Raw genomic sequence first — 72,089 nt, forward strand, 5'->3', positions numbered from 1 at the left:
TTTTGTGGTTTTCAGATGCAGGACGTGAGGTGTCCCGCTGATGCATGCTGGAGACTTCTATATTGCGAAGATCCTTTGTTCTCGGGGCTATGTTTTGGTTTATATGTTTTGCTTAGATACTTTTATCTCCATTAAATAATACAAACTGTGATGACTCCTCTTATGGGAGATTTTGGAGAATAGGTTTTATGTATTTGTGTCCCTTTGGGTTTCCTTGGGGTTTTCCTTATTTTATCATATGTATATACTGTTATACTCGGACCGGTTATCTTCGCAGCCGGATCTTGAGTCTTGATATTCCTGTTTTTGGCACTCCCTTGTATATATATAATCTCGCGTTGGTTTATCCTTGTTCGTTACGTTATCGATCGGAGTGATGCGCTTTTGAGTTGCGGTTTTTGTTTACCCCTTTTTCCACAAAGGCTCCTAGTTATAATCAATCATTCATACTAACATATTTACTAAATTTTTATTTTAGAGGTCGTAATACCTTGCCATCTCTGAATTATGACTTAAGCATAAGACTTTGTATGGTAGGGTGTTACATCTGTCGGTTATATAGCCAACCCGACACGTCCTGGTAGCTAACCATGGACAGAAACACCTCTTGCGGAGCAAGTAGGTTTGAGCTACAACCCCCTTGCTACTACCCGCTCAGCCCAGAGCCAGTGGAACAACCACTACTGCGGCTACTACCCAAGCGGGTGTTTAACAGCTCAACCTGGAGCGAGTGGATTCACCACTACTACCGCTACTACCCAGGCGTCACAATCTCTGACCTGGAGCAAGTGGGACGAACCACAACCCTTGCTACTGCCCAGGTATCTCAAGCATTAACCCGGAGCAAGCGGGACGAACCACAACCCTTGCTACTGCCCAGGTATCTCAAGAGCATTGACCCGGAGCAAGCGAGACGAACCACAACCCTTGCTACTGCCCAGGTATCTCAAAAGCATTGACCCGGAGCAAGCGGGATGAACCACAACCCTTGGTTCCTTTCTCATTACTAAGCATATCATAATGATTTAATACATAAGGGGTGAGATCGGAGGCTTAGAAGTATGAGGTTTGGCTCTTAGAACTCAAAAATCAACTTTGGCATGAAAGCAGGGCCACGCGTACGCGTACTCCACGCGCACGCGTGGATGCCCACAAAGCTCATCGACGCGTATGCGTCATACACGCGGACGCGCGGATTGAAACACAGCCAGACGACGCGTAAGCGTCAGCCACGCGTACGCGTGGTTGCATTTGCGCCCCAGGCACAAAACTGGCACAACTCTAGCACAACTCTCGGGAAAATGGCTGGGCATTGGGTGCAGCGCATCGACGCGCACGCGCACACCACGTGCTCGCGTGGATGGTGCCTTCTCGAAGAACGACGCGTACGCGCCAAGTGCGCCTACGCGTGGAGGGTCATTCTGCTAAAAGAATTTCTAAGTTAAAAGCTGCAGAATTCACAGATTCAACCCCCAATCTTCCGACGGACATAACTTCCTCATTTTAAATCGTTTTTCACCCGTTCTTTGAACGGCATAGACATCCCGGATCCAATTTCATTTCTAAAAAGATTTGGCACAAAACAAAGATCCGTAGTCCAAGTTATGTCCCGTCAAAGTATGCCCAAAAACCATGTTTTCATATAAAACCACAAAGTGCCATTTTCAAAACAAGCCATTTTCAACTCTTTTCAAAATCAACCAAAACATGCCAATTTCAACCCTTTTTGAAACCAATCAAAATATACCAAAATCAACATCAAGCCTCCTCAACTCATACATTAACACTTTACCACGAATCACAAAACCATCATATAACCATCTTTACCCATTTCAAGCAAATGGCTAAATTACAAACATATCAACATGTCATACATCCTTCCTCATCCCAATTTCCAACAATACTATTTCCAATCAACCATCATTATACATAACCAATATCGTACTCACTATCACGTGGTTTCACCCCCCAAATCAACCTTAATCATTCCACAAGCATATATCACAACATACATATCTCTCATGCATTATCATACCATCAAGGCATCAATAATCATACTCACATATATGATCATATAATATATATCAACCAAAATCAAACATACTTCATCTATACAATTTCACCCAAAATTACCTATTTTCACACTTCAACTCCTCAAACCTCATTATTCAATCACCAACCCAATCATTCATATATTCATTATATGAAATTCATCCAATCACTTGTGTCATCATACAATGCACACATCAACTTACCTCCCTTACCTCTTTTCGGCCTCCAGCCCAAAATTTACGGCCTCCGGCCCAATTTCACAATTTAAATGCATAAACCACAAATTAATACTCATTACCCAATACATCAAATTTTCAATACACCAAGCATACAAGGCCACACAATTCTCAACCCAATCATCAATTCACATTACATACCAACTATGCATATTAGCATCAACCATTTACACAATCCAAACTTAATCCTAGGGGCATCTAGCCTAGGAATTCTCATCACACCACACGGTACTTAAATGAAACTTAAACCGTACCTCTTGTAGCCAAATCAATTGAGTCTCTTCTTTAGAAGTCTCCACCAACCTTAGCCCCAAGCCTCACCAAAGCTCCTCAAGCAACACCAATCTCCCAATTGTGCACCAAGATCATCAAATACACTAACATAACCAGTATCACATACATACATCAACCTAGGGCTCATAAAGATGATAAATCACAAGGGTTTGAGCACTTCTTACCTTAGCCCATATGAAGTAGGGATAGAACCCACTTAGAATCCATGTTGGAGTATCCCTAAACACCCAAAATCACAAGATTTCAACACTAACTTCCCAAAAACGTGTAACAGTGGGGAAATTCGAAAACTGGGCAGAGATGAATGGAATACTCACCATAAAACTTAGATAGAATTGTAGAGGATGAGAAGAGCGACGCGTGGCCGCAAACGGCTCGTCAATCGGAGCTCCGTAGCTCAAGTTATGGTGATTTGAAGATCAAAGAGAGTTAGGTTTTCTCTCTTCTCTCCTCTCTTCTCTATTTCAGCGCCCCACCCTCTCTTTTAGGGTAAAAATGAGCTGAAATGCTCATAACTAATGTTTATATATGTTGGGTCTTGGGCCCACTTAGGCCCAATTCACTTATTTTTGTCCGTTGGCCTAATTTTGGACCAAAACCTTTAACATTAGCGCTCTAAATCGCACTTCAAATATTTCTACCTCCCCTAATTATAATTCCTCATTTCTTAATCTTATTTACTCATAATCAACTTTCTCAGCTGCAGTACCAGACAGGTCTCAGCTGGTACTGCCGGTCAAAATTCCACTGCGCGCTTTTACGCAGAAAACTATGTCTTCCGACTCGGAAAAATTCACTGAATCCAAATATCATATTGAAATCATCAAATTCCAATTGCCAAATCTTCCAACCATATTCTCTCCTATTTAACTTATTATTCAATTAATTTCGGTTAGACCGGGTATTACATTCAGATTTGGAATTTCAAGATATGATTTAAATTTGAATTGAGAATCAAATTTAAAATAAGTAACAAATCTCATGCTATCTATATATATATATGTATGCCAAGAGTAGAGGAAGGGTATGTAGACGCGAATAACAAGAGTTTTATTCCTTTATCTCTACACACATAAATATATGTGAGTCTAATTCTTGGAGAAGAATTTTATGGCATGCAAAGAGTTGCAAGAGGTTTCTCAATTTAGATCAGATGTCCATTGGTCAAGGAGTTGACAGAAAATGTTGGTCTCGGTGTGGATACGCATAGTGCTTTCGTACCATCGAAGGAGAAAGTGATTTTTACTAGCGTACACAGGTATTTAGATCTGATCTACTATATATTTATTATTGGAATAAAGTTTAAGCACAAAATAGATCTTTAGGATTACCTTATTTTTTCTTTTGCTGCGTGTTATAAACACATGGTAATCCTTCAATATTAATAGTTAGTTAATATCTTTGAATGGTCATCATTAAGGTTGGCGTGTAATATAAATTATATTATATACAAAAATAGATTTCTCATGAAGTATATCTGGAAAATTCAATTGGTTTCTCTGTCTCATAAAAAGACAAATGTTAGACTGCATTGTAAAGAAACCAACTGATACAGCTGTATGTTCAATTTGCATGAAACTAAACTCATATCATATGAGAGAGAGATCACAACTCACAACCACTCTCAAAGTTATGAATAAACTAACCTATCCGATTTCTGATTTTTTTTAGGGACAAAGCACATTTTGATGAGGTCTGATGTGTCATATCACAGCGTCAAGTGTCAATACTAATTTGTTAAAAAAAATTAAAAAAATTTTCGCAAAAATAAAATTCTTTTCTTCCCCCTCTACTCCTTTTTTTTTGGTCAGTCACCATCATCTCCATTACCATCATTATCGAATTTCATTTTCACGACCATCACCGCAATACCGCTATCTAACCTCTCTTTTCTTCTTCTTCTTCCTTTTCTATTCTTCTTTTTTTCTTTTTTTTTCTTCCTCCATCGCGTCATCTCCAGAATCACCATCTTCTCCCTTTGTTTCGCCACCACCAGCAACCACCACCATCGTGGTTCCCTCTTCTTACTCTTTTTCTCCTTCTCACCCTCACCCAACCGCCCTCAATAGCTCACCCCAAATTCTGGTGTCACCAAGATTCTCACCGTCCTCACAGTTTTTCATGTTGTCGCCACTAACAACTCCTCATTTCCTAAACTGCTTCTGTTCACCAATTTTATCTCTCCCCCTCCCTCAGTTAACAGTGACATAATTCCAATTTTCACACTTTGAAACATAAAACAAATTACCACAACTCAAATTATTTGTCTATTACATCTGTTCACACCTCCTAAGTTATTTTAGCTGAGGAGAAACAGAATAAGAAGTATGGGTGGAGTTGCCGAACAGGACAACCAGCAGCTGCAAAAATAGAAGGAAACGCAGGCGGCGAACGAAGCAGCTGCAAGCAAAAAACCAGAGATAAAGGCAGATACAAAAGCACGAGCACAGACACAAGAGACGAACCAATTCTCTCTTTTGGGGACTAGTGTGGCTGTGTGAGTTTGAGAACGGAGACGTTCGAGTTAAAAGGAGTAGGAAGAGACGGGGAGAATTGAGTAACAATCGTCGGAGGCGCAAACTTTGGCGAAGTTGGAAATTAGAGAAGGGGAAGGAAGGGGAGAAGAGGAAGGTAATAGAAGCAAGAGCCAAGGGTATAGTTAGGGCTAGGCGACACTACTAGAAAACTAGTTATTATAGACGGATATTTCCGACGGATTTTATCCCACGGAAATACAGAGGAAATTTCAGAGGGATTTTTTGTTGGAAAACAAAAAAATGGATTAGCATAAATTACAGACGGAAAAGAGAATCCGTGGATAATTCCGTCGAAAAAATTAATTTTTTTCCGTGAGAAATGGTTATATACGGATTTTCTGTCTATAATTAAATAGACTAAACGCTGCATTTTATTAAATTATTACAGACGGAAAATCCGTCTGTAATTTAAATTAAATCCATCGGAAATATTGAAAACCCCAATTTTATCACCTCCCATTCACACTCCATTCACACTCTATTCGAACTCTTCGCCCTCATCCTTCGAACTCTTCGCCCTGCAGCCTGCTGCCCACAGCCACCACAGTCTCTGCCGTCACTGCAGCCACGCAGCCCCCGCATCAGCCCTCGCAACTCCTCGCAACCCCCACAGCCTCGTAGCCCCGTAGTAGCACAACCACTACAGCCCCTACACAGACACAGCCTCCACCGCCACCGTAGAAGATCTGTTGCCGTCGTAGGAAGCTATGTCGCTGTGATTGGAAGCTCCCTCGCCGTCATTTGGAAGCTCGTTGGCCGTCTCCTCTGTTTGAGCGCTCTCCTTCTCTCTATGTGTCGCTGTTGTGTTTCTGCCACTGCCCTTCCTCCTCGCATCCGGTGAATACTGTGATAAATTGAGAACATTGAATGATGTGTAGTTTGTTAAACAGTCACTTTGCTATTCATAATTTTGCTCATTTTTATTCATATTTGTTCATAAGCACTGATAATATTGAATGCTGTGTACTTTGTGAATTTTCTTCATAAAATGTCTGTTTGCTGTTCATAATTTTGTTCATATTTGTTCATAAAAAATGATAATATTAAATGCTCTTTTTCTCCAGTGTTGTGAACAGCTCCTTTTTCTCCAGTGTTGGATTTGGAGTATATGTATGCTTATTACTGAGTGAATCACATTGAAAGTGTAATGCACAGTTAGTGCTTGACAAAATGCCTAGCTGGGTTTTGCTGTTCATTTTGATCATGCTTAGGTGTGTTTATGTGTGCTTATATGGTTTCATGGTTTCTGTGTCTTTCAAAGCAATTATTAATTGGGAGTCGTAAAAAATTCTTCTGATTCTTCCAATGATTCTGTTAAAAACATAAAATCATTTTTCAGGTATCTGTTTTGAATGAGGCAAGACCAGGAAGTGTTAAGTCAGTTTTTAAAGCTTGGGAGAAGCGTCTGAATTCTTCTGGGGTAATACATTCAACAATCCACTTTAGCATTTTTTTTATTTTCACATTGAATGAAATGAACATCTCACTTCCAAAAAAAGTGCTTTGCTCTCTTGTGCAATCTGAGTGGTGTTATTAGGTCAGAATGGTGGCCACAAGGTTTTTCTTTTCATGCTTAATGTTGTGATTTGAAAGATTAACATTTGTTTAGGAACTACTAGACAGTTGTAACTTCTTCCAAATTCCAATTTCTTGATAAGAGAGACCTCTTTTATTTATATAGCTTCTTGTCAAGTTGATGTTTTTATGAGATCTGAAAGTTTCAGACATTGAGAAATCAATATCACACTACATATACACTATATATAGACATTTAATTTAATTGCTAATTTAAGATGAAACTGCCTAAACTAGTTATAGGTAAAGATGCTAATTAAATTAAAAACTAGTTAAGCACAAACTAATCCTTATTCTTTATCTCTATTAGGATAAAATATCACGTGTCTTGCCAATTTTCTAAACTTATTGAATTAAACTGAGACAATTATCTAACCAAACTACTTGAGTAATTAATCAGTATACTTCTTTCATAAAACAAAATACATCTTCAAACTTTAGCTTCAAACTCAACCTATAATAAGTGGCTAGAAAGTCAAAATAGCACATTTTAGAAAGTCAACTGAGTTCAGACAATAAGGCTCCTTATGTTAGGAACTGACTTATCTTTTTCTTTTAACTTAGATATGAACATCATATAATAATAAAACATAACAAAGACAAATTAATAGTGAATAAAAAATGCAAATAGAAACACTACAAGCCTATTTCTTTGTTTCATTCATGTACTAATAATTTCCATGGATTCAAATATCGTTGAATTCAACTCTATCAAACAGGCTTTTAGCAACAGGCTTTCTATTCTACAATGATATACATGTGCGCCTGCTATCATTCAATTTAACAACATATTTTCTTTACCAATTAGCTTCTATTTCAGGTGCTACCGTGTTATCAAGTCCATCTAACATTTTGTGTTCTCATATTTGTGTTGAGTTTAGGGTTTCGATTCTTTTTTTTCCATCTTATTTTCTTTTTCTCTTCTTTTTGGCTGAGGTATACTTTTTTGTATTTATTTCTATATATATCCATCATCATGTTCCCTCTTCTACTTGCTTTCACACTTTAATTTCTCTCTCCTAATATATATACCTATAATTGACATTTTTTTGGGATAACAACATCTATATATAAAATAACAAATAGGTCTCATGAAGCATCAAATGAAAAGAAAATCTGATTCCTTGTGATTGTTGCTCATATTTTATTTAGGGTAACCACCACCTAAGTGTGAAAAGGACCACTAGCCAACCGTTCCTTACATACATACATTTTATATTTTAATTTATTTATCCGGGGTTTATTTGATATATATGAGTATTCTTATTTATTTTTTAAAGAGAATAAAGTATGATAATTTAATCCATCATCAATAGTTTGTTTTATTTCTGCTAAATAGTTAATATATAAGATAGCTTAAGAATAAGTTTTCTGAATGAATGTTGATAACAAAGCTAATAAAAATAATTTGTGTGTTCTCTCAGAGATTTTTGGTCCAATCCTTTCAACTTTTTGCTTGGAGTTAAGGTTAGTGCAATTCTTGTGTTATAAACTTCATTGATTTCTAGGGTATTGTATGATAAATAAAATATTACTTGTGTTGTGTTGTTGCTTGTATTGCATTGAAAACATTGATATGGTTAAATATTAATAGGATGTTGTATGATAGATGAAATATTGTTTGTGTTGGATGATTTATAGGTACTAAAAACATCGAATTCGTAAGAAATGTTTTGGCACCATCGAGTGTGGATGTATGATAGGTTGAATCCAACAAGAGGGGGTATTAAACCTGAGTTTTATGATAAGGTTAAGGAGTTTATAGAAACAATTAGTAAGTTAGATGTTGTGAGTTTATAGAAATATCTTGCATTGTGCTTTTTAACTTCTTTTCTTCCTTTCATCTTGTATCACTGGTATGAGTTTGGAATATAGGACAAGCGCTCTCAAGACATTCATGTGAGATATAGTATAAATGTTAAATTAATATACATACTGCCACTTGAATATGTATATGCCCTTTTATTTTTTTGGTCATGTTTTTCACGGTTTATACTTTTCTCTCACAATTGCTTAATTTAATTAGGTGGGGACAGAGGAGAAACTAATTACCTGATTTAGAGAGTAAATTGGGTTTAGTGGGAATTACCATACTATATGATTCTATGGGTCCAGCCAGCTTATAATATAGTTGGAATTAGGACACACCCTATGATCGCCCTTACTATGGCCAGCTTTTCTGGCTCTGATTATTTGACACGCTTCTCACATATACCAAAGTCAAACTCACAATTATTTTTTATTTTATTTATTATTACTCCTTTTAATCATCACTCATTTGTCTTGTTATTTATGTACTTGCATTTGCATTTCATTTTGTGCTGCCGTCTATAGTTTATGACACTCTCCTGAATCAATAACCTTTTAGAATTGTATATGATCAGTTTTATTTTTTGTTATAGGATTTTTATGATTCCAAGATGATAGTAACATTGTAACAACTATCAACTTCTTATAAAGAACAAGGGTCTCATTTGCATGCATTACTTTTGAGGGTGGAACTTAGAACAAGTTTTGGTGACATGCTTGGGATTATTATTATTATTATTATTATTATTATTATTATTATTATTATTATTATTATTATTATTATTATTATTATTATTATTATTATTATTTTATTATTATTATTCAGCTTTGTGTTTTGTGATTTTATAGTTGGTTTCTTTTCTTCCAAGTTTATGCAGCTTACATGCCTGGTAAACCAATTCATTATTAATTTATTACTCGATGAGGAATGCTACAACTCATTTATTATCGGGGAGGAATAAAATGGACCATAACCATAAGAGATGTCAGCCATGTGCCAATTAGAGGAGAAGCCTTTTTCTTTTCTTTTTCTCGTTATATGTTAATTAAGTTTTTCATAATCTGTATTTGCTGCACTGTGATATGCATGGCTATTTGTCTTAATAATAATAATATAATTGATATAATCATTGTGCAACAGGAAAAGTTTATAAAAAAAAGTTGGTAGAAGTTCAGGCTCAACATGTTGAGACTCAAGCACAGGGAATGGAGCTACAACCAATTGATGAAGACTTGATTTGGGAGGAAGTGTGTGGTGGGCAAAAGAAGAATTGAGTTTACGAAAAATGGTCATTCTTTTCTAGCTCTATCAAGTCTGGAACCACTTCTGCCAATTCTGTATCTAGAAAAGCACCAAGAAATCAAAATTCTATTCCTGATTTGCGAGAACAGATTCATAATCTCAATGAAGAGCTTTTTCAGCGTGTTACTCAACAAATAGATGAGCGTATTAGTAAGTTGTTAGATACACGCTTGGCTCCTTTGGAAAAGACTCAAAAGAAGTTAGAAAAGTTGGAACGGGCAATTGGAAAGGCCAAGAAAAAAAAGCTGAAACAGAAGAGATGAAATGAGGCTTATGTTAGCTATTATGAGAAGGTTATAGCGTCAAGTAGTTCTAGTGCAGTTCCACTACCACCGCCACCGCCGCTACCCTCAATGTCTTCGGATGAGGGCTATGATGATGAGGATGAAGATGACATTAAAGACTATAGCTGATAGGTTTAGTATGGTTGAACAATATACTAGAAATTATAGTTGATGATCAATACATTTTGTTCATGTTTTGAATTATATTGACTTGCTTGTTTATAGTACTTTTCTTTTAGTTTGATAATACGATGAATTTGTTTATTTTTTGAAATATTATAAATATTCGAATACAAATTAGATAAAAATTTGTATTAAATTTATATTTATTTTGTATGAAAATAAGTTTATTATGTAATTAGAAAAATAAAAAAAATTCTATTTTACCTTACCGATGGATTTGCAGACGGATTTTCTGTCTGTAATCAGAGTGTAAGATGATTTTCCAAAGTTCAAATTACAGACGGAAAATCTGTTGGAAAATCCGTCTGTAATTACAGACAGAAAATCCGTCTGAAAATCTGTCTGTAATTACAGACGAAAAATCCGTCGAAAAATCTGTCTGTAATTACAGACGGAAAATTCGTCGGAAAGTTCGTCGTCTTCGAAAAATGGATGCAGAATTTACAGAAGAAAAATCCGTCGGTAACTGGTAAAAATCCGTCTGTAATTTTTCGACGGAAAAAAATCCGTCGGTAAATAATTTCCGACGGGACTTTTACAGAGGGACAAAATCCGTTGGTAATTTCGTTGGTAACCAAAAATCCGTCTATAATAAAGACTAAATCCGTCTGTAAATCTGTCTGTATTAATCCATTTTCTAGTTGTGCGATGACATTTCAGTTTTGGCAAGAGAGTTTTTAGTCTCTTTAATAAATTAACATTGACACCTGGCAACGATCAGACCTTATTTCGACACGTCAGATGAGCCACCATTTATCAATCGAAAACAAGATCAATTTGTATAATTTTATAGATAGATAGAAGACTGATTTAAATTTTAAAATGATCAAAATACACTTTGTTCTTCAAAAGGAAAAAAAAAGTCAGAAACCGAATAAAATATTTATCCTAAAAACAATGTTACATAACTAATAAAATTTATTCTTTTTTATTAAACTAATACTTGATTAATAAAAATGATTTTATACTAAATTTTAAATCCTAAAATATATAAAAAAATATTGGCCCAAAATACTCATAAAAGGCATTGTCGCTAACGTTTCTCTTAATTAAATTAAATAGTAGGTATCTCTATAAGTCATTAGTCTTCATGAAATCCCATTTAGCAAGATAATGAGATATTGCAATACCTTTATTTATTTATTTAAAATGTTGCTCCCCTTCATTCCACTTTGTGTAATTTGGCACAATAATATTCTTGAAGGATCCATGGACCACTATCTTGGTCAATTAGTCTTTGGTAATGTTTCTAAAAAAGGTGGGAATGGTGATATATATGATCTACATCCAATAATGTTTCCAAAGATATGGCTTAAAACAATAATGCCATTTGGTACTAAAATATTTCAAAATATTCCTCGTCCACCAAATTTGTTCAAAGGATTTCCAATCATTCAAGAGGGAAAAAAGAAAATTAAAATACTAAGGCGAAGATGCATCGCTTACGTATGAATTATATAACAACTATTTATGTAACTGCAAGTTGCATGTCATGACAGAATTTTCTGACATATACTTATTTCACCTATATATAATGATGATGATTGAATTACAGTTACTATTTGGTCTCTTCATAATATGTTTTTCAAAAATGTTATTATGCAAAAGTATAGTAATAATTAGTTATTATATATTTATTTTGTTGTTACAGAAATATAATTTTTAATATATATTTTATATTTTAATATATATTTTATATGAGTTATATATTAATAAGAGTAGATTTTTGGTGACTAAAATTATAGTGGCTAATACTCACTAAGTTTTGACTGACTAATGAACACATGACATACGAAAAGTTAGGTGGCAGTTGTTAGTTAGAGTGATGAGTCTATTATTAGTGATTATTGTAAGACAAAAAAATAAACAAATTGACCAAAATAATGTGTATATCATGTGAGCTTTTTTTTTTTTTTGAAGAAAAAAATTTTGTTAGTATTTCTTGAGTAGATAATTCCAAAACTTTAATGGTTGAGCCTTAGTATGAAAATCTATTATAATGTTACATTAATAAAAGGGCATGAACTATTACTGATAAGAATAATCTAAAAAAAAAAATAAAAACTAAATTATATAATATTTATGTGAGCTCTTACTATTAATATATTTGTGACATGAATTATATGAGAATATAAATTTATAAAATATTAAAATTTTATAATAAAATATTTTTATTTTAAATAAAATAACTATTAAATAGTATTATTGATTTTATCATAATTATTATTATTTTTGTTGTTGTTATTATTTATATTATTATTATTATTAAAAGGGAAATAATAATTTTACTAATGTTATGTCCTAATATTTTTAGAATCAGATGGTATAAATCTGGTTAGATTTTTATAAATTTTTTTATTATAATTATTTATCATTTTAAAATTTAAAATATAAAAAATTTATTTGAGTTTCAATCAAATACAAAATATGAATTTTAGTGTTTATTTATTTTTATTCTGTTTTTATCTTTTATTGTAACATATAGGAGACAGTTGTGACCTTGGCCATCCAAAAATTTTAAAAAATTATGTCTACATATGGAATATATGTCTAAGAAAATAAAAAATATTATGTAATTTAATTTTATATATATTAATTTTTTATTATATAATAGATTTATATCTTAATTATTTAGTTCTCTAATATTTTTTACTTAACTAATTTAATATTATACACTCAAGTTTTTATACTTATCAAATTAGTTTTTATATATTTATCTCTATATCTGTTTTTAAGAAAAATTATTTGTTCTTTTAATAATAACATATTTAACATTTATATTATTATATAAAATATTAGTAATGACTTACAGAATTATATTCTGATAATTATATTGTGTATCTTAAATGTTATTTTTTGTAAAAAAATACTCAGTTTTGGTTTAATTTTACATTCTTAAAAAAAAATTACCTAACTTTTTTTTATCTTAATTTATTTAATTCTAGCTATCATTTTATTTTGATATTCGTATCTTATATTTGATAATAGTATTATACCTTTTAAGTAATTAATAATTTATAATTTTTTTCAAGTAATTTTAATTAATAATTTTTGTAACTAAATACACTATAAATTTTTGGTCCATTATAATTTTATAATATATTATCGATATTGTTATCTTTTTTATGTAATTGTCATATCAAAAATAATGTTATAAAAAATAATTTATAAGATTTTTTCTTTATATTTAGATAAAATCAATTCAATAACTATATATTATTCCTAAATTACTTTTATGTAATGAAAAAATCTATAAAAAAAAGTTAAAAAAATTGCTTATACTTCAATCCCTTCATATTAAAAATCCTAGATCCGTTCTTGGTAATCTAATACAAAAATATTTTATACACTATTATGATTAAAATATATTTTACCGTAATTTTACATGAATATCCTAAAAAAATACGAGTGACTCTTTTTGTTTTATATTTTTATGTTTTCTGCTTCTCAATACCATTTTTTCCTAAGTTTTAAAACTTATATCATGGAATTAACAAATAATATGTATAATAATGGATATACAAATTAAAAAACAAAGAATTTTTAGTTAAATAAAAATTAACAAATTAATATCTTAAAAAATATAAACGTTGATAAAAACTAACAATTTTACTTAATAAGTCGTGGTGGTTTTGCAGATTTTATATTGGTTTCTTTAAAATTTTATACAAAGACTACGTTTTATATAAATATTAACAGAAAAAATAAAATTAACAGTGAATTTAGTTTTAAGATAATCTGGTATAATTGATTTTTTACTAGTTTATTTAAGTAAATTATAGAAGGTATGACATTATGAATTCAAGATTTACGGATGTCAGTTTTAGTGGATTCATAAAGTAAAAAAGAAAATCTTATTAATAAAACTATTATGAAGATTTTTAATAAGAGCAGTGTTATATGACTAACAAGTATTATCATTTTTTGTCAGCACTTAATCGATAATAATTTGTACTCATATTTATAGAGATTTTGTACACAATAAGCATACACTTTACACATATGTTTATTAAAGTTTTGCACATACACATGAATCATTACCATTTGCACTCAAAATTTTTAGAGTTTGAACATATAAATTAATAAAATTTATCTGTTAAAAATAATTTAGTATTTGTATTTACCAAAATATGAACAAAACTACTAAAAATTACTAATTTTAAAAAATTTCTCTTTTAATAATAATAATAATAATAATAACCATGATAATATCAACAATATTGTTTAATAGTTATTTTTATTCAAAAAAATTATTTTTTTATAAAATTTTAACACTTTATAAATTTATACTCTCATATAATTTATGCCACAAATACATTAATAGTAAGAGTTCACATAAATATTACATAATTTAGTTCTTGTTTTTTTTTTACTCTTATTATTAATAGTTCATGACCTTTTATTGATTTAACATTATAATAGGTTTTCATACTAAAGCCCAACCATTAAAGATTTGAAATTGTCCACTTAAAAAATACTAACAGATTTTTTTTCTTCAAAACAAAGGCCCACATCATTTTTGTCAGTATATTTACTCTTTTGCCCTACTACTCACTAACAATAAGACCTATCATTCTAACTAACAACTTTCATCCAACTCTCCACATGTCATGTGTTCATTCGTCAATCAAAATTTAGCCACTCTTAGTCACTATAACATTAGCCACAAAAAAATTTTCCTATTAATAATAGTTAATTTTTGGTATACACATAATATAATTAATATAATTAAATTATTTTTATTTAATAAATTATATTAATAACTAAAAAATGATATTTTCTTAAAAAATAATAAATCCAAGAAAATAATGATAAAAGATAAATGTTGCCTTTTTTTTCTTTTTGAAAATGGTTTTTTCTTTTTTTAGTCATGTGTAGCTAATTACCTCATTTTCATTGTCCGTCTTTGACAAAATGGAAAGGAAAAACAGCTATATGAGGAGGGATTAGTCTTTCATTTCTTTTAATTTCTAATATTAATTATATGTTAATTAGTCACAAAATTGATGGTTATATAACGTGATCTTTTCTTTATGCACCGCAAGAAACGTGAGTGAAAATCAAGGGAAAATTATAAACAAATTTTTGTTACATTTATTTTTAGTATTAGACAACACGAAATAGTATGGAAAAAGTTTAGGGTCTACTAGTAGATAGGAAAGTATAAAGACGAAAAAATATATCAAACTAAAAATATCTAAACGACATAATTGTAGCTCATTATGCCTAAACATAAGAAAAAGGTTTTTTTATTTAAATAAAAAATTCATTATTAATTGTTTTAATAAAATACAGTAAGGTTTATATCGAATTGATCACCGACAACCATCGACAGTGATAATTCACTTGATCAGATTTAAGTACGACATACTCAATGCTTCTCCAAATACTATAATTTATTATGGCTAGGTGCACAAACTTTCTACTATAGAATTACCCATAACTCCATGCTTCCATATGCATTGTAGTCGTTAGGAACCCTAACCCAAAAGGCATCGGCTTCTTCTTATAACTAACTAGAGTTGAGATAAAATGAATAGCAGAAAAAGACATATCTGATGAATGATTCAGTCACTCTCACCCATACGGGTTCTTCTATTCTTCTATGTGAGGTGGGGGGTGTACGTAAGTGAAGAGCCTAGATAGAATGCAGTGCGCCGGTTGCCGATATAGTTACCATGCTTACCAACTGTTCCCATTGTTGTCTATAGATATAGATGGAAGGTAATAAAACTTGCTTCTCTTCTCCTAGGCAATGACTTGCAACATGAGACTAACCACTAGTACATTGGTCTTTTATTACCGACAATCGAATCGACAATGCATTTAGGCCTACAAAAGGGCAAAACTGTTAGTTTTATAAAAAGATGCTTCTGTAGTGGCCAAGAAGCTAAGGTGGCTAAAGTAATTATATGATGTGTGCTGCATTTTTTGGTGACACGTGCAGTGAAACTATGACCAAGTGAATTTATTAATTACAGTAAAAATAATAATAGTTAATAACATTAACGATGGAAAAAATCATGAAATTGAAATTTATTTTTGAAAAAAATTATTGAAAAAAATAAAAAAAATTTGAAAGCTACAGTTAAGGTTCCAACTTCCAACTTCAAACAAGGGACTTAATCAATGGATGATGTAGTGAGTCAGATAGCCTGATCGTTTTTTAAGTCTATTGATGACCTTCCTTTGTGGCCGGCAGTAGTTTGCAGAGGTAAAATTCTTTGAGGATCGTTGTCGCAGCACCTGTTAGGCATTGATCGGAGAAGATGATTTGCATGGATTATTCTATTAAGGTGTCGGAAGCGGGGGTATATCATGGGCGGCATTGAATGCCGCTAGTCAGAGGTGAAAACAGAGAGCAAGCATCGTGGGTCGTTGGCATCATACCTGGTAGGCGCAGATCGGAAAAGGTTGTGTGCGTGGAATTGAACATCAAGGTGTCGGATGCAGCTTGGTGTAACGGGTCATCGGTGAAATTGATAGTCGCTACATTTCGATTTCCAATTGTTTTCGCGCAAAATAAACCTTTTACTTTCGAGTTATACTTTAGTTTGTATTTATTCTTCTCCAGTGTTCTGAATTGAAATAAACTCTCCTACTATTTATCTTCTTTTTCTCCTTCTTTCGGTTGGAAGGGTTGAAGGAGATTTGAGTACTTTTCCACAAATGTTATTGTAAGTTATGATCTAATGTATCTATTTGAATTTATTTTATTTTATTTTATTTCAACTTCCAATTCTTTTCGCACAAAATAAACATTTTATGTTCAAGTTATGCTTTAGTTCTACTAGTACTCTTTTTTGTCAGATATCCTGGGTTAAAATAAACTCCATGTTTATCTTCTTTCTCCTCCTTTTTTTTGTTTAAAAGGGTTGAAGGAGATTTGAGTACTTCTTCACAAATGCCACTGCAAGCTATGGTCTAATGTATCTATTTGAATTTTTCCTATTTTGATTTATATCAATTTTCAATTTTTCGCACAAAATAAATCTTACTTTCGAGTTATGCTTTAGTTCTACTAGTACTCTTTCTTGTCCGATATCCTAGGTTCAAATTAACCCCATGTTTATCTTTTTTTCTCTCCTTCTTTTGTTGGAAGGATTGAATGAGATTTTAATACTTCTCCACAAATGCTACTGTAAACTATGATCTAATGTATGTATCTGAGTTTTTTTTATTTTATTTTATTTTGATTTTTAATTTTTGTTCTGCATAAAATTAACTTTTTACTTTTGAGTTATGCTTTAGTTCTACTATTACTCTTTTCTTTCTAATATCTGAGTTCAAATAAATTCTCTAATGTATCTTCTTTCTTCCCTATTTTTGGAAGGGTTGGACTACCAAAATCATCACAAGAATTGATGAGGCAAATAAAATGAACTTGTATCTTTCTTTGATGAACTTATTCTCTTATATATAAAGTTGTTGCTTTTTGTATAATTAGTCCTGCACGTATTAAAGGCTTTAAATTATCTTAAAAGCATTAGAAAAGCCGATTAGTACTATGTTCTTCATCTGATTTAGTTTGAATAAAATTGGAATTCTTCAGATAATTAAAAAGTATACTTTTTTTGAATTGGCATCGATGCTGTGAAAAATGTTAGAGTTTTATGTTATCTTCAGTGTTATTAGTGTGTTTAATTTTGAATTGTATAATGCATGTACTTAATAACGCCTTGGAATGAATAGTGGCAGCGAAGAAAACTCAAACTTTTTGGGACAATAGACTGATGGATAGAGTAGTGAGTCCGACGAGAAAGAGGTCTCTAAGGGGTTAGAGTCACTATCACGAGTGGTCAAGGAGAGTGAGCCGGTAGAAAGAGTTGATGTATTTGGTGAAGGGGACGAGGATGGCAGAGTGCCTTCATCGGAGTCACCAGGTGGTTCAGACGATCAAATAAGTGATGATGTGGGCACTTCCATGGGCTGCATTGGCTGATGTTGAATTTCATGGGGTTGAAGAGGCTTATGCAAGATATATGGAGTATGCAAAGGTGACTGGATTTGCTGTTCGAAAAGTGGATTCCATTAAAGATGATGAAGGCAATGTTGTGAGGAAATTTTTCTATTGCAATCGACAGGGCTTGCAAGGCGGATAGAAAGAGGGCGCATAAGGCAGAGACTAGGACCAACTGCAATGTGAAGTTCATTGTGTTCTTAGACAAACAGAGTGACAAGTGGAGGATGAAGACATTTGTTCAAGATCATAATCATGATTTGACTTTGCCTGCTTTCACTAATGTCATGGCATCCTACCGCACTATATCGACAATGTACAGCGCTCTCAGATCGTTCAGGGAGATGTGGTAGCAGCAATAAGTTATCTGAAGGGAAAAACTGAGGTGGATCCATTAGCTGTTGTGATGTACACATATTGTCCCGAAAGCCACCTTGGTCACCTGGTTTGGTCAGACGAGGCGATGCAGTATGACTATGAGTGCTTTGGTGACGTGTTGGCCTTTGATTCGACGTATAAGAAAAATCTATTCAACCGCCCTTTGGTAATATTTTCTAACACTAATCACCACTAACAGACAATAATTTCTGGTTTTGAGTTGCTGGAAGACGAGAAAATTCCATCTTATAAGTGGCTACTAGGCACTTTTCTTGAAGTCATACATCAAAAACAGCCCAAAGTTGTGGTTACAGATGGAGACGAGTCAATGAAGGAGGCTATTAGGACAAAATTCCTTAATGCCACGCATTGACTTCGCACCTGGCACCTAGCGCGGATTGTTGTTTCGAACATCAAGGATAATAATTTTTGTGCTGCATTTAAGACTGCTGTGTATGGTCATTTTGAGGTAGAGAAGTTTGACCAGTATTTGACAGACATAGTTGCTGCATTCGGGTTAAAAGAATTAACAAATAATATGCATAATCATGGATATACAAATTAAAAAACAAATAATTTTTGGTTAAATAAAAAATAAGAAAGTAATATCTTAAAAAAGCATAAACATTGATAAAAACCAATAAATTTACTTCACAAGTCATGGTAGTTTTGTAGTTTTTATATTTGTTTCTTTAAAGTTTTATTCAAGGACCACACTTTATATAAATATTGAGAGGACAAAAAAATTAACAGTGAATTTAGTTTTAAGACAATCTGGTATGATTGATTTTCAACTAGTTTATTTAAGTAAATTATTGAATGTATGACATTATGAATTCAAGATTTACGGATGTCAGCTTTAGTGGATTCACAAAGTTAAAAAGTAAATCTTATTAATAAAACTATTATGAAGATTTTTAATAAGAACAATGCTACATGACTAACAAGTATTGTCATTTTTTGCTAGCACTTAGTCGGTAATAATTTGTATCTATATTTATAGAGATGTCGTACAGAATAAACATATAATTTGCACCTATGTTTATCAAAGTTTTGCACACATGAATCATTACCATTTGCACTCAAATTTTTAGAGTTTGAACACATAAATTAATAAAATTTATCTGTTAAAAATAATTTAGGGTATATATTGAGCAAAAGATGGGCAAAACTATTAAAAATTACTAATCTCCAAAAATTTCTCTTTTAATAATAATAATAATAATAATAATAATAATAATAATAATAATAATAATAATAATAACTATGATAATATCAACAATATTGTTTAATAGTTATTTTTATTCAAAATAAGAATATTTTCTTGTAAAATTTAAACACTTTATAAATTTATATTCTCATATAATTCATGCCATAAATACATTAATAGTAAGAGCTCACATAAATATCACATGATTTAGTTCTTGTTTTTTTTCGGATTACTCTCATTCATTAACAATTCAAGACTTCTTATTGATCCAACATTATAATGGATTTTCAGAGGCCTAACCATTGAAGTTTTGGAATTATCCACTCAAGAAACACTATCAAGTTTTTTCCCTCAAATAAAAGGCTCACATGATATACACATCATTTTGGTCAGTTTATTTACTCTTTTGCCCTACAGTAATCACTAACAATAAGCGCCTATCACTCTCACTGACAACTTGCATCTAATTCTCCACATGTCATGTGTTTATTGGTCATTCAAAGCTTATCCACTCTTAGCCACTATAACCTTGGCCACCAAAGACATACCCTTTATAAAATATTTGATGTTGGTTTAGTGTATTATGGATTTGAATATTGTAGCAATAATATTTTTGATGAATAAGTAGTTTGGATGAATGGTTTGAGAAAATTAATGGTTATATTATTGATGAGTTAAAGAGAGAGTACAAAGGCTAGTGGAATTTGTGTCTGTTTATTAGTCAAATTGAGTTTCATGATGACCTATTTATAGGCTTCACAAGTTGGTTAATTACAATTTCTAGATAATTCTAGTTCTTGGATATTATAGATATTTCTAGATATTATCTTTCTAAATCTTTCTAGTTACTTGATTTACTTACTTATTTTATAGAGTTTTCTATTATAATATCTAGATATTTATTTTTACGAAACAAGAGCATGAGAATTCTAGAGAATTCTATAAATATGTAGCATAATCAATACTCCTCGTTGATGCACATTTGTATAACGCCAAGCATCTCTCGAAATAGTTCGAACTTTGATCTTGGTAGTGCCTTTGTGAAGATGTTATCCAGTTGATCATCTGTGTTGCAATACTCAATCTTTATCTTTTTCTCCAACATGGCTTCTCGTATAAAATGATACTTGATAGCTATATGCTTGATCCTACTATGATAGATTGGATTGTTTGCCATTGCTATTGCTAACTTACTATAGCACAACATAGTTGTTAGTTCTTCTTGTTGCTCTCCTATGTCTTCGAATATTACTATTGCTTGAGTAGTAGCATTTGCGGTTGCAACATACTTAGCTTCATCTGATGATTGAGCCACAACTTCTTATTTTTTTTCATACCCAAGATAATACTCCTGATCCTAGTGTAAATGCATATCTATAAGTGCTTTTTATGTTGTCAATTGATCCTGCCCAATCATTATCGGTATATCTAAGTAGTTTTGGATCTTTAGTACATTTATATTGAATGCCATAGTTCTTTGTGCCTTATAGATATCTTAAGATTTTTCTTGTAGTCCCATAGTGCTTTTGACTTGGCTTTTGCATGAATCATGATAGTAGACTTATTGCATACATGATATCAGGTTTTGTGGTAATTAGATAAAGGGGACTTCTAATAAGACTTCTGTATTGCGAAGCACCTACCTCTCCAGATTCATCTTCTTTTTGTAATTTCTCATTATGGACTAGAGGAGTAGATATTGCTTTGCAATTATTCATCTTAAACCTTTGTAGTAAATTTTGAGTGTCTTTTACGAGATGAAAATTTCATCTTTAGTTTGGTTTACCTCAATGTCGAGAAAATAGTGCATCAATTTTAAGTTAGTCATCCTAAATATCTGCTTCATTTCTTCTTTGAATTTTTTTTATCATGGTCTCATTGTTTCCTGTGTAGATAAGATCGTCTATGTACAAGAAAACTATGGGAGTGTTTGAATTACCTTGTGTCTTGATGTAGAGTGTAGGCTCACTTTTACTCCTCCTGAATTCATGATCTGTAAAATATTTGTCAATTCGATTGTACCATGCTCGTAGATCTTGCTTGAGTCCATAGAGCGCTTTCTTTAGTCTTAGCACCTTGTCTTCATGTCCTTCTACAACAAACTCTTGGGGTTGATCAACATATACTTCTTCTACTAGTTCCATTTAGAAAGACAGATTTTACATCCAATTGATAGATCTTCCATTATTTTTGTGCGACTAGTGCAATGAATGCTCTTATTGTATCTAGGCGAGTTACAGGTGCAAATGTCTCTGTGTAATCTATCCTAGGAATTTGTGTATATCCTTTAGCTACGAGCCTTGCCTTATTCTTCTGAATGGATCCATCAGGATTGAGCTTAGTCTTGTATACCATTTGACTCCAATGACATCTTTATTTGAAGGACGATTTACCAGCTCCCATGTGTTGTTCTTCTCAATCATCTTGATTTCTTCTTCCATGCCATTTCTCTATTCTTCTTGCTTTTCTGCTTCTTCAAAGTTTGTAGGTTCGATCTTGGCAAAATTGCATATTTCATATACATCTTTTAGAGGCTTAGTTTTTCTTGGAGAAGAATCAGTGGTTGCTTCTACTGTTGGAGTAGTTATGCTTACTTCTTCACGTTCTTATTCTTCTAGTCTTCGGTAGTTTCTGTGATACTCCAATGCTTCCTTTCTCGACTTTTTTATCTTTCTAGTTCTATGAAATATTTTTGTCAAACTCTACGTCTCTGCTGATGATGAGTTTCTTTGTTTGCAAGTTATACACATGGTATCCTTTTGATTGTGTACTATACCTAAGGAAGATTCTTTTCTCTGTCTTTTCATCAACCTTGCTTATTTTTTGTGTGGGAATGTGAACATAGCATATGCATCCAAAAACTCTTAGATGCTTTCTGGAAGGCTTTTGTCCACTCCATTCTTCGATTGAAGTTTTATTTTCTACTACCTTAGTGGGATAGCGATTTAGTAGGCTGATGAGCGGATAATTTATACACTTTTTGGCATTATTTTTAGTATGTTTTTAGTATGATTTAGTTAGTTTTTAGTTTATTTTTATTAGTTTTTAATTAAAATTCACTTTTCTGGACTTTACTATGAGTTTGTGTGTTTTTCTGTGATTTCAGGTATTTTCTGGCTGAAATTGAGGGACCTGAGCAAAAATCTGATTCAGAGGCTGAAAAGGACTGCAGATGCTGTTGGATTCTGACCTCCCTGCACTCGAAGTGGATTTTCTGGAGCTACAGAAGCCCAATTGGCGCGCTCTCAATGGCGTTGGAAAGTAGACATCCTGGGCTTTCCAGCAATATATAATAGTCCATACTTTGCCCGAGATTTGATGGCCCAAACCGGCGTTGCAAATCAGCTTCAAAATTCCCAGCGTTTAACGCTGGAACTGGCATAGAAATTGGAGTTAAACGCCCAAACTGGCATAAAAGCTGGCGTTTAACTCCAGAAAGAGCCTCTACACGAAAATGCTTCAATGCTCAGCCCAAGCACACACCAAGTGGGCCCGGAAGTGGATTTTTCTGTCATTTACTCAATTCTGTAAACCCTAGGTTACTAGTTCACTATTAATAGGATCTTTTGACATTGTATCTGTACCTCATGACACTTTACACGTTTCTTTGTGTACTTTTTACAGCATGAGTCTCTAAACTCCATGGTTGGGGGTGAGGAGCTCTGCTGTGTCTTGATGGATTAATGCAATTACTACTGTTTTTCATTCAATCATGCTTGCTTCCATTCTAAGATACTACTTGTTCTTAAACCGGATGAACGTGATGATCCGTGACACTCATCATCATTCTCAACTATGAACGTGTGCCTGACAACCACCTCTGTTCTACCTTAGATTAAGTAGATATCTCTTGGATTCTTTAATCAGAATCTTCGTGGTATAAGCTAGAACTGATGGCGGCATTCAAGAGAATCCGGAAGGTCTAAACCTTGTCTGTGGTATTCTGAGTAGGATTCAATGATTGAATGACTGTGATGAGCTTCAAACTCCTGAAGGCGGGGCGTTAGTGACAGACGCAAAAGAATCACTGGATTCTATTCCGGCCTGATTGAGAACCGACAGATGGATAGCCGTGCCGTGACAGGGTGCGTTGAACATTTCCACTGAGAGGATGGGAGGTAGCCACTGACAACGGTGAAACCCTTGCATACAGCTTGCCATGGAAGGAGCCTTGCGTGTTTGAAGAAGAAGACAGTAGGAAAGCAGAGGTTCAGAAGACAGAGCATCTCCAAAACCTCAACCTATTCTCCATTACTGCAAAACAAGTAATTATTTCATGTTCTTTTGCTTTTCACAATCAATCCTGATAATTTTTGATATCCTGACTAAGAGTTACAAGATAACCATAGCTTGCTTCAAGCCGACAATCTCCGTGGGATCGACCCTTACTCACGTAAGGTATTACTTGGAAGACCCAGTGCACTTGCTGGTTAGTTGTGCGGGATTGCAAAAGTGTGATTGCAATTTCGTGCACCAAGTTTTTGGCGCCGTTGCCGGGGATTGTTCGAGTTTGGACAACTGACGGTCTATCTTGTTGCTTAGATTAGGACTGTTTTGTTTTTGTCGGTTTAGAGTCTTTTATTTGAGTTTAGTTTCATATTTTAAGTTTGGTGTCTTTTGTGCTTTTATTCACCTAAAAATTAAAAAAAAAAAAAATTTGTTCTTGGTGATCATCTAGACCTTCAAAGTGTTCTTGGTGTTCATCTTGACATTCAAAGTTTTCTTGTTTGTTCTCTTTGTTTTGATCTAAAATTTTTAAGTTTAGTGTCTTTTTGTTGTTTTTCTCTTTCCTCATTAAAATTTAAAAATCAAAAAATATCCTTTCCTTATTTTACTCATAATTTTCGAAATTTTGCATTAATTTAGTCAAAGATTTTCAAAATCATATCTTTTTAATTGCTAATTCTAAAATCTTTTTAATTAACTAATTGATTTAGTTTTCAATTTGCTTTGATTTTATTTCCTTTCAGTTTTCGAAATTTTATTTATTTTCCATTTATTTTATTCTATTTTTTTCGGTCACTTTAAAAAAAAAACATAAAATACACTACAAGGGAACTGGAAAATAGCGGCGGTTTCTGAAGTGATTTGCGGCGGTTTTAAACCGCCGCCAAACGAGATTCCAGCGGTTTGTTAAGCGTCGCCTATTAAGGGGTGGTTATATGATTTTGCGGCGGTTTTCAAGAACCGCTGGCACAACGGCCGCAAAACCCAAGATTAGCGTCGCAATGTTTAGCGGCGATTAAAACCGCCGCGATCTGGAAATCTGGGATCGACACGAAATGTTCGGCGGTTTGAAACCGCCGCTGTTTAATGGCCACGGTTTAAAGGCTAATGCATTTACCGGCGGTTTGGAAACATCGCGGTTTAACAGCCAATGTTTTTTTCAAATGTAACTGGCGGCGGTTTTTAACCGCCGCTATCTCCTAACCTGAATTTTCAAATTTCTAACGGCTAGTTCTTAACCGCCACTATTTTTATAGTTAAATGGCCGCAAAAATACTGTTTTGTACACTAGCAATCCACGCTGTTTTTTATTTCAATGAGCATTTTTTTCGTTTTTTTAATCGTTCTTAATATTAGTAAGTTAAATTATTTAAAATCCAAGAAAAATAAATTGCAGGGTAAACGACAATAGCAAAACCATTAATTTAATTAATATAATTATCCGAATATCAACAAAGTGTACTCCTTACTAAGAGTTGCATAATCAACAAAATAAAAGTGCATATCTGAAAGAAGAAAAGGTTCCACAATCCTAAGAACTACTTTTTATTCTGTTCCTACCTTGCCCTTGAAGTAGACATATCAAAGCACTCTCCATTGCCTGCATCCTGACCTTCCCAGCTGCTACTTCATCCTCCATTGCCTGTCTTTTGGTCTTCTCGGCTGCTACTTCATCCTCCACTGCCTGTCTTTTGGTCTTCTCGGCTGCTACTTCATCCTCCACTGCCTTCCTTTTCAATTTCTCTGCTGCCAACTCTGCTTGCAGTTCAAGCAGCACCCTTTGGGTCTCCTCCCTTTCAAAACCATTGCTCCGCTGATTGGAATTCATACCGAAGACTTGACTAGAAGTCGGTCCCAACCCCATTCCACGCACCCTACCCGGGCATTCTCTTCCGAGAGCTTGAGCAAGCGAATCATTCTGGGATAACAGTCTAGAAGATTCATCGCCTTGCTCAATAGCCTCAATTCTTTCCTACACACATAGATAAGCAATTAAGAGCATTTATTAGCTAGTCGCTAACCGCACATACTTCCAATAAAATTTTAAAAATTAAAACATAGGAGAAACTACTTCCCGATTCTAAACACATTACTTACTCCAATAGCGCGAGCTGCATCATGGATATAGGAGCCATTGGTTTTTTTGTGCGTTAAGAGATACAACTCTCCTCTACTAACTATCCTCCCTTGTCGTTCCGACTGTACCAATAATGAAGACAAAGTGAATAGGGTAGAGGAACAGATAGTTCAAAAACATTCTCAAAATTAGATTACCTCTTCTTCTCCGAGCCTTGCCAAGCTTTTCGATCCACCGGTGTGGGTGTAAAGCTGCTTTGATCGATTCTCGGCATTTTTCTTACACTTATCCTGTCATGCCATTAATTTAAGAGTTACTAGACACTAGTTCTGACGAACTAAATGTGACATAAATGAACTTTGTCTGTTATGAAACAAAACTATATTACCTGTGTCTCTTTGCTGTTGCGATAATCGAGAAATCTTTTCCAATGGTCTGCAGTAATTCCATCTGGGCGGTTTTCAATATTTGCTGCAAGTGAAAGTTCTGCGTCATAGTAGCGATGGTATAATCTGTTCCTCGTTTCCTTCCAAGCCCTTCCTAGCATCTTGGATATTATACCTTTTATAATTCCTCTGCTATCTTCTTCAAAATGGAACATTTCCTGCAACATTAAAATTAAGCAGTGAGTAGTGTTCAAAGTATGAGTTTGGAATGGTACGAAGAAATAAAAATAACATTTTACCTTTACTATTTCATTATAGACTTTGTCCCTGGTGCGAACCTTTCTCCAGTCCCTCTCGCAGATTGGAAATTTGGTGTAATCAGATCCTAGCAGCCCCATAATGCCGCTCAGTAGACCTGCTTCATCCCCAACTGGTTGCAGTGCATTGTTAAACCTGAGTACGACCTTTCTTCCGTTAGGTGGCTTCATAGCTTCCTTCACACTCAGTTTGACCTGTTTGATTGTGCCATCGGATTCTGTAAAACATATTAATTTTTAATTAGCTACCATTGGACTCAAGTTGTGAATACATCATAGAAAAATAGGGCAATGAAAAGTAGAATTAAATAAAGTTCTCTTATACCAATTGTTTTAACATCCCAAAATTCTGTGGTCTTGCGTCCCTTGCGCTTCTAAGCATCCTGTGCAGCAAGAAGGTTATCAACATGTTGGTCAAAAGAATCTACCTCATCTGCTTCCGGGTCTGCCTCTTCGGCGTCCGGCTCCGAGTTTTGAACATCATTCATGGAAGCCTGTGGAGCAGGCAGTGGTTCGGTTCGGGGCGGACGAAAGGGGCGTAAAGATGAAGAGGTGGGGGCACTAGAATTGGGTGGTAGAATTGGGCAGTCCGCTCTCTGCTGCGAAGTTGAAGCCGCATTACCTCCCACTTGAGGCTGTTGACATGCTGTGTCTACACGAGCTTTCTTCGTGAAACGACCTACCCGAGGCATCTTTTCCAACTGCATTCGGATTAAAACGAAGTAATAACAATTAATATATACATAATAATATAAATTAACATGTAGAAAGGACACCGGCATACCCCAGTTACATGAGTACATGAGTTGAGATAGCATGTTAACAAAGAAATCAAATATGTGAGGCATAAAAAAAATTGATTTATTCACAATTTATTCAATTATTTATGTTAAATATAATTATTCATGTATCATTTTTATTAACTCGAATATAACAATTAATATTGTACATCATAATATAAACTATCAGAGGTCCCAACTACATTCGAATAGAAAATAGTACAAGATTAGTACACATAAAATTCGGGTTCTTCCAAACGTACTCAAAAGAGTACACTAATAATACTCAATTTAAAATAATATGTAGCACTTCAATGTGGAATCACAACAAATTCTTGAAGAAGCTTAATTAATTAATCATATTAAAAGAAAATAAATCTAAATAGACATTGCAACGTATGGATGTAAAAGGGACACTTATACGCATGGTGCAGGGCGGCTCTTCATTAATCTCTTCATTAATGAGAGAAATTATGAAAAAAAAAATATCCGGGGGTGAGAGGGAGTCAGAAAGGATATCTAGACAAGAGTAAGATTATGCTGTTTCTTTAATTTTGTTTTTGGTGCCTAAACGTCTCTCATTACTTGCCACTTATTAATTAATTAGTAATTAGTAATCCTAATATATAAGCAGAGTATTTGTTAATTAAATATATAACATAATGGATGTACATCGTAGATAATCGTTATTATTAGGATCAGCAATAACATGCTTAAAATGAAGATAATGACAGATTAAAAAGAAGAGAGATGAATTGAAGGTGAGTTAGAGCATTGAACGATGCGGTTGGGGAATGAAATCAGTAGTAGGTTAGAGCATAATAATATCCAGGATTAATCGTGCTTACTTCCAGTGGGATGATTGGTTTGAGGGTAAGAGTGGAACCACTAGGTATCGGACAGCGAGGGAAGGGGCGCCAGGAAGCTGGCACACCGCAGAGACGGACGTGGAGGAGAGGTACTGGACGAAGCAAGCTCCAATAAGGATTATTGGTATTAGGGAAAAAATAAGGATTTGCTGGACGGTGGCTTATCTAATTTAAAATTTCAGTTTGTGTTTTTCGGTTTTTTGTAACCTTTTTAAAAGTATTAGTAGGTATTGAAGGAAAAATTACAATTAAAAAATAAATACTTAACGATTATTATTAGTTTGTTATCTACATATTTATAAACAAATATTTATGTTAATTTTATTCTTAGAGCTCGTTAGGTCTATTTTTTTAAATTTTATAATAGACGCTAATAGTTTTTGCTTATTCTCTTCAATTCATACATTAATATAAAATGTTGTTTTGTTTACTCTCTTCAATTCATACATTAATATTATCAATTGCATATCACTACTAATAAAATATTCAGTACATATGACTTATTTGTTTATACATTATATCGATAGATTAATTAATTCCATAAACTGGAATAATATATATGCTTTTTATAAATTTATATTTTATTCTTCATCGTTCCTATTATGAAATTAATTTTTTTTTAAATTTAAATTAATAAAAAAAATAAAATAAATAGTTATAATTTTTAACACTCATTTCAAACAAATGCCTTTTTTTTACTTATTTAATTTTTCATAGTTTTTCCGTTTTTTATTTGTTTTATGTTATTTTTTAATTTTAAAATTTATTAAAGATCGAATTCTAAGATTTTTGGATATAAAATTCTAATATCATATCATAATATTATTTCTTTCAAAATTTAAACTAATAAAAAAAACATAAATAAGGTACGAACAAATTATTGTGTTATGTATATATTAATTTTTAAGAAGTATTTGAGACTATTTTGGTTACATATTTGAAGTAATCTATTGTGTTCTTCTTCTCTCTTTTTTTTTTTACTTTTATATTTATTAATCATGAGTAGTGTAAACTTGAACAGATGATGAGTTAAGAGAATTGATAAAAAAGGCTTATTGGTTATTTCAAGAAGCTATTCAAATCGAGCTTTTTACTTTTGCTGTTTATAATATTCTGACTAGTAAAACTAAGAATTAGACAACTGTTCCATATATTGGAGTCAATGATTCTCCAGCTTTCAAGAAAATCATTAATGAATTATATGTGTCTTTGGATTAACCTCGTATATTTATAAAAAATGTTTACTATCAAATCAATAAACATTTTTAAATTTCTCTCTGCTCATTTAATATTTTGATTTCCCCTGCTTCATATATTATTATTATTTCATTTATGTTTATTCAGTGAGATGAAGGAGTAAGGAGGCAGACATGCCCTTGATTATATTGATTCAATCAAAACGTTTATCAAAATTAAATAACATATTGTTAACAATATAACTATTCTGTTGTCTTTTTCTACAAGTTAAAAATTTTGGAATGAAATCAAAACTCCATATCTAAAAAGTCAGAATTTGATCACTGGTAAATTTTAAAGTGAGAAACATAAAATCAGATAAAAAATAAAATAAGATTAAAGATAAAATAAAAAATAAACTTATGCATGCAAAACTTAAATAAATCTAATGTTAGATATATAGTAATTTGAGATTAATCTATTTCAAATTCATTATCAGAACGTCGAATTCAACAGGCAAAGGAATAAAAACAAATAGTCACTTTGTTCAGTTCAGTCCTAATATTTCGTGAGATAAGACAGACTAATAATAAAGAGTTGAGTCAGCAAATATCATTCTCCTTTGGAGTTTTATTGAGGTCAAAGGTTATGATGGAAGGTTGGTGTCCTTTAGAGACAACCTCATCAGAACTATCTGGCGCAATGTCTTCTTCGAGCATCAAATCTTGAACTACCTCGCCGGTCTCTTCCGAAACATCTAGAGTCTTTTCCCGAGACAAACCTGACGGATACACCATAAGCAAACAAGTTATTAGAAGTCACAAATTTTACAAAAAACAAAGCACAAAAGAGCGCCATGTTATAAACTGCTGGTTTGGCTTACGTTCCCATAGTTTCGTAAGACGTCTTTCTATAAGAATGAATTCCTCCCGAGACGCCGTTTTAAGTTCAACTTGCAGACTATTCTGATATCGTGCCTGCACAAGTTTAATAAAGTTGCAGCTGATAAGGTACAGTAGTTGGTCGCAAAAAATCATTAACAACACTAACCAGAGGCAATAGCTATATACTTCAGCAACATTTAATGCTTCACGTCTCAACTTAAGAACATGCCAAAATCAGCCAGACGAATCAGAGTTATAGATCAGTAATGGACATGCCAGACAAATTTGAATTGACATGGTGGTATAGATCAGAAATATAGGTCAGAAATATATACCAACCTGTTCCTCCATTTCTTTCTTTCTTTCTTTAAATAATATCACTGAAAGTCATACTTAGGAGCGTCCAAGGAAAAGACATTGTATAATACTAGAGTGGTGATTTCTTAGACGTCACATCAAACCAAATGATGAACTAATTAATTAGTCCTTTGAAACTAACTAACAATTTCTAAAATACAAGAGAGGCTCAATCTGTGACGTCAAAATAAACAAAACAAACAAACTTTTCTCAACGGGAATAAACAATCACAAAATAATTGTACCTAACAAGTAACAAACATGTTTAGTAACTCAATCATGAAGACGTCATAATCAAATGGGAAAATGATGGGAGGGAAGATGGTAAACACCTCCCCCTCATAAGTAACGCACTGCCTCCTCCATTCTTTAATTGGAAGAAGAAACAACAAACAAAAACAGAAACCTAAATTCAAGGCACACACATAATTACGTAGACAGCATGTTCAAAAGTTTGAGAATTTTTTGCTTAAGAGGAAAATAAATATACTTATCAACATACAAAATGCATAAACAATTATTATTGTAATCTTACAAACGATAGGGTTTTAGGATTGAGTTAACTAGATGCACTCACTTATGAGGTGTTGTTAATAATCAATAATATGATGATGTAACCAGCATCCCCAACAGAAACACAAGTCTTCATCCCATTTCATTCACAACCACATTCTTCTTCCTCACTCGTCTGACAAAATAATTATAATCCCACTCAGACTCTTTGCTTTTCTTCTCATTCACTTACTCCCTTATTATTATTTTGATTTATTTTCCTTAAATCATACAGTCACTAGTTAAAAAGATAAGCTACGGTACCTGCACCTCCTCCAGTATTTGTTGCGAAAGGCGCAGGTTCGTGCTAGTGACGAACCCGAAGCCGAATTTTTTTCGGTACTTTGTTGCGAATTGAAGCAATGCCTGCAATGTCCATTTTTCAAATATGTCAGCCCCTTCAGAAAGTGCCTTTTAATTAAAGACAATAAAACATCTGAATTTGCTATGGCAGGTTGAAATAAAGCCAAGCAGCGGTTATACGAGCAGACACATGACAACTTACCTCCCTAATATCCCCACGCGCAATAGTAATAGCATCACATAAGTGCATGTGTGCTGAGAATGTGTCCAGCCATGACTGAATGGGAAACTTGTTGAACCACAGGTCTCTTACGAATGACCTTGATTGCTCGAGTGAGGAGAACGGGGAGGCCTCAATCATCGCCTTGCAAAACAAGACGCTAGAGGCACAAAGGAAGAGGTCACTCTCTTCAAATTTCCCTGGCAAAAAAGATCATGTCAGTCAATATATAGGGTCAATTACAATCTAGTAACATCTTAATTGATTAAATAAATTGAGCAATACATATGTTTAAGAAATCACATTCTCCAGGTAAATTACTTGTAAATAAATAGGAATATACATCAGGTGTATCCAATTTCTAAGAATCTATTATATGCTAGTTGCTAATTAATATTTATGCAATCTTATAACCCTCAACGGTGATATACACTATAAAAATAGCGCACATGTCCAGAATTAGTATCTGAATACATCTATATATAGGCAGCCTCGTCGCAATTATCGATGGCATCAGTGGTTGGTTCCTCCAAATTGGTGTCCCGTCTCAATGACAAACTTTCGATGTCAAACTCAGCCAACCCAGTCAGGATCGGTTGGGGAGAAAATTCGAAATTACACTGTCCTATATCTTCACCCATTTCAAACATGTCCCTTCGGTTCACATGGATTACCACGCTCCATTCTTTATCAGCGTCATCCTCGACATAGTACACTAGGCGAGCCTCAGAGGCAAGAATATAAGGTTCATCATCTTCTCGATCACCGGTATGAATTGGATGAGAGAAGTTAACCACTGTGTGTCCCAAAGAGTCCCTTTTTATACCTCTACCAGATGTGGTGTTTGCCCAGATACATCTAAACAAGACGACTGTGAATTGACCACTGTAATTTAGCTCAATGATGTCCATCAGTTTTCCGTAATACGAGACGCTACCAACGGCAACATTACTATCGCGCTTGCTTGCGTAACTCCTAGTGTCAGAAGTGACATACACCCCACTATTTTGGGTTTTCAACCCTTCCTCTCTCGATAGGGTTCTGAACTTAAATCCATTTACGTTGTAGGATGTATAGCGGCTAACTTGAACATTGGGCCCACATGCAAGCCACTGCAATTCGTTTGGGTGCATGCTGCTTTCCAATGTAACCTGGAAGTTAAAGTATTGAATATTCATTATCTTGGGATACGAATAATATGACACCATTATTAATATGTATGTGTATAAATGATTGAGACGTTTCACCTTACGATTGAACCAATCAGAAAATTCTCTGTGCACAACATTGTCTATCTTAGACTCTGACCTTGTCTTACTTCGTAACTTTCTCTTTGTGATCGCCCTAAACTCACTACAAACGTCACAAAAATGTCACGTCAGGTTCTACAATCATAGAAAATCAATACGAAGTAGATACTTTCAAATGCACTTACTCAAGATATTTTTCCACGGCCAGGCAATTGACCAATACGTGACGGTGAGCTTGTAATTTTTCAGCTGGTGTGAGGGTGTAAAAAGAAGCAGCCCCGACCGCCTTTCCAACCTCTGGGAACATGGTTGCACTCTCATCAGGCATGACTTCACGCGGTCGATCGTCAACACGGGATGGTCGATTAATCCTACTCTCAACATTTTCTAAGTACCTTGAACAGAATACGAGAATCTCCTCGGATAAGTATCCCTCTGCAATTGAGCCCTCTGGTTGTGATCTGTTACGCACGTACTGCTTGAGACGGCATAGGTACCTTTGGGAATATAACACGTGTCATAAGCACTAATTAATTGCACAATTAATAATTTTGTTTGATAATTACCGTTCAATTGGGTACATCCACCGATAATGCACTGGGCCACCGAGACGCACCTCCTCGACCAGATGCACTGTCAAGTGAACCATCACTGTGAAGAAAGAAGGAGGGAAAATCGTCTCCATACAACACAGAGTATGAACCACGTGACTCTGAAGGAGAGGAAGTTGTTGAGGGTCTATGGATTTGCTGCATAATCGACGAAAAAAAGATGACAAATCCGCTAGGACAGAAGACACTTGGAGAGGCAATGCATTCCTTAACGCGATTGGAAGTAGATATTCCATTAGAATGTGACAGTCGTGGCTTTTCAGCCCCGACAACTTGCGCTGTTGTAAATCCACGCAGCGGGAAATGTTGCTAGCGTATCCATCTGGAAAGATTACGTTCTTGATAATCCGTAGAAAGAGCTCCTTCTGTGTATTGGTCATGGTAAAGATGACAGATGGGTACTTTCCATCTTCCCGTGGCCACAAATCATGCTTGATTCCCATCGACTGGAGGTCTCTTCGAGCTTTAATGTGGTCTTTAGACTTACCTTTCTCGTTCATTATGGTGAATACAATGTTGTCGCAGACATTCTTCTCTATGTGCATGACATCAAGGTTGTGACGCAATTCATTGTTCTCCCAATATGGCAGCTCAAAGAATATACTCCTCTTCTTCCAAGGAGTCTCGTCTTGCATGGGAGTTTGCTGTCCGCGTGTCCTTTTCCCCGTAACCGATTGCACCTTGCCAAATTGGACATGCACACCCTCTAACTGCCCGAGAATGTCTCTACCAGAGACTCTAATCGGCGGACCTCTATCCTCTAACTTTCCATCAAAGGAGTACCGGTCTTTTCTGTATTTGTGTTCATGATTGAGAAAGCGACGATGACCCATGAAACACCATTTCTGGCTGTGTGTAAGGCGGTTAGTTTCAGCATCCAAATTGCACGCAGGACAAGCTCTCCCACCGTACGTGTTCCACCCAGATAAGTTCCCTAACCCTGGAAAATCACTGATTGTCCACATCAACGCAGCTTGCATCTTGAAGGTTTTTTTCTTGACTGCATCATAAGTTTCAACACCCCTCCATAATTGCTTCAACTCGTTGATCAATGGCTCTAGGTACACGTCTATGTCATTTCCAGGCATTTTAGGACCAGCAATAATCATAGAGAGGATGAACGAAGTGGGTTTCATGCAAATCCAAGGCGGCATGTTATACGGGATAAGAACCACTGGCCAAATTGAGTACTTCGAGCTCATGTTCCCAAAAGGGTTAAAGCCATCGCTAGCTAATGCTAGGCGAACACTATGCGGATCACGAGAGAAGTCGGGATATCGTACGTCAAATGACTTCCATGCCTCGGCGTCCCTTGGATGCCTATACATACCATCAGAGTTAGGACTTCTCTTATGCCACAGCATGTCAACGGCTGTCTTACTAGACATATATAACCTCTGCAATCGTGGAATAAGGGGAAAGTAACGAAGAATCTTTGCCGCTTGTGGTTTGCCGTTCTTCTTGACAACCGTCTTGATCCTCACCATAGAGTTCTTCTTAGTCTTATGCTTCCATCTCGATGTCCCACACTGCTTGCATTTGGTCAGCTCTTGGTCATTGCCCTGGTATAGCATGCAGTCATTTGGACATGCATCTATCTTCTTGTACTCGAGACCGAGTTTTCTTATGACTTTTTTGGCATCGTGCACAGTGGATGGAATCAGGGCATGCTCAAACGCGTCCGCGAGCAACTCCAATATCATTCCGAAGGTCTTATCGCTCACGCCGCACATGGACTTAATGTGATAGAGCCTCACCAAGAAAGACAACTTAGAGAACTTTGTACACCATGGGTATAACTCCTGCTCCCCGTCTTTGAGTAGGTCGTGAAAGTTGCGGGTCTCTCGACTAGGTTCATTGTATAAGTTAGGCAACTCATCCATAGCGCTCTCGTCCGGTTCATGCTCCGAGTCTTCTTCGGGACCGGGAAGTCCTGAGAAGTTGAATGCATCGTGGACCATATCAAGCATCGGGGCGTTGAAATGTTGTTCAGATTGCTCTTCTTGTCCGTCACAAGAGCGCTCGACCCCGCGTCTCTCACCGTGATGGATCCAAAATGTGTAAGTAGACGGGAAAGGGTTGATCACCAAGTGATCAAACGCATCCTCTCTATTTTGTAAGAGGCGGAAGCCACACTTCGGACATGGACAACGTATCATCCCATCAGATGATGCATTGGCAAATGCAAAATCTAGGAATCTGGTCAAACCGTCCCAATATTCTGCACCGACTCGTGACTTTGAAATCCAACTCTTATCAATATCTAGTTTAATGAAAAAATTGGAACGACAACAAATCGTAAAATAAAGTCAGACCACGTGAAAAAAGTAAATAATTAACACTTGATATAGAATGGGAGAATAACTCCTAAACCGAAAAATAAAACACACATTTACTAGCATCCAGGATAATACACAGTTGACAGAAAAATTGGAAAAAATTGCTTACTCATTGAATAATTCTGCACTTTCAAAAAGAAGATTACTGGAAGAAAGAAACTCTGGGTCCAATGCCAAATATTTGAAATGGAAAATAAAATTCCTTCCTTAAAAAAGAAAAAGAAAAAAAAAGAGAAATATTATATTAATCTGAGAAATAATAAAATGAATAAATTAATCTAGTATTACAATATAATGAATTAGTTAAATTTAAAATAAATCGATTTAACATTTAACAATTAATATACTTGTAATTAATAAGGATATTTTGGATTTAGTTACGCTAACACTAGAAAGCTAGAAAGCTACCATGTATAAGGATGGCAAATCACTTGTATCGTTACCAATTTCTCACTTTAGCAAATTTTCTCGTTTCCATTTTTTCTCTTAGGTATTTATTTTCCTATCACGTATGGATCTCATCACAGTAAAGTTTAAGATTATAGGAAAGGTGAAATAGTAATTTTAAAGCTTACGGAGTCCAATAACTTTATCAGAAAGTTTCTTCACAAACTGCTCCGTAGCATATCTCCAATCTGCAGCACTGAAATACCAAGCGCAATTCAACACATAAAGCTTGAATAAAGTGTGCAGGACCACTTTAAACTTTAAATTTGCACATAAAGCTTCTAATTTTGTAGTAACTAGCTAGTTATATATACATGTGAAAGTAACTATAAGTATATTTATTCTTGTGCAGCCAAAAATAACCAAAAAGATGCAATTGAATTGTGACAGATGCAGAACAACGAATAAACAAAACTCTTTGTTTCATTGTTTCCCTTGAAAATGAAAAAAGAAAAATAAGGGAGATTCATATCATCAGAAAATATATGAGAAATCAGCAAAATTCACATTAACCTAGAAATTAGATTTTTGAGTATCAATGAACATGAACATATAACCACATTAAACATCTGAACAAAAAATAATTGTTACAGCTAATTTTGATCAGTTTTATAGGTGCAAGTCATTAGCAAAGACTGGAGTATGGCTAATACTAAACTAATCATTGGCCTTTGAAACTTTCAAAATAAAATACAATAAATTGGTACCAAATCAAGATGAAAAGGATTAAAGTGAACCAATTTGAATTACAACCTTACTAATGAGTCAATCACTAAAAATATCACTAATGAGTCAATCACTAAGAATATAACGTCTCATATAACTCCATGCTCATCAAAATAATGAAGATAGGGCATCTTCCTCAATGTCAATGGAATCTTTCAATGTTATTATTTCAGTCTTAAGTAACGAAATACCATATTCATCCCTACCAAGTTCAATCACTAAGATTACATTTATAATAATAATGCAGAATTAAATTTACTGAATCAGGTTGGTAGAACATCTTGAATAATAGAACAAATAGATATGTGGAGTGGTTTGCCATTAATTTATAAGTCTTTAGATTAAAAATGAGTACTTAATAAATTCCCGAAAAGACTTTGTGCAAGACTTATTGGTTCTACTCCATTGATAATACCTGTCACAATTGCAGTTACAGAAATACACCCCAAGTAAATTATTCAAGAGCTCCGATATACCCACTCGTCAGAGAACCTGATTGAATGCAAACAAATTAAGTTCAGAGAAAGTCAGAATTTAACTTTGAGAATTAGAGGAAACATAGAACAATGGTAACCAAGATATTGAAAAGCTGATGAGAGATCTTGAGATTAAAACCATGGAAAATAAACATTCAAAACAGATCATAGAGAAAGAAGAATGCTTGTTTCTTTGGAAACTAGAGGAAGCCATGGATGTTCTTCTTGTTCATAGACACAGTTACAGTCTCTGGTAAGAAGACAAGTTAAAAATGGTTTTATCTTTAATGTATCAATAAGGTTCTTAAATGTGGAAAAGACTCAAAGATTATGGCAACAGATTTCTTAACCTCTCCAATTTGTTCAAATTTTACAATGTTGAATCAAATCTATGAAAAATTCTGCCAACAGATCTTTTTCATTGGTGAGCTCAAAAACACAAACATCTCCAACTTCAAAACATGAAGACTATTCAGAGTCTTATTAATCAACACTATAAAATATAATTCATTAATACTATGTCAGTTGTTCTATTTTGATTTTAAAAGATAACGTTCTATTGTAATTAGCTCAATTTAAAACTCATACAAAAAGAATGAGAAAATTAGTATACTATTAAAATATACGTTATATATTTCACTATTAGTATACTATTAAAATATAATGTATGAGTTGGCGAAGTCACTATTATAGAAATGGAAAGGGGTAAATCAAAATGGTAAAAGTGATGACATGGAGGATAGTTTTATGCTTGACAAATTGGTTCTACTCTATTGATAATACTTGTCACAGCTGCAGGTACAGGAATACACCCCAAGTAAATTATTCCAGAGCTCCGATACACCCGCTCGTCAGAGAACCTAATTCAATGCAAACAAATTAAGTTCAGAGAAAGTCTGAATTTAACTCCGAGAATTAGAGGAGACATTGAACAATGGTAACCAAGATATTGATAAGCTGATGAGAGATCTTGAGATTAAAACCATGGAAAATAAACATTCATAACAGATTCTGGAAAAGATGTTACTAAGCTGGTAAATGATCTAGTAAAGAAACAGATTCTTAAAAAAATATCCCCTGGTTGGTCAGTTTATCATCCAATAAAGCTTGTTAGAGAGCGAGTAAGGCCATTGCCTTGTGGTGGAGAGCTTTCACTTGGAGAGTTGTTGCAGTACGAATCACAAGATGGTCTTAGAGTTGTTATGCTCATTTGGGATGACAGAACTTCACATGACAAGTTCCTTATCAAAACTGTAATTGCTCTTTCATTCATTCATTCATTTCTGTTCAAGTACAAGATGGGTTCTAAAGCTGATATTGTTCATTTGCAGGATGGAGTGATGCAAACTCATGATGAGGAAACCAAACAGTTCTTTAAAAACTCAGCTGTTCATTGCGTGCTATCTCTGCGTTATGCAAGCAATAAGCTCAGTATTTTCAAGCAACAGGCATGGATTTCCTGCACTTGACATCTTCTTTCACATTCACATTCACATTATGACATTAGTCCTAGTTTAATTGATTGAGTCTCTTGGTTCAGGTTCTGTGAACCCTCTTTACTCATCATCAGAAGTGTGTGCTTGTTGACTCACAATGTGCAGGGAATAATAGGAAAATATCTTTGGAACCATGGTTGTTATTCAATCAAACTATTTCATAATCCTACATTTCAAGTTAGTGCTCACTTTGCTTCTTTGGAACCCTGGTTTTTATTCAATCAAACTATTTCATAAAACATTTCAACTCTCGAAAATGGTTTTATCTTTAATGTATTAATAAGGTTCTTAAATGTGAAACAGACTCAGAAATTATTTTAAAAGAATTCATAACCTCCCCAATTTGTTCAAATTTTACAAATATATATATACAAATCCATGAAAAATTCTACCTCGCTTTTTCTTATCCTTATACCAAACACAGCCTTGACTTTCACTTTGAGAAGATAACAATGCAATCATGAAGTGACAAAACAAGAAATAAATTTAAAATACTTAGTACATACATATATAAACCTGCTCCAAACCAAATATAAAAGTTTGATTATGCAGAAAAGGAAAAAAAAGGTGATGCATCTCCGCGAAATTAACCTTATTTAAGAATTATGAGCTCTTAGTTCCTGAAGTTATAATACATTACCCTAGCATTGGGCTCTATAAATATGAACATCAAACAGATCTTTTTCATTGGTGAGCTCAAAAACACAAACATCTCCAACTTCAAAACATGAAGACTATTCAAAGTCTTATTAATCAACATTATAAAATATAATTTCATTAATACTATGTCAGTTGTTCTACTTTGATTTTAAAAGATAACGTTGTATTGTAATTAGCTCAAATTAAAACTCATACAAAAATTTCGAAAAAAAAAGGACTTGACCCGATCCCCATGTTATTCCAAAATTATCGCCGATTGATAACGTGAACACAACACAAAACCAGAAACATACATAGTGAAACCCACACAAGCAAACGGAAGGGAAAGTGCAACAACCCATGTACTCAACACGACCTTAGTTACAAAACCTAATCGAAGCAGCTATTGAACTGCCACACCGAACAACAAACGCAAAAAGAGCAATGAACTCACCAGAAGCCCTCGCCACACAAATTCAACTTCGACCCAGAAAAGATTGAGAAATATAAATGGAAGAAATTAAAGGATTGCAAAATAAATTCAGATAGACAGTGCATGGGTCTTGATATGAAAGAAAGCAATCACAGGTTCTACGCAAAGCAAGCAGGTTTTTCAGCATTTAACAAGTAAATCAACTAACTCCTAAAAACACATCAAGACTCAGGGGTTCAGATATTGGGGAAAAAATTCAATCTGAGTGTTAAATTGAAGAAAAAATTGGCCAGAATTAATCAAAATACGTTGTTCAGACCAAAATTAATAAAGCATAAAGATTAAATTGATGCTCGAATAGTTTTCTCAAGAGCTCCGAAACTTAAATTGGGACGAGAGAGAGGAACTAACCACTTAGAGGGGAGTCTATTGCAATCGGCAACGCGAAGCACCGCCAAAGGGGAGAAGGCTGCCAAGGATGACACAGGAACGGATGGATTGGGATAACGCCGACGACGACACACACATGCACAGCAGAAGGAGAAGACTCCGACGACCCCTTCTTCTTGACCTTCGTGTACGGGAGCTACACGGCTGAGGGAGGAGCCTGGTGACCAGAACAACGATGGAGCGGACTCGGTTGGATCTGACAGAGGAAAGGGTAAGGACGGCGGGGAAGGAGCCTTGTTGATTGCTATACCTTGGCTCTGACGAAGGGTTCTCGCGCTAAATACTTGAAGGTTATGGCGCGAAATCAATTTGCTCTGGGTATTTTAGAGAGGCAAAATCCCATTCCCCCCAATGTCATCTGCTGCGGTGAGGGCCCAATACCGCCTCGGTTCAGTTTATTTGGAGCGGGGGAGGATTCACGCAGCAGGAATTGCAACAAAATAGAGCAATCTGGAGCGGTTGGGGAGAACGGCCGGCAATTTGGGCCGCCATTAAAATTGTTAGATGCGGATCTTCAAACCGCATGAAGAACGGCAGCAGATCCCTCGAACAGCAGCGCTCTGGAAAAGAGGCTGGTGTTTTAGCGCAGCTAACACCCGGTTCTCTCGTAGTGATAAAAAATAATATCCACATCATCTCCTTTTCTCCATCATGGATCTAAGTGGAATTGAGCAGTCCAGAAGGACTCTGGGGTCATATGCTAACCCCATTACAGCTGCATATGGGAGTAGCATCTATATACCTCCCATCAAAGCAAACAGCTTTGAGCTAAACCCTCAACTCATTATCATGGTACAGCAAAATTGCCAGTATTCCGGTCTTCCACAGGAAGAACCTACTGAGTTTCTGGCACAATTCTTATAACTTGCTGACACAGTACGTGATAAAGAGGTGGATCAGGATGTCTACAGATTATTACTGTTTCCATTTGCTGTAAAAGATCAAGCTAAGAGGTGGTTGAATAACCAACCTACAGCAAGCATAAAGACATGGAAACAGTTATCAGACAAATTCCTGAATCAATTTTACCCTCCAAAAAGGATGACACAGCTAAGGCTGGACATCCAAGGCTTTAAACAAGAGGATAATGAATCCCTTTATAATGCCTGGGAGAGGTACAGAGGTATGCTAAGAAAATGCCCCTCTGAAATGTTTTCAGAGTGGGTACAGTTAGACATCTTCTACTATGGGCTTACAGAAAAAGCTCAGATGTCTCTAGACCACTCAGCTGGTGGATCTATACATATGAGGAAGACGATTGAAGAGGCTCAAGAGCTCATAGATATTGTTGCTAGAAATCAACATTTGTACTCTAGCAGTGAGTCCTCTACAAAAGAAGAAGTTATGGCAGTAGCCACTGATCCTAATCCTCAAGAACAAATTGTTAAGCTTAATCAGCAATTACACCTGATGACAAAACAGTTAGCAGAATTTAAAGAGATGCTCCAAGAAACTAAAATTGCTAACAAGAACATAGAATCACAGTTGAATCAGGCAAAACAGCAGTTATCTAAACAGATAACAGAAGAATGCCAAGCAGTTCAACTGAGGAGTGGGAAGACATTGAATAACACTGCTCAAAGTAGCAAAAAGCCAATAAAGGAACAATTGACAGAGGATCACCAAACCACTGTCCAAAATCCCTCTGAGGACAGTAAGAGCCCAGAGAGGAATACTCTTGGCGTTCAAACGCCAGAAAGGGGGGGAAAGCTGGCGTTAAACGCCCATTCTCTGCCCAGTTCTGGCGTTCAAATGCCAGAAAAGGGAGAAAAGTTGGCGTTAAACGCCCAATGGGTAGCCAAGTCTGGCGTTCAAACGCCACAAAGGGGTCAGACACTTGCAAGTGCTGATAACAACCCCCTTAAGCAGGCTTCTCCAACCACTTCTGTAGGAAATAAACCTGCAGCAACTAAGGTTGAAGAATATAAAGCCAAGATGCCTTATCCTCAGAAACTCCGCCAAGCGGAACAGGATAAGCAATTTGCCCGCTTTGCAGACTATCTAAGGACTCTTGAAATAAAGATTCCGTTTGCAGAGGCACTTGAGCAAATACCCTCTTATGCTAAGTTCATGAAAGAGATCTTAAGTCATAAGAAGGATTGGAGAGAAACTGAAAAAGTTTTTCTCACTGAAGAATGCAGTGCAGTCATATTGAAAAGCTTACCAGAAAAGCTTCAAGATCCAGGAAGCTTTATGATACCATGCACATTAGAGGGTACTTGTACCAAGAAAGCTCTATGTGATCTTGGGGCAAGTATCAACCTAATACCTGCATCCACTATCAGAAAGCTCGGCTTGACTGAAGAGGTCAAACCAACCCGGATATGTCTTCAACTTGCTGATGGCTCCATTAAATACCCATCAGGCATAATTGAGGACATTATTGTCAAGGTTGGGCCATTTGCCTTTCCCACTGACTTTGTAGTGCTGGAAATGGAGGAGCACAAGAGTGCAACTCTCATTCTAGGAAGACCTTTCCTAGCAACTGGACGAACCCTCATTGACGTCCAAAAAGGGGAATTAACCCTGAGAGTCAATGAGGATGAGTTCAAGTTGAATGTTGTCAAAGCTATGCAGCATCCAGACACATCAAATGACTGCATGAGCGCTGATGTTATTGACTCTTTGGTGGAGGAGGTCAATATGACTAAAAGTCTTGAATCAGAGCTAGAGGACATCTTTAAAGATGTTCAGCCTGATCTGGAGGAACTAAAAGAAATAAAAGAAATTCTGAAAATTCCTCAAGAAGAAGATAAACCTCCTAGACCCGAGCTCAAGCCACTACCACCATCCCTGAAATATGCATTTCTGGGAGAAGGTGACACTTGGGTGGTCCATAAGTGATCTTAAGGGCATTAGCCCAGCAAGATGCATGCACAAGATCCTATTGGAGGATGATGCTAAGCCAGTGGTTCAACCACAAAGGCGGCTAAATCCAGCCATGAAGGAGGTGGTGCAGAAAGAGGTCACTAAGTTACTAGAGGCTGGGATTATTTATCCTATTTCTGATAGCCCCTGGGTGAGCCCTGTCCACGTTGTCCCCAAGAAGGGAGGCATAACAGTGGTTCATAATGAAAAGAATGAACTAGTTCCTACAAGAACAGTTACAGGGTGGCGCATGTGTATTGACTACAGAAGGCTCAATACAGTCACCAGAAAGGATCATTTTCCTTTACCATTCATAGACCAGATGCTAGAGAGACTAGCAGGTCATGAATACTACTACTTTTTGGACGGTTACTCAGGATACAACCAAATTGCAGTAGATCCTCAAGACTAAGAGAAAACAGCGTTTACATGTCCTTCTGGAGTATTTGCCTACAGAAAGATGCCTTTTGGTCTGTGCAATGCACCTGCAACCTTTCAGAGGTGCATGCTCTCTATCTTCTCAGATATGGTAGAGAAATTTCTGGAAGTCTTCATGGATGACTTTTCAGTATTTGGAGACTCATTCAGCTCCTGCCTTAACCATCTAGCACTTGTTCTGAAAAGATGCCAAGAGACCAACCTAGTTTTAAACTGGGAAAAATGTCACTTTATGGTGACTGAAGGGATTGTCCTTGGGCATAAAATTTCAAACAAGGGAATAGAGGTGGATCAAGCTAAAGTTGAAGTAATTGAAAAATTACCACCACCTACCAATGTTAAGGCAATCAGAAGCTTTCTGGGGCATGCAGGATTCTACAGAAGGTTTATAAGGGATTTTTCAAAAATTGCCAAACCTCTGAGTAATCTGCTAGCTGCTGACACTCCACTTATTTTTGATAATGAGTGTCTGCAGGCGTTTGAGACTTTGAAAGCTAAACTGGTCACAGCACCAGTCATCTCTGCACCAGACTGGACATTACCATTTGAACTAATGTGTGATGCCAGTGACCATGCCATTGGTGCAGTATTGGGACAAAGGCATGGTAAGCTTCTGCACGTCATTTATTATGGCAGCCGTATTCTAAATGATGCACAGAAGAACTACACAACCACAGAAAAGGAGTTACTTGCAGTGGTTTATGCCATTGACAAGTTCAGATCTTATTTAGTAGGATCAAAAGTGATTGTGTACACTGACCATGCTGCTCTTAAATATCTACTCACAAAGCAGGATTCAAAACCCATGCTCATAAGATAGGTGTTGCTTCTACAAGAGTTTGATATAGAAATAAGAGACAGAAAAGGGACAGAGAATCAAGTAGCTGATCACCTGTCCCGGATAGAACCAGTAGCAGGAGCATCCCTCCCTCCTACTGAGATCTCTGAAAACTTTCCGGATGAGCAGTTGTTTGCTATTCAGGAAGCTCCGTGGCTTGCAGACAGTGCAAACTATAAGACTCAAGGTTCTCCTTCTGTAACCATGGAGAGGAAGCATGAAGAGCTTCTCTCAAAACAGAGTCAAACAGAGCCCCCACAGTCAAACTCTAAGTTTGGTGTTGGGAGGCCACCACCAACTTCTAAGTTTGGTGTTGAACCCCCACATTCAAACTCTAAGTTTGGTGTTGGGAGGTTCCAACATTGCTCTGAACATCTGTGAGGCTCCATGAGAGCCCACTGTCAAGCTACTGACATTAAAGAAGCGCTTGTTGGGAGGCAACCCAATGTTATATTTATTATTTTCCTTTGTTATTTTATGTTTTCTATAGGTTGATGATCATGGGAAGTCACAAATTCAATTGAAAAAGCAGAAACAGAATGAAAAATAGGAAGAAAAACAGCACACCCTGGAGGAAAACTTGCTGGCGTTTAAACGCCAGTAAGGGCAGCAAATGGGCGTTTAACGCCCAGTCTGGCACCATTCTGGGCGTTTAACGCCAGAAAGGGGCACCAGACTGGCGTTAAACGCCAGGAATGGGCACAAAGCTGGCGTTAAACGCCAGAAATGGGCACCAGCCCGGTGTTTAACGCCATGATTGGTAGTAGGAGCATTTTTGCTCGCCACTTGGTGCAGGGATGAATTATCCTTGACACCTCAGGATCTGTGGACCCCACAGGATCCCCACCTACCCCACCACTCTCTCTCTTCTTTCTTCTTTTGCTCGAGGACGAGCAAACCTTCTAAGTTTGGTGTGGTAAAAGCGTTGCTTTTTGTTTCTCCATAACCATTTTTGGCACCTAAGGCCGGAGAAACCTCTAGAAAGAGGAAAGGGAAGGCAAAAGCTTCCACCTCAGAGCCATGGTAGATGGAGAGATTCATCTCAAGGGATGCACTTTCCTCCACAAAACTATTGGGGGCAAATCAACACCTCCCTAGGAGAATTGAGTTCCAATATGGGACAACTAAGGGTGGAGCACTGGTGCACGAAATTGTGATCATCAATGGCGCCATCAACATGGTACGCTCATTGCAATCTCAACTCTTCATCATAACTCCGCACAACTAACCAGCAAGTGCACTGGGTCGTCCAAGTAATAAACCTTACGCGAGTAAGGGTCGATCCCACGGAGATTGTTGGTATGAAGCAAGCTATGGTCACCTTGTAAATCTTAGTCAGGCAGACTCAAATGGGTATAGATGATATATGAATAAAACATAAAGATAAAGATAGAGATACTTATGTATATCATTGGTGAGAGCTTCAGATAAGCGTATGAAGATGCTTTCCCTTCCGTCTCTCTGCTTTCCTACTGTCTTCATCCAATCCTTCTTACTCCTTTCCATGGCAAGCTTATGCAAGGGTTTCACCGTTGTCAGTGGCTACCTCCCATCCTCTCATTGGAAATGTTCAATGCACCCTGTCACGGCACGGCTATCCATCTGTCGGTTCTCAATCAGGCCGGAATAGAATCCAGTGATTCTTTTGCGTCTGTCACTAACGCCCCGCCTTCAGGAGTTTGAAGCACGTCACAGTCATTCAATCATTGAATCCTACTCAGAATACCACAGACAAGGTTAGACCTTCCGGATTCTCTTGAATGCCGCCATCAGTTCTTGCCTATACCACGAAGACTCTGATCTCACGGAATGGCTGGCTCGTTTGTCAGGCGAGCACTCGGTTGTCAGGCGATCAACCATGCATCGTGTATCAGGAATCCAAGAGATAAACACTAGAGCCTCATATGCTTGTAGAACAAGAGTGGTTGTCAGTCACTTTGTTCATGAGTGAGAATGATGATGAGTGTCACGGATCATCACATTCATCAAGTTGAAGAACAAGTGATATCTTGGACAAAGAACAAGCGGAATTGAATAGAAGAACAATAGTAATTGCATTAATACTCGAGGTACAGCAGAGCTCCACACCTTAATCTATGGTGTGTAGAAACTCCACCGTTGAAAATACATAAGAACAAGGTCTAGGCATGGCCGTGAGACCAGCCTCCCAAAGAGGGTTCAATCATAAAAATATGATCAAAAGCTTCTAAGATTGAAAGATGAAAATACAATAGTAAAAGGTCCTACTTATAGGGAACTAGTAGCCTAAGGATTACAAAGATGAGTAAATGACATAAAAATCCACTTCCGGGCCCACTTGGTGTGTGCTTGGGCTAAGCAATGAAGCATTTTTCGTGTAGAGACTCTTCTTGGAGTTAAACGCCAGCTTTTATGCCAGTTTGGGCGTTTAACTCCCATTTTGGTGCCAGTTCCGGCGTTTAACGCTGGGAAATCTGAAGGTGACTTTGAACGCCGGTTTGGGCCATCAAATCTTGGGCAAAGTATGGACTATCATATATTGCTGGAAAGCCCAGGATGTCTACTTTCCAACGTCGTTGAGAGCGCGTCAATTGGGTTTCTGTAGCTCCAGAAAATCCACTTCGAGTGCAGGGAGGTCAGAATCCAACAGCATCTGCAGTCCTTTTCAGTCTCTGGATCAGATTTTTGCTCAGGTCCCTCAATTTCAGCCAGAAAATACCTGAAATCACAGAAAAACACACAAACTCATAGTAAAGTCCAGAAAAGTGAATTTTAACTAAAAACTAACAAAAATATACTAAAAACTCAACTAAATGTACTAAAAACATACTAAAAACAATGCCAAAAAGCGTACAAATTATCCGCTCATCACAACACCAAACTTAAATTGTTGCTTGTCCCCAAGAAACTGAAAATCAAATAAGATAAAAAGAAGAGAATATGCAATGAATTCCAAAAACATCTATGAAGATCATTATTAATTAGATGAGCGGGGCTTTTAGCTTTTTGTCTCTGAATAGTTTTGGCATCTCACTTTATCCCTTGAAATTCAGAATGATTGGCTTCTTTAGGAAATCAAAATCCAGATAGTGTCATTGATTCTCCTAGTTAAGTATGATGATTCTTGAACACAGCTACTTATTGAGTCTTGGCCGTGGCCCAAAGCACTCTGTCTTCCAGTATTACCACCGGATACATACATGCCACAGACACATAATTGGGTGAACCTTTTCAGATTGTGACTCAGCTTTGCTAGAGTCCCCAATTAGAGGTGTCCAGGGTTCTTAAGCACACTCTTTTTGCCTTGGATCACAACTTTATTTCTTTCTTTTTCTTTCTTTTTCTTCTTTTTTTTTTCGTTTTTCTCTTTTTTTTTGTATTCACTGCTTTTTCTTGCTTCAAGAATCATTTTGATGATTTTTCAGATCCTCAGTAACATGTCTCCTTTTTCATCATTCTTTCAAGAGCCAACATTCATGAATCACAAATTCAAAAGACATATGCACTGTTTAAGCATGCATTCATAAAACAAAAGTGTTGCCACCACATCAAAATAATTAAACTGTTATAAAATTCACAATTCATGCAATTCTTTTTCTTTTTCAATTGAGAACATTGTTTATTTAAGAAAGGTGATGGATTCATAGGACATTCATAACTTTAAGGCATAGACACTAAGACACTAATGATCATAAGACACAAACATGGACAAACATAAAGCATAAATTTTCGAAAAACAGGAAAATAAAGAACAAGGAGATTAAAGAACGGGTCCACCTTAGTGATGGCGGCTTGTTCTTCCTCTTGAAGGTCTTATGGAGTGCTTGAGCTCCTCAATGTCTTTTCCTTGTCTTTGTTACTTCTCTCTCATGATTCTTTGATCTTCTCTAATTTCATGGAGGAGGATGGAATGTTCTTGGTGCTCCACCATTAGTTGTCCCATGTTGGAACTCAATTCTCCTAGGGAGGTGTTAATTTGCTCCCAATAGTCTTGTGGAGGAAAGTGCATCCCTTGAGGCATCTCAGGGATCTCATGATGAGAGGGGTCTCTTGTTTGCTCCATCCTTTTCTTAGTGATGGGCTTGAGGTCATGCCTTCTCAGTTGAACCGGCTTTCCTCTTGAATCTCTCTTCCATTGAGCGCCCTCTTCACAAATGTCTGTGAGGACTTGGTCCAACCTTTGATCAAAGTTGACCCTTCTTCATGGCCACAACTTCATAGAAGTGGTCTTGATGCACCCTTGAGATGAATCTCTCCATCTCCCATGACTCGAAGGTGAAAGCTTTTGCCTTCCCTTTCCTCTTTCTAGAGGTTTCTCCAGCCTTGGATGCCATAAATGGTTATGGAAAAACAAAAAGCAATGCTTTTACCACACCAAACTTAAAAGGGTTGCTCGTCCTCGAGCAAAAGAAGAAAGAAGAGAGTAGAAGAAGAAGAAATGAGGAAGAAGGGAATGGCTTTATGTTCGGCCAAAGAGGGGGAGAAGTGGTGTTTAGGTTGTGTGAAAATGAAGGGGTGAAGAAGGGTTTATATAGTGGTGGAAGGGAGGGGTAGGGTTCGGCTATTATGGGTGGGTTTGGGAGGGAAAGTGGTTTGAATTTGAATGGTGAGGTAGGTGGGGTTTTATGAAGGATGGATGTGAGTGGTGAAGAGAAAGATGGGATTTGATAGGTGAAGGGTTTTTGGGGAAGAGGTATTGAGGTGATTGGTGAATGGGTGAAGAAGAAAGAGGGTGATGGGGTTGGTGGGGATCCTGTGGGGTCCACAGATCCTGAGGTGTCAAGGAAAAGTCATCCCTGCACCAAATGGCATGCAAAATCACGTTTTGAGCCAATTCTGGCGTTAAACGCCGGGCTGGTGCCCATTTCTGGCATTTAACGCCAGGTTCTTGCCCTTTCCTGGTGTTTAACGCCAGTCTGGTGCCCCTTTCTGGCGTTAAACGCCCAGAATGGTGACAGACTGGGCGTTAAACGCCCAACTGCTAGCCTCACTGGCGTTTAAACGCCAGCAAGTTCTCCTCCAGAGTGTGCTATTTTTCTTCCTGTTTTTCATTCTGTTTTTGCTTTTTCAATTGATTTTGTGACTTCTTATGATCATCAACCTACAAAAAACATAAAATAACAAAGGAAAATAGATAAAATATAATCATTGGGTTGCCTCCCAACAAGCGCTTCTTTAATGTCAGTAGCTTGACAGAGGACTCTCAGGGAGCCTCACAGATACTCAGAGCAATGTTGGAACCTCCCAACACCAAACTTAGAGTTTGAATGTGGGGGTTCAACACCAAACTTAGAGTTTGGTTGTGGCCTCCCAACACCAAACTTAGAGTTTGACTGTGGGGGCTCTGTTTGACTCTGATTTGAGAGAAGCTCTTCATGCTTCCTCTCCATGGTGATAGAGGAATATCCTTGAGCCTTAAAAACATAGGATTTGTCATTCACTTGAATGATCAGTTCACCTCCATCAACATCAATCACAGCCTTTGCTGTGGCTAGGAAGGGTCTGCCAAGGATGATAGATTCATCCATGCACTTCCCAGTCTCTAGGACTATGAAATCAGCAGGGATGTAATGGTCTTCAATCTTCACCAAAACATCCTCTACAAGTCCATAAGCTTGTTTTCTTGAATTGTCTGCCATCTCTAATGAGATTCTTGCAGCTTGCACCTCAAAGATCCCTAGCTTCTCCATTACAGAGAGAGGCATGAGGTTTACACTTGACCCTAAGTCACACAGAGCCTTCTTGAAGGTCATGGTGCCTATGGTACAAGGTATTGAAAACTTCCCAGGATCTTGTCTCTTTTGAGATAATTTCTGCCTAGACAAGTCATCCAGTTCTTTGGTGAGCAAAGGAGGTTCGTTCTCCCAAGTCTCATTTCCAAATAACTTGTCATTTAGTTTCATGATTGCTCCAAGGTATTTAGCAACTTGCTCTTCAGTGACATACTCATCCTCTTCAGAGGAGGAATACTCATCAGAGCTCATGAATGGCAGAAGTAAGTCCAATGGAATCTCTATGGTCTCATTTTGAGCCTCAGATTCCTATGGTTCCTCATTGGGGAACTCAGTGGAGGCTAGTGCACGCCCATTGAGGTCTTCCTCAGTGGCGTTCACTTCCTCTCCTTCCTCTCCAAATTCGGCCATGTTTATGGCCTTGCACTCTCCTTTTGGATTTTCTTCTGTATTGCTTGGAAGAGTACTAGGAGGGAGTTCAGTAACTTTCTTGCTCAGCTGTCCCACTTGTGCCTCCAAATTCTTAATGGAGGACCTTGTTTCAGTCATGAAACTTTGAGTGGTTTTGATTAGATCAGAGACCATGGTTGCTAAGTCAGAGGGGTCTTGCTTAGAATTCTCTGTCTGTTGCTGAGAAGATGATGGAAAAGGCTTGCCATTGCTAAACCTATTTCTTCCACCATTATTGTTGTTGAAACCTTTTTGAGGTCTCTCTTGATTCTTCCATGAGAAATTTGGGTGATTTTTCCATGAAGAATTATAGGTGTTTCCATAGGGTTCTCCTAGGTAATTCACCTCTTCCATTGAAGGGTTCTCAGGGTCATAAGCTTCTTCTTCAGATGAAGCATCCTTAGTACTGCCAGGTGCATTTTGCATTCCAGACAGACTTTGAGAAATCAGATTGACTTGTTGAGTCAATATCTTGTTCTGAGCCAGAATGGCATTCAGAGTATCAATCTCAAGAACTCCTTTCTTCTGACTTGTCCCATTGTTCACAGGATTCCTTTCAGAAGTGTACATGAATTGGTTATTTGCAACCATTTCAATTAGCTCTTGAGCTTCTGTAGGCGTCTTCTTCAGATGAAGAGATCCTCCAGCAGAGCTATCCAAAGACATCTTGGATAGTTCAGAGAGACCATCATAGAAAATACCTATGATGCTCCATTCAGAAAGCATGTCAGAAGGACATTTTCTGATCAATTGTTTGTATCTTTCCCAAGCTTCATAGAGGGATTCTCCATCCTTCTATCTGAAGGTTTGGACTTCCACTCTAAGCTTACTCAATTTTTGAGGTGGAAAGAACTTTGCCAAGAAGGCATTGAGTAGCTTTTCCCATGAGTCCAGGCTTTCTTTAGGTTGTGAGTCCAACCATGTCCTAGCTCTGTCTCTTACAGCAAAAGGGAATAGCATAAGTCTGTAGACCTCAGGGTCAACCCCATTAGTCTTGACAGTGTCACAGATTTGCAAGAATTCAGCTAAAAACTGATGAGGATCTTCCAATGGAAGTCCATGAAACTTGCAATTCTGTTGCATTAGAGAAACTAATTGAGGCTTAGCTCAAAGTTGTTTGCTCCAATGGCGGGGATAGAGATGCTTCTCCCATAGAAGTCGGGAGTAGGTGCAGTAAAGTCACCCAACACCTTCCTTGCATTGTTGGCATTGTTGTTGTTTTCGGCTGCCATGTCTTCTTCTTTGAAGATTTTTGTTAGGTCCTCTACAGAGAGTTGTGCCTTAGCTTCTCTTAGCTTTCGCTTCAAGGTCCTTTCAGGTTCAGGGTCAGCTTCAACAAGAATGCTTTTGTCTTTGTTCCTGCTCATATGAAAGAGAAGAGAACAAGAAAGTGTGGAATCCTCTATGTCACAGTATAGAGATTCCTTGAGGTGTCAGAGGAAAAGAAAAATAGAAGACAGAGGTAGAAAATTCGAACTTATCAAGAAAGATGGAGTTCGAATTGTGCATTGAGGAGGAGTGGTACTCCATAAATAGAAGGATGTGAGAAGAGAGGAAGAGCTTTTTCGAAAATTAAGTTAAAGAATTTGAAAACATTTTGAAAAACACTAATTAATTTTCGAAAATAAGAGTGGGAAAGAAATCAAGTGATTTTTGAAAAAGTTTTTGAAATTAGAAGTCAAAAAGATTTGATTGAAAACTATTTTGAAAAAGATGAGGTTAAGAAGATATGATTGGTTTTTAAAAAATATGTGATTGAAAAGATATGATTTGAAAACAATTTTAAAAAGATTTGATTTTAAAAAAAATTAATGACTTGCCTAACAAGAAAAGATATGATTCAAACATTAAACCTTTCTCAACAGAAAAGGCAACATACTTAAAATGTTGAATCAAATCATTAATTGATAGTAAGTATCTTTGAAAAAGGAAAGAAATTGATTTTGAAAAAGGTTTGATTGAAAAGATATGATTTGAAAAAGATTTGATTTTGAAAACATGAAAAAAATTGATTTGAAAACAAAATCCTCCCTCTTGTGCCATCCTGGCGTTAAACGCCCAGAATGGTGCACATTCTGGCGTTTAACACCCAGTGCACTACCTTTTTGGGCGTTAAACGCCCAACCAGGCACCCTGGCTGGCGTTTAAATGCCAGTCTGCCTTCTTCACTGGGCGTTTTGAACGCCCAGCTTTTTCTGTATAATTCCTCTGCAGTATGTTCTGAATCTTCAATTCTCTGTATTATTGACTTGAAAAGACACAAATTAAAAATATTTTTTGGATTTTTAATAATGAGGAATAATCAAAATGCAACTAAAATCAAATAAACAATGCATGCAAGACACCAAACTTAGAAGTTTGTATAATACTGACACTAACAAAATGAGAATGCATATGACAAACAACCGAAATGCTCAAGTCAATAGAATTCAAAGATCAGAGCAAGGAAATCATCAAGAACATCTTGAAGAACACTTAAGACACATGAATGAATGCAAGAAGAACAGAAACATGCAATTGACACCAAATTTAAAATGAGACACTAGACTTTAAACAATAAATATTTTTGGTTTTTTTATGATTTTGTAGTTTTTTTTTTTTGGATTTTTCTAAAATTAAGTGGAAAAGAAAACAAAGGTATCAAAATTCTTAATGAGAATTCCAGGAATCATGCAATGTTAGTCTAAAGCTTTAGTCTAAAGGAATTAGACATAGCTAGCCAAGCTTCAGCAGGACATTGCATTCAAGAGCTAAATTGATGAGGATCAATCAGCTTTGGTGATGATAAGAACATCACCTTGAAACACTAAAATTCATTCTTAAGAACTCTGAAAAAAAATACCTAATCTAAGCAACAAGATGAACCGTCAGTTGTCCATACTCGAACAATCCCCGGCAACGGCGCCAAAAACTTGGTGCACAAAATTGTGATCATCAATGGCGCCATCAACATGGTACGCTCATTGCAATCTCAACTCTTCATCACAACTCCGCACAACTAACCAGCAAGTGCACTGGGTCGTCCAAGTAATAAACCTTACGCGAGTAAGGGTCGATCCCACGGAGATTGTTGGTATGAAGCAAGCTATGGTCACCTTGTAAATCTTAGTCAGGCAGACTCAAATGGGTATAGATGATATATGAATAAAACATAAAGATAAAGATAGAGATACTTATGTATATCATTGGTGAGAGCTTCAGATAAGCGTATGAAGATGTTTTCCCTTCCGTCTCTCTGCTTTCCTACTGTCTTCATCCAATCCTTCTTACTCCTTTCCATGGCAAGCTTATGCAAGGGTTTCACCGTTGTTAGTGGCTACCTCCCATCCTCTCATTGGAAATGTTCAACGCACCCTGTCACGGCACGGCTATCCATCTGTCAGTTCTCAATCAGGCCGGAATAGAATCCAGTGAATCTTTTGCGTCTGTCACTAACGCCCCGCCTTCAGGAGTTTGAAGCACGTCACAGTCATTCAATCATTGAATCCTACTCAGGATACCACAGACAAGGTTAGACCTTCCGGATTCTCTTGAATGCCGCCATCAGTTCTTGCCTATACCACGAAGACTCTGATCTCACGGAACGGCTGGCTCGTTTGTCAGGCGAGCACTCGGTTGTCAGGCGATCAACCATGCATCGTGTATCAGGAATCCAAGAGATAAACACTAGTAGAACAAGAGTGGTTGTCAGTCACTTTGTTCATGAGTGAGAATGATGATGAGTGTCACGGATCATCACATTCATCAAGTTGAAGAACAAGTGATATCTTGGACAAAGAACAAGCGGAATTGAATAGAAGAACAATAGTAATTGCATTAATACTCGAGGTACAGCAGAGCTCCACACCTTAATCTATGGTGTGTAGAAACTCCACCGTTGAAAATACATAAGAACAAGGTCTAGGCATGGCCGTGAGACCAGCCTCCCAAAGAGGGTTCAATCATAAAAACATGATCAAAAGCTTCTAAGATTGAAAGATGAAAATACAATAGTAAAAGGTCCTACTTATAGGGAACTAGTAGCCTAAGGATTACAAAGATGAGTAAATGACATAAAAATCCACTTCCGGGCCCACTTGGTGTGTGCTTGGGCTGAGCAATGAAGCATTTTTCGTGTAGAGACTCTTCTTGGAGTTAAACGCCAGCTTTTATGCCAGTTTGGGCGTTTAACTTCCATTTTGGTGCCAGTTCCGGTGTTTAACGCTGGGAAATCTGAAGGTGACTTTGAACGCCGGTTTGGGCCATCAAATCTTGGGCAAAGTATGGACTATCATATATTGCTGGAAAGCCCAGGATGTCTACTTTCCAACGCCGTTGAGCGAACGCCAATTGGGCTTCTGTAGCTCCAGAAAATCCACTTCGAGTGCAGGGAGGTCAGAATCCAACAGCATCTGCAGTCCTTTTCAGTCTCTGGATCAGATTTTTGCTCAGGTCCCTCAATTTCAGCCAGAAAATACCTGAAATCACAGAAAAACACACAAACTCATAGTAAAGTCCAGAAAAGTGAATTTTAATTAAAAACTAACAAAAATATACTAAAAACTCAACTAAATATACTAAAAACATACTAAAAACAATACCAAAAAGCGTACAAATTATCCGCTCATCAAGCACCAAGAACATTTCATCCTCCTCCATGAAATTAAAGAAGATCATAGAATCATGAGAGAGGAGCAACAAAGGCAAGGAAGAGACATTGAGGAGCTCAAGCACTCCATAAGATCTTCAAGAGGAAGAACAAGCTGCCATCACTAAGGTGGACCCGTTCTTTAATCTCCTTGTTCTTTATTTTCTATTTTTCGAATTTTTATGCTTATGTTTATCTATGTTTGTGTCTTATTACACGATCATTAGTAGCTTAGTGTCTATGCCTTAAAGCTATGAATGTCCTATGAATCCATCACCTCTCTTAAATGAAAAATGCTTTAATCACAAAAGAACAAGAAGTACAGGATTTTGAATTCATCTCTGAAACTAGTTGAATTAGTTTGATGTGGTGACAATACTTTTTGTTTTCTGAATGAATGCTTGAACAGTGCATATGTCTTTTGAATTTTTTGTTTTAAGAATGTTAAAATTGTTGGCTCTTGAAAGAATGATGGAAAAGGAGAACTGTTATTGAGGATCTGAAAAATCATCAAATTGATTCTTGAAGCAAGAAAAAGCAGTGAATTAAAAAAAATGAAAAAAATAGAAGAAAAAAAGAAAAAGCAAGCAGAAAAAGCCAATAGCCCTTTAAACCAAAAGGCAAGGGTAGAAACAAAGTTGTGATCCAAGGCAAAAGAGTGTGCTTAAGAACCCTGGACACCTCTAATTGGGGACTCTAGCAAAGCTGAGTCACAATCTGAAAAGGTTCACCCAATCATGTGTCTGTGGCATGTATGTATCCGGTGGTAATACTGGAAGACAGAGTGCTTTGGGCCACGGCCAAGACTCATAAAGTAGCTGTGTTCAAGAATCATCATACCTAACTAGGAGAATCAATAACACTATCTGAATTCTGAGTTCCTATAGATGCCAATCATTCTGAACCTCAAAGGATAAAGCGAGATGCCAAAACTGTTCGGAAGCAAAAAGCTACTAGTCCCGCTCATCTAATTGGAACTAAGTTTCTTTGATATTTTGGAGTCTATAGTATATTCTCTTCTTTTTATTCTATTTTGATTTTTAGTTGCTTGGGGACAAGCAACAATTTAAGTTTGGTGTTGTGATGAGCGGATAATTTATACGCTTTTTGGCATTATTTTTAGTATGTTTTTAGTATGATTTAGTTAGTTTTTAGTTTATTTTTATTAGTTTTTAATTAAAATTCACTTTTCTGGACTTTACTATGAGTTTGTGTGTTTTTCTGTGATTTCAGGTATTTTCTGGCTGAAATTGAGGGACCTGAGCAAAAATCTGATTCAGAGGCTGAAAAGGACTGCAGATGTTGTTGGATTCTGACCTCCTTGCACTCGAAGTAGATTTTCTGGAGCTACAGAAGCCCAATTGGCGCGCTCTCAACGGCTTTGGAAAGTAGACATTTTGGGCTTTCCAGCAATGTATAATAGTCCATACTTTGCCCAAGATTTGATGGCCCAAACCGGCGTTGCAAATCAGCTTCAAAATTCCCAGCGTTTAACGCTGGAACTGGCATAGAAATTGGAGTTAAATGCCCAAACTGGCATAAAAGCTGGCGTTTAACTCCAGAAAGAGCCTCTACATGAAAATGCTTCAATGCTCAGCCCAAGCACACACCAAGTGGGCCCGGAAGTGGATATTTCTGTCATTTACTCAATTCTGTAAACCCTAGGTTACTAGTTCACTATTAATAGGATCTTTTGACATTGTATCTGTACCTCATGACACTTTACACGTTTCTTTGTGTACTTTTTACAGCATGAGTCTCTAAACCCCATGGTTGGGGGTGAGGAGCTCTGCTGTGTCTTGATGGATTAATGCAATTACTACTGTTTTTCATTCAATCATGCTTGCTTCCATTCTAAGATACTACTTGTTCTTAAACCGGATGAACGTGATGATCCGTGACACTCATCATCATTCTCAACTATGAACGTGTGCCTGACAATCACCTCCGTTCTACCTTAGATTAAGTAGATATCTCTTGGATTCTTTAATCAGAATCTTCGTGGTATAAGCTAGAACTGATGGCGGCATTCAAGAGAATCCGAAAGGTCTAAACCTTGTCTGTGGTATTCTGAGTAGGATTCAATGATTGAATGACTGTGACGAGCTTCAAACTCCTGAAGGCGGGGCGTTAGTGACAGACGCAAAAGAATCACTGGATTCTATTCCGGCCTGATTGAGAACCGACAGATGGATAGCCGTGCCGTGATAGGGTGCGTTGAACATTTCCACTGAGAGGATGGGAGGTAGCCACTGACAACGGTGAAACCCTTGCATACAGCTTGCCATGGAAGGAGCCTTGCGTGTTTGAAGAAGAAGACAGTAGGAAAGCAGAGGTTCAGAAGACAGAGCATCTCCAAAACCTCAACCTATTCTCCATTACTGCAAAACAAGTAATTATTTCATGTTCTTTTGCTTTTCACAATCAATCCTGATAATTTTTGATATCCTGACTAAGAGTTACAAGATAACCATAGCTTGCTTCAAGCCGACAATCTCCGTGGGATCGACCCTTACTCACGTAAGGTATTACTTGGACGACCCAGTGCACTTGCTGGTTAGTTGTGCGGGATTGCAAAAGTGTGATTGCAATTTCGTGCACCATAGGCATACTACTGTGTATACAGCTTCTGCGCAGAAGATGTTTAGCAAATTTTTCTTCTTGACGATCGAGCATGCCATTTCTATCACAGTTCTATTTTTTCTCTCAGATACTCCATTTTGCTCAGGAGTGTATCCCATTGTGAGTTGATGCTCGACACCCTCTTATTTGCAGAATTTATTAAATTCTTTGGAAGTGTATTCAGTTCTTCTGTCACTACAAAGTACCTTGATGCTATGACCACTTTGGTTTTCTACATGTTTCTTGAACTTCTTGAAGATGCCAAAAACCTCTTATCTTTCATGTAGAAATAATTTGATGTTGGTTTAATGTATTATAGATTTGAATATTGTAGAACTGATAGTTTTGATGAATAAGTAGTTTAGATAAATGGTTTGAGAAAATTGATAGTTATATTATTGATGGGTTAAGGAAAGAGTAGCCATGGGCTCATGTATCGGTAGGTAAATATAACAGATTGAATTGAGTAAATTTCCAATAAAAATTTTGTTAAATGAAATATTTTAATGTTATGTTGGGGATATATGGGAAATTGATTTTTACGGTGATATAAGACATTATTTAGTGTTATGGTGGACAAGTTTGAGGATGAGAATTCTCTCTCTTATCGCATCAGAGAATTGGATAGAAGGTTGAGAATTTTTCTCGGTCCAATTCCCAACCGTGGTGAGGACGGTGGCTTAGTCCCGCTCACGGATCGATGAATTTGACTATGATGATTTTATTGATGATGGATTATAATTCATTGAATTGGTTGAAATTATGAATCATGATTGAATATGATTACTTAATTGATTGAATGATATATGATAAGGTATAATCATGAGTTGAGGTATTGAGAATTCCCTTATCTTGTGTTGCAATGGACAAGTTAGGTTGAAGATTCTCTCTCTTGTCGCATCAGAAAATTGGATAGAAGATTGATGATTCTCTTTGGTCTAATTTCCAACCATGATGAGGACGGTGGGTTTATCCCGCTCACACTTTAAAGAATAATTATCCTTGTGATAAATATGAACATAATGAATTCTAATTATGATGAGGTTTGATTGAAATATCATGATATATATCTGTGGTTTTGACTTTGATCTTGGTTATGTCTAATTGTGATTATGATTTGAAATGGGATTTTGATTGATGTTGTGGGAATGATGGTTTTGTCCCGCCCAAGGTAAGGACGGTGGCTCTGTCCTACTCACGAATAGGTAAGTCGAGATTGAAGATTCTCTCCCTTGCTGTGATAGACAAGTTGAGATTAAAGATTCTCCCTCTAGTTGTGGTGGACAAGTGGGATTGAGGATTCTCTCTCTTCTTACATAAGAAAATTGATAGAAGGTTGAGGATTTCCTTCGATTCAATTCCTGATTATGGTGCGAACGAGTTAGGTTGAGGATTCCCTATCGTTGCATCATAGTCTCTCTCTGATTGTGAAGTGTGGCGGCCACTATATCCCGACAGACATGACAATGTAGTTAGGTTTACCTATTGATGAGGAACCTGTGAACGGTACTTTGAGATCATGAAGCAAGTTTTATCATAGAGATATATAGCAGTAGTGTAAGGAACTTATTGGAGACATGCTGGCTGAGCATATTAGGGCCAACAAGTTCAATATAAAACTGAAGTGGCTAAGAACTCGACTTCAAGAGATGTCACTCGATGGTCCCAACGAATCCCAGATGTAGTATGCCCATTGTTACATCATGTATTTGCTAGATGGTGTTTACTACCCGACAAGGATAACAATACGGTGCACGTACGATTTCTTTCACTTTTAGACAATTTTGGCGCCATCAGCGGTTATAGCTAGGTAGTTCTATTCTTTGTTGGTTATATTGAGTCATGTGTTTAGCAATCGATCAAAGTGTTGAGGGTATGGGTGGTTGTCATACCCTATTAATGTCTTGGATATATTATATATGTAAGACCCCGAATTTTCGAAATTTGAATAATAAACTGTTTATGATTTGTTATATTTGTTCAAGATATTATTTTCAAAAATTCTTTTATTGGAGATTTTTATAATAATTGAATATTTTCTTATTTAGAATTTAAAATTTTAGTAATTGAAAAATAATAAAAATTTTATATAGTTTAATTACTCGTATAAATTGATAATTAAACAGTATTCTTAAGGATAATTTTATTGGGCTAAATTTGGTTTTCAATTACTACATTACTCTTAATTTTATTAAAATTCTTAGACTACCTTAACCTTAATTTTCCCTAACTAAACCCTAACCCTAGCACACACTAACCTACTCACTCTCTCCTTACTCAGCATCGTACCCCTACCCTCCCCCCTTTTTCACTAAACATACAACGCACAGAGAGAGAGGCGTTGCCAGCGACGAGGGATGCTGCCGTCGTCAATGAACCGTCGAGCCTCTTCTCACCATACGCCTTCGAGTTTCCTGGCACTGTCATCGCTGGAGAGAGCCAGAGGAGAGAGAGACACAATGCAGTAGAGGAGGGAGGAGTTGCTTGCTGTCATCGTGCCTCTATCGCCGACGATCCGCCGTCGTGCCTGACTCTGTCGCCGTCGAAGCTCCCATCATCATTTATTGGAAGTCGCCGCTGTTGACATAATGAACAAAACGCGAGAAAGGTTCGAGGTTGAGCTCGTTCCTAGTGCCGCCAAGCTGTTGCCGTCTCCCACAGCCGCTGCCTGAAATCCCGTCACCGTGCTTGGAAATCGAAAATGGTGCTGTGGTCGCCAGAATCACCACGGGATTTACTGCTGCTCCGTTTCCACGTTCCCCCTTGGTTACAGTAAGTACATATGAACGAAGAACAGAGACAGCAACACCTCGCCAGAAGGTATGCCAATTACCGAGAGAGTATTAGACGAGAAAAACAAATCGATACATCGAGTGGTCCAACTAACATGACAACACCATTACAAGATATCACAAATATACTCGCTCATCAATATTACAAGATATCACAAATATACTCGCTCATCAATACTCTGTATCAAGTACTCTAAGTTATATTTTCTATTTATAAATTTATGCTGTTAGTTTATCATTTAATATGAAATATTTTTTACGATCTATGTTACTGTATTCTTAGTACCAATTATGTACAATTTATCTCTTGAGTTTATCCTTAAATTATCTATATTATTTTCATCTTAATAATAAATTTTTTAAATATACAGATACTCATAATAACAATGAAATTGGTTCAAGTAATATACCGAATAGTCTAAATATGGATAAAAATTATGTATATTTATATTTATTTATTTAATAATAATTTATTTTTCATAAAATTTTGAATCAATAAACCTTTTATTATTAGCCTAAATAATATTATTATAGATATTATTATATTGTCTTAATGTACTTCACATAATTATAATATCAATTATTAGATAATTTAATAATTTTTTAATATAATATTATACAGATATCAAATTATTATACCTGTATTATTATAAGAAAGATATATATATTCAATGTTTAATAATATATTTTTAATTAAATTTTCTGACTCTGTAACAAAAAAATTTAGTGGATAATTTTGCTATATATTTTTTTTAACCTTTCTTTTTACAATTTAGTTTGCCATTTAATTTAAATTATTTTTACAATATATCTATGTTAATGTACTCTTAGTATTATTTATCTGTAATTTATCTACCGAATATACTCTTGAATTCTCAACATATATTATTTCTATGCTAATAATAAATTTTTTAAATATTTAGATACTCATAATAAAAATGAAACTGATTCAAGTAATAGAGCGAATGATAATAATATAGGTAGGACTCCTGTATATTTATTTAATTAATAATAATTTATTTTTTCTTAAATTTTGATTCAATAAACCTTCTATTAGTGTCCTAAATAAATTTATTACAAATGATTATTTATCTAAAAATAAACCAATAATTTTAATATATATTAAAATTATATTATTAATAAATTTATTTATTTGTAACTTATTAATTGTTAATATTTATCAGCAACATTATTTATCAGTAACTTATTAATCAATTATTAAAAATAAACATTTAATCCCATAAATAGGGGTGTACATGGATCAGATCGGATGGGATATGGCCGAAAATTCAATTCGATCTGCATAATTTTCATCGGATCGGATCGGATATGATATCCACGCTTTTTACTGTCGGATTGGATATCGGATAAAAATATTTTTAAACTTATTTAATAAAAAATTTAATAAAAATATTTATTTCACACTTTTAAACTTATTTATTCCTAAAATATTTTTAATCAAACTCTTTCTAAATAACAAAAATAAAATAATACAATATATGAATAATAATTACTAACTAAAACATACAAACAAGTAAATATAATACCAAACATATATATATATATATATATATATATATATATATATATATTAATTATTATTATTGTGCGGATCTGCGGATCCACGGATCGGATACGTGGATGTAGAGCAAATATCTGCGATCCGATCCGATCAAATTGTGGATCGGATCGTATCCGTAATTTTCGGATTTGATGCGAATATTTACCGCGGATCTACGGATACGATCTGATCCATGCACCCCTACCCATAAATTATCTTAGCAACAATACTGATATAAAATTATTAAATAATTTTAAGATATATTAATTAAATTTTATGAAAAGGTGCTCCTTTGATGTTACTGATAAATAATTGATTTATACTCCTTTCTTTTTTAATATAAAATGTTCTCACCGTATCATTGTACAAAATTTATATTAGATATATGTTTAATAATATAATTGTAACTTAAATTTTTTTACTGTATAACAAAAGAATTAGTTGATAATTCCGATAAGATATATCATAAGTGGCAATTTTTTCACTACATAGATTTAAATTGATAAATTTACTATTTTCAATATAATTATTATGCTACCAGTTTAATATAATTTTCATATTCACGAATTACTTATCTCTAAAGAATAATTATACACTATAAAATATAATCATTTAAATACATTATTATCGTTCCAATAATATGATTGTTATTATTCAAATGCTCATAATAATAGTGGTCCAAATAATATCTAATAGAATTTTATATTTCATATCTTTTTTAATATTCTACAATTCTTTTAAACTTTTTATTTAATACACAAAAAAGGTTCAAATATTTTTAATAAATATATATAACATTGTAAATTATAAATGATAATTTTTCACTTAATAAATTTATTATACGGTTACACTAGAATTATTTTTCAAATGGTAACTTTTTACAGGAACTCAAACTGCCTATAATGTATTTGTATTTTACGTGCCACTATTTATTTTTTTTAGTTATTCAGAGTTTAGATAATTATAATATTAATGAATATTTTACGTATTCTATTACTTCCAATCAAATTAATTTTGTATGTTTTGTTTCTTATAAAAAGTAACCTTTTAATTACCACTGATACTGTACAAACTTAATTCATTGAATAATTCTATAATTTTGTTAATGTGTTCTTTTTAAATACTATCAGAAATTCATGGAAATAGATCTGATCAAAGCAGTAGATGTGAAGTAAATATAACGGGTTAGTATTCTACTTTTTTTTCTTTATATATTTAGTATTGTGACACAATTTTAATAGGTAAATAAATTTATAAAAAAATTATTATTTTATCCTTATATGTTAGTGATAAACCGCTATTTTATGGTTTATCTTGTGTTTAATTGAGTGGTTTTTATCAAGTCTTTACCCACTTATTCATATGATTTGCATGGCTTTACAACTCCTTCCTAGTCTTGATCTATGGTTGAAAACTTGCTTCCTAGAGTCTTTAAAATTGTGTAATTTAATCCTCCTTTATATCATTTGATGCCGTGATCTGTGTGTTAAGTGTTTCAGTCTTTATAGGGCAGGAATAGCTTAGGGGATGAAAAGGAAGCTTGCAAAAAGGGAAGGAGCACAAGACATAAAAAAGACAACCAGCGAACAATGATGCGCACGCATGGCTGACGCGTGCGCGCGATTTGGACAAAATCGTAGTGACACGTTCGCGTGCCTGACGCGAACGCGTGGATTGGAGTTCACGCAGACGACGCGAGCGCGTGCCTGACGCGCACACGTGGAGAGGAAAATCGTCAAACGACGCGTACGCGTGACTGACGGGTACGCGTGACAAGCGCAATTTGCAGAATTAACAGAAATCGCTGGGGCAATTTTGGGCAGCGTTTTAACCCATTTTTCGGCCTAGAAACACAGAATAAAGCCGGAGAACAATTCATACAATATTCATAATTCACAATTTTAGGCTTTAGATGTAGTTTTCTAGAGAGAGGCCCTCTCCTCTCTCTTAGGATTTAGGATTTAGAATTTCTATTAGTTTTAGGCTATTTCTTCTTCATTCCAGGTTCAATGTTCTTTTACTTTGGTTTCTCTTCTACTTTTATTTATTCTAATGCTTTTATTTGTTAATTACTTATGTTTCCAAATTGGTTTACGAACCTTCTCATGTTAGATTTGAATATTCTATTTAATGCAATTTGAGGTATTTCAGAATTATGATTACTTTCTTAAATTTATTGATGCTTCTAATTAATCCAAATTATTTTCATTCAAGTAGATATTCTTCCCTTTTGGCTTTGGTTGAGTAATTGGTGACACTTGAGTTATCAAACTCAGCAGTTGATTGGAAATTGAGATTGCTTATTGATTTGAATCCCTCTAAAGCTAGTCTTTCTATAGGAGTTGACTAGGACTTGACGAATCAAGTTAATTAGTCCACTTGACTTTTCTTTATTTAGTAAGGGTTAACTAAGTGGGAGCAAAATCTAATTCTCATCACACCTGATAAGGATAACTAGTATAGGATTTCCAGTTCTCATACCTTGCCAAGAGATTTTCTAATTATTAATTTATTTTTCTCGCCATTTAAAAATACTTGTCCCTTATTTCAAAAACCCAAAAATATACTTTTTTTCATAACCAATAATAAATCATACTTCCCTGCAATTTCTTGAGAGACAACCCAAGGTTTAAATACTTCGGTTTATAAATTTTATTGGGTTTGTTTAAGTGACAAACAAAACTTTTGTACAAAAGGATTTTTGTTGGTTTAGAAGCTATACTTACAACGTGAATATATTTTTAAATTTCTTTACCGATAGAAATCCGATGGTCAAAATGGCGCCGTTGCTGGGGAATTGCAAACGTGTGCCTTGTTATTGGTTATTGTAAATATTTTATTTTGCTTGTTTATTTGTTTTTATTTTTGTTTTTAATTTTTATTAGCTACTATGAATTCTCACCCCTTTGGTTTCAAGTTTGATTCTAATGTTGTTGAAAGGAATGGAAGCTATAACAGGAACATGCATCAAGGTAAAAACAATCAGAGATGGACGGAGCCACGAGGATCTGATCAACCCTTTCGGCAATAACACCTTCTAAGATACCATGAACAACGACCATTCTACAATGCATGCCAAGACAATAGTTATGGTGGAACTCTTCGTGACAACCAACCTCCACCAAATTACTATGGTCAAGAGCCATTCCAGAGAGCTTACCAAGATGATGAATATGGTGGACCCCCTTGTAATTACCAGCAAGCCCCACCATATGCTTATGAATCACCTCTCCAACACACCTTTGAACCACCAAACTCACAAGCCCCGTACTACCAAACAACCTCATATAATCCTAACCCTTATCCACCATATCAATCACCCTATGAGCCATATGAGACATACATAGACCCACCCTAATTCCAACCCAGTTACTCCTAAGGACCACCACCTTCATATACATCACATCTATGTCCATCAATCCAAGAGTCTTATGATCCTACTTATGATATCCAAGCAGAACAAGAGTCAAGGGATCGTCTCAAGGAAACAATAGATCAATTTCAAGCAACCCTGCGTCAATTGGACCAAGCGGTAAACCAAATAGCACCCGAAGCTTTCATGGATAAAGAATCTCAAATTGAGAACAAGGAATTGAAGCGTGCTGTGCAACAAGTGGAAAAGATGGAGAGTGATGAACCACCACATTCTTATTATGATGAACCACCCTCTTATCATGAAACTTTCCTCCCAATTAATGACCCCTCATATCCACCTCAACCTTCAATGCATGACACTCTTGGTGTTCTTCTTCAAAGGCAAAGAGAGATGAAATGGGAAGTACTAGAATTCGTGACTGCCTTGACCGAGGTAGTAAATTAATTAGCTTCCCAACATCCGAGCACTCAAAGTACTTCCATGGCTACATGTAGAGAATCAAAAAAAGAGCGTAGCATGAAGGAGACACTAGAAACTCCGGTGGACAATGAGAAACATGGCTTTGTATTGGAACAAGTGGAGGAAGCCATAATAGTTGCAGAGGAAGAAGTGGTTGAAGATTTAGGAGATGCTGAACTTCCATGGGAATCTAGAATTGGAGAGTACTCCTCCAATAAGATTGAAATTGATGTCAAGAAGGCCAGTGCGCAACCTCCATGGCATATTCCTTATGAAGACAAGGATGGGATAGATCAAGAAGTAAGTTCCCTTGGTGATAAAGATCATGCATCAAGTCCTCCTAGTGATAAATCTACATCCGTAAATGAACTCCTTGAATATGAAGACTCTTCTCTGATTGAGTCTGAGAATAATGTGGAAGCGGAAATCCTTAGAAAAGGGCGGATGGGAGTTAAGTATGCTTTGTCAAGAACGTTGGAGACTTCTCCACCTAGGTTGTCGTCTACTCCTTCACTTGAGTGGGTAAAACTTATCTCTGTTCGTCTTCCTATCCCACTTGAGTATGATATTCTTGAAACAGATGGCCAACTCAGGAAGCTTTGTGGCATAAAGCGTCAGAGGAGACTGTTTAGTGGTTGGAGTTGCAAATCAAGGCTCATCAAAGTTGATATTTCAAAGGCTAGATGTAAGGGCTCAACTGGGGATAACTTGGTTAGATCTAAAAGAAGAGTTTGGTACTCTATAGAGAATCCAGAGTGCTTGCCACCCGGATGAAACCATGATGATCAACTTGAAGACGGGTGTGGAATCAAGATTTGGGATCCTGGTGTACAAGAATATCAAATTTGGGAGCTCAAAGCTTGTGAAGAACTCCATCAAAGCTTGAGAAATTTACTTGGAATAGACAGAGCTTATTGGAAGTCCAAGCATTGGTGGCAGTTTCAGGATGAATTCAAGCACAATCCTCCATGACAAGGAGCTCACCAAATGTCCAACTTAAGGACTATAACTAAAAGTGCTAGGTGGGAGACAACCCACCATGGTATAATCATTCCTTTATTTATTCTTAATCTTATTTTATTTTATTTTTACTAGTGTTCATTCATAATTTCTGCATATTCACCTGCATTCTGCGTTTGCATCTGCATATTGAATAAAAAAATAATAAAATTAAAAAAATGCACGCGACGCGTGAGCGTCGCTGACGCGTCCGTGTCATGTGTGCATGCGAAGCAAAGAAGAAAGAAACAGAGAGTCACGCAGGAGCATGGATGGAGGCGTGCCTCAGGCACAAATACGCCCACGTGAACTCGTCCCTGACGCGTCTGCGTCCTTTGCGAATCCAGCCTTCCACGCGTGCGCGTCACCCACGCGCACGCGTGACCCCACGAAATCGACGTAAATGGGTGTATGGCAGCAAGTTGTGATGGAGTGTGGCTGAAACCATGCTAGAAGCACAAGTCCTACCACGCGAACGCGTTCCCCACGCGTCTGCGTCATTTTAAAAGAAAGGCCATGCACGCATGCACGTCACCCACGCGCACGCGTCACCCTAAATTTTGGCAAATAGGCGTTTGAGACATAGAGTTGCGCGAGCGCGCGGCTACTCTTGCGCCACTAGCGCATATCAAATCATGCGTCCGCGTGACTGACGCATTCGCGTCACTTGAAGATTTTGGAAATCACGCGAACGCGTGACCCACGCGTCCGCGTCGTAAGTGACGCACAGCTAATCCACCTCAGCGCCATATATCTTATCTTTTATCTCCCAATCCTAATTCTTTCTTCTTTCTTCTTTCTTCATTCTACTCTCTTCTTTCTTCTTTCCCCCTCTCATTTTTATTCCCTTTCTTTTCTTCTATTCATTACATTTGCATACTCGCATTCATGGCATTTTAACTTCATTGTTTCTTCTCCCTTTCTTTTCTACACTTGTTGTTTTCACATTGGTATTAAAATTCTTACTCAACTATTGCATATTTTTTGTATTATTTTGGGTGCACCTTAACTTGTTTGCTATTTAGTTGACATGCCCTTTGCTTCTATTGTTTTTTCACTTGCATGTTGTAGCTACCATGTAATTGAGAACCTTATTTGGCATTAGCTCCTGCCTATGTTCTATTTGGTTTGATATCATTGTTATAGGCTTAATTTTCCCTCTTTTTCTCTCCTTTTAGGCTGGCCACCAAAGAGGGGTACAGGAAGAGTCTACATGGGGCGACAAACAAGTTCACCTGTACAATCATTGGAGAAAAGTATCAGTTGGAGCCACCCGTCTACTTGTACATCTCAGCATGCACCGAGGACGGTGCAATCTTTAAGTGTGGGGAGGTCGATACCAATCTCCGTGGGTTAATCACTTTCTTCTCAACACCAATTTTTATTTTTTCTTTGTTAGTTCATTGTTGCATTTGCATGTTTGCTTGATTTTGTGTATATTTTACCACTCCTTGGTTGAAGTGACATTTTCTTTTCAAGAAACTTTCTATAGCATTTCACTAATTTGAATTGAAATTTTTATTGAACTTGTTTGAAGAAATATTATTTTGGAACATGGTTTTAGAGCTCGAACAAACAAAACCCGTGAGATTTTGAGCCTATTTGATTGGTTGCATCTTATCAACCAATATTTTATTTTTTTGGTGTGTGTTGTTCTCTCTAAAATTGTGATCTTTGTCTTGCTTGATTCTATATTTCCATTGTTTAATGTATGCATGCACTTATGTGATTGAGGCCTTGTTTCATTAAGCTTACATACCCATATGGCCTTACCCTTTCATTATCCTTTGCAAACCAATTTGAGTCTATTTTACCCCATTTGTTCTTTATTTTAGCACATCATTAACTCTAAGTGAAAAATAATAATGTCCCTAATTTGAATCCTTGGTTAGCTTAGATTAGTGAGAGTGCTCACGAATTAAGTGTGGGAAAAAGTGGGTTTGGAAACGTTTGGTTTAAGAATTGGGTGTTGTATATCTTTATGAAAATGTGAAAGAAATATTTAGGACATGTTCATGCATTCAATAATTTAATCATATGCATTGAGAAAACTAGAAAAATAAAATAAAATAATAAAATAAAAAAAGAAGAAAAAGAGAAAAAGAAAAGAAAAAAAGAGCAAATAATAAAAATGGGACAAAATGCCCCAAAGTAAATGGTGATAGCAATGCATATGTACTGTACTCAAATTAGGATGCATGAATATGTGGAAAACATGGTTAATGGATAGTTAGATTTTGTATTGTGATTATATGGATTGTCCTAAGTTAGGTGAGAAGTTTAGGTTAATTAAGGATTTAGATTTTAGTCCACTTAACCAAATACAATCCTACCTTGACCCTAACCCCATTACAACCCTTAAAAGACCTCTTGATATGTGTATTTTGTGTATTAATTTTTTATTGATTATTAGATGAAAAGCAAGCCTTAGAAAGCAAGGTTAGTAGAAAATTAAGAGATCGAACCTTAAACACATGAGCTATTAGAGTGCATACACTTCCAGTGAGGATTCGATGCTCGATTATTTGTTCCCGGCTTTCATGAGCTATTTTCTTCTGCAAGTATACTTGTACCTTATTTTTATGATTTGAATTAGTAAAATCCAGTTCAAATCTGCTCTTGGAAGATTTATTTACTTTGACCAAGTAGGTAGAAACATTTTGCATGTAGTTGCATTCATATAGATAGGTTGCATTTCATACATTCTACCATTCCCCTTCACTCTTTTAGTTCTCTTGAGCTTAGCATGAGGACATGCTAATGTTTAAGTGTGGAGAGATTGATAAACCACTATTTTATGGTTTATCTTGTGTTTAATTGAGTGGTTTTTATCAAGTCTTTACCCACTTATTCATATGATTTTCATGGCTTTAAAACTCCTTCCTAGTCTTGATCTATGGTTGAAAACTTGCTTGCTAGAGTCTTTAAAATTGTGTATTTTAATCACCCTTTATACCATTCGATGCCATGATCCGTGTGTTAAGTGTTTCAGGCTTTATAGGGTAAGAATGACTTAGGAGATGGAAAGGAAGCTTGCAAAAAGGGAAAGAGCACAAGACATAAAGGAGACAACCAGTGACAGTGACGCTCACGCATGGCTGACACGTGCGCGTGATTTGGACAAAATCGCAGTGATGCGTTCGCATGCCTGACGTGAACGCGTGGATTAGAGTTCGTGCAAACGACGCGAGAACGTGCCTGATGCGCACGCGTGGAGAGGAAAATCGTCAAACGACGCGTACGTGTGACCGACGCGTACGCGTGACAAGCGCGATCTGCAGAATTAACAGAAATCACTAGAGGCGATTTCGAGCGGCGTTTTGACTCAGTTTTCAGCCTAGAAACACAGGATAAAGCCAGAGAACAATTCATACAACAAGAATACAACATTCATAATTCACAATTTTAGGCTTTAGATGTAGTTTTCTAGAGAGAGAGACACTCTCCTCTCTCTTAGGATTTAGGATTTAGGATTTCTATTAGTTTTAGGCTATTTCTTCTTCATTCCAGGTTCAATGTTCTTTTACTTTGGTTTATTGTAACACCCTACCATACAGAGTCTTATGCTTAAGTCATAATTAAGAGATGGCAAGGTATTACGACCTCTAAAATAAAAATTTAGTACGTATAGTAGTATGAATGATTGATTATAACTAGGAGCCTTTGTAGAAAAAGGGGGTAAACAAAAACCGCAACTCAAAAGCGCATCACTCCGATCGATAACGTAACGAACAAGGATAAACCAACGCGAGATTATATATATACAAAGGAGTGTCAAAAACAGGAATATCAGGACTCAAGATCCGGCTGCGAAGATAACCGGTCCGAGCATAACAATATATACATATGATAAAATAAGGAAAACCCCAAAGGAAACCCAAAGGGACACAAATACATAAAACCTATTCTCCAAAATCTCCCATAAGAGGAGTCATCACAGTTTGTATTATTTAATGGAGATAAAAGTATCTAAACAAAACATATAAACCAAAACATAGCCCCGAGAACAAAGGATCTTCGCAAATCTAGAAGTCTCCAGCATGCCTCAGCGGGAAACCTCACGTCCTGCATCTGAAAACCACAAAATCCGCATGGGTGAGAACCAGAGGTCCCCAGCATGGTAACAGCTTCCACATATATAATACATAATAATAGAGGAAAGCCAAAGGCAATCCTAGAACTTCCTCCATATAATATCAAAGCTTATAAACAAGCTAAACCATATAAGGGCATCAGACTAAAGATTCTTCAGTCTAACTAATACTTCCCTTTCCAATTCCTTCTCACCTCCCAACCACCAGCAGGAGTATAATGTAACAAACACAGTTATATCAGACAAGGAATATACAAATAGGAGCAGTTAAGACATTTAGACAATTAGCAAGTAATATGCAGTCAAATAGGCACTCTCAAACAATTCACATAGTATGCATATGATGAATGCCTGTCCCTAGTGGCTGATGATATCATCTTGTCGGTTATAGAGCCAACCCGACAAGTCCTGGTCGCTAAC

The 72,089-nt window shown here is 36.0% G+C and overlaps 1 protein-coding gene and 1 non-coding gene across 2 annotated transcripts; one reads left to right on the forward strand and one right to left on the reverse strand.

Moving 5' to 3' along the window:
- Positions 1-32,444: 32,444 nt before the first annotated feature.
- On the reverse strand, positions 32,445-37,042 carry LOC130939952 (uncharacterized). Its single transcript, XM_057868013.1, has 5 exons — positions 36,930-37,042; positions 36,744-36,811; positions 33,785-36,092; positions 33,442-33,715; positions 32,445-33,119 (listed from the first exon to the last, which is right to left on the reverse strand). Exons 1-5 carry the CDS (start codon positions 37,040-37,042, stop codon positions 32,445-32,447), a joined length of 3,438 nt encoding a protein of 1,145 aa, XP_057723996.1.
- Positions 37,043-51,860: 14,818 nt separating this feature from the next.
- LOC130942362 (small nucleolar RNA R71) lies at positions 51,861-51,968 on the forward strand. Its single transcript, XR_009070935.1, has one exon. It is a non-coding gene; the product is annotated as a small nucleolar RNA R71 (small nucleolar RNA).
- The last annotated feature ends 20,121 nt before the right edge of the window (positions 51,969-72,089 follow it).

Source organism: Arachis stenosperma, chromosome 7, assembly GCF_014773155.1.
Source record: "Arachis stenosperma cultivar V10309 chromosome 7, arast.V10309.gnm1.PFL2, whole genome shotgun sequence".
NCBI lineage: Eukaryota > Viridiplantae > Streptophyta > Magnoliopsida > Fabales > Fabaceae > Arachis > Arachis stenosperma.

Excerpts from the sequence above, each read along its gene's own strand:
- LOC130939952 (XM_057868013.1), bottom strand. The coding sequence starts at position 37,042 with ATGAAACAAAGAGTTTTGTTTATTCGTTGTTCTGCATCTGTCACAATT. Across the intron at positions 36,093-36,743 it reads TGATAAAGTTATTGGACTCC|ATATTGATAAGAGTTGGATT; the intron begins GTAAGCTTTAAA and ends TCATTAAACTAG. Across the intron at positions 33,120-33,441 it reads AATTACAAGCTCACCGTCAC|GTTACATTGGAAAGCAGCAT; the intron begins GTATTGGTCAAT and ends TTTAACTTCCAG.